This window comes from Aotus nancymaae, unplaced genomic scaffold (assembly GCF_030222135.1).
Source record: "Aotus nancymaae isolate 86718 unplaced genomic scaffold, 86718_ANA_hifiasm-v0.15.2.pri h1tg000014l, whole genome shotgun sequence".
NCBI classification, from domain to species: Eukaryota; Metazoa; Chordata; class Mammalia; order Primates; family Aotidae; genus Aotus; species Aotus nancymaae.
In genome coordinates this window covers 51,048,047-51,120,135 of record NW_026988425.1, presented here as the reverse complement: position 1 = coordinate 51,120,135, position 72,089 = coordinate 51,048,047, and the positions used below count along the sequence as shown (strand labels likewise).

Below are 72,089 nucleotides of genomic sequence, written 5' to 3'. Positions count from 1 at the left end.
TGACGAGACTCCCACGTGCCCTGTTTTCTCAGTTTGGCCATGTGGTAAATACTGTGGCTCTAAAGACCATGAAGATGGGTAGGGGCACTTGGCTTATCCACAAATACCCTGAGACAGTTACAAGGATTTCCGTCGTATGGTAAACCAATGCAGATTCGGTATGCAAAAACAGATTCTGATATAATTTCTAAAATGTGTGGCACTTTGCTAACAAAAGGAAAGAAAAAAGCCAAAACTGAAGAGACAGCAACAACCGCAAACAAAAAGCTTGGTCAGGAAACGCCGAATTCAGCTGATAACCCAGGGAAATGCAGCACCGAATCCTCAGGTTCTTACTCACCTCCAAACTCTATTTTATTCTATTTTTAAGTTAATTTACCAGCAGAAACTCATGAGATGATGTTATCTGTGCTATTTAATCGGTTCCCTGGTTTCAAGAAAGTACATTTGTTACCTGGGAAGTGTGGTATTGCTTTGTTTGAATTAGAAAATGGTAAGTAGACTGCAGCTGTCAGAACAGCTTTACAAAGATTTAAGGTCATTTTGTCCCATGCCATGAGAATCACTTGTGTCAAGAATTAATACTTGGGATCGTCATATTAAAGGACCCAATATTATTTATAGTGTTTGTTTTAGTAACATTTGGTCAGGTCTTTCTAATAGTTAGGGATGGGGAAAGTCAAAGTGGAAAAAAAAAATAGAAAAGTGACTTAACTAGGTAACATCTAGGACATGGTGGGCCAGGAATGAAGTCTAGGTGTGCCTGGCCACGGTTCAAGCTCTGGAACACAATGTGATGCACCACTGCAATGATGCTCTTGATTACATTAAAATTAGGAATTTGTGTTCAAAGTCATCATGAACAAAGTTATTAGATGGCAAATGGGAGACGTCTGCAACATCTAAAAACAACAAGGGATCATCTAAAATTGAAAAAGAAGAATTGAAGAGATTCCCCCACACTCTGTTTTCTCAGTTTGGTCATGTGGTAGATACTGTGGATCTTGTATCTAGAATATACAAAGAATGCCTAAACTGAAAAGAAAAAGAAATCAATGCAAACACAAAAATGACTGAAGTGCATAGTAGGCAATTCCTCTGACAGAAAAGGAATCCCTAAAGACTAATATGTATAAGAAGTGATCAATAATTTTAATAATCAAAGAAAAGGAATTTGAAACAATGAAGAGATGCCACTCTATGCCTCTTAGGCAGGCGTAAGTTAGCAGCATAATGCTATGAATGGGCATAGATGCAAAGATATAGGAACCCCATCCACTGCTGGGGAGAATCCAGATGGGAGCAGCCATTCCAGGGGCAACCTGGCCCCACCATATGACCCAGCAATTTCCCTCTTTTGTGTACATCCCCAAGAAACCTTTGCACATCCTTCTTCGGGGTTATGTACAAGGCTGTTTGTTATTGCATTAGGGTTAGCATGGGTCCTCTAGGAAACAGATGCCAAGATGCAGATTAAACCAATTAAACGTATAAAGATTCTCTTAGAGGGAATATCCATGAGAGAAAATAGGGAGAGATGGGAAAACTCAGACCACAATGAAGTCTGACCCCAAGTGAAGGAAAGAGAAGAAAGGTTGGTGGAAGCATCCTAAGGAAGGTTCTCCAAATCCACCAGGAAGTCCTTAAGTCCTAATCAGCCATGGGAGAAGTCCTCTGTCTCCCAGGAATAAGCCTGTCTTAGTCACCCTGCTGTGCTCAGTCGTTGACTAGGAGAAGCCCACAGGAAGCACGGCCTCAGGTGAAAACCCAGAGGTAGATTCCAAAGCTCAGAGCTGAGCCTTAGGTCAATTACACTCCTGCAGGTGGAGGTCTATGAGGCATAGTCTCATGAGTTCCACATGTTATTTGGAGTAACAGGGACAGGAAGGCAACCTGTATGCCAATCACAGGGATTGTGGACAGGTAATGTGCAGTAGACACCACCAGTGAGCAATTAGAAGCAAAGAAGCAGATGTACACCTAACAGCATGGATGGGTCTTTAAAAGAAAGTATACAGTGAAAAAGGAAGAAACAGAATGAGATATCCAATATAATATTTCCTAAATGTGAGATACATATACATGCATACACAATAGTAACACTCAACATTCAAGCCTATACATGTAAACGAAAAGATTCCCATTGTGCCCATTAGAATGGATGCTAAGGTGGAATATGGGGGTAAAAAGGACTAAATAAAGGAATATATGAAAAAAGGACTTGAACTGAACCTGAGTAACTCAATCTCCTGACTCTGAGGGTCTAAATAAACAAATCAACACAGTGCTCACCCCATGGCTCCCCCACAGTCATGACACAGAATCGACACCTCTGGGATTCTTTTTTTTTTTGAGACGGAGTTTCGCTCTTGCTACCCAGGCTGGAGTGCAATGGCGTGATCTCGGCTCACCGCAACCTCCGCCTCCTGGGTTCAGGCAATTCTCCTGCCTCAGCCTCCTGAGTAGCTGGGATTACAGGCACGCGCCACCATGCCCAGCTAAATTTTTTTTTGTATTAGTAGAGACGGGGTTTCACCATGTTGACCAGGATGGTCTCGATCTCTTGACCTCGTGATCCACCCGCCTCGGCCTCCCAAAGTGCTGGGATTACAGGCTTGAGCCACCACACCCGGCCTCTGGGATTCTTTAATAGCAGCAACTATAAAAGCAGTCTTCTGTTGTGAAAACAGCAGGTCTCTGCACAAATGTCTCTGCTATCCCTGGCCCTTTAAATTCAGCTGGCCCTATTAGGGCCTTGCTTTGCAGCAGGGCAGACCCAGCCACAGTAGTAGCATACAATAGCTGCCTAGGAACTGCCTCAAGCTACCTGCCTGCCTGCCCTGCTCTCCTACGGGCGGGTTCTCTCTCTCTCTCTCTCTCTCTCTCTCTCTCTCTCTCTTTCAACCTCTGCCTTCTGGCTAACATCTGGGTTCTCCATTCTGGCCCTGGTCCCCTAGTTCTATTGTTCGTTTTTTTGTAATGGCTTTATTAAATATAATTCACATGCCATACAATTCACACATTTAAAGTATACAATTCAATAGCTTTTCCTATAATTGCATAGCCATGATTTCAGAATATTTTGATCACTCTCAAAAGAAACATTGCAGTCCTTGTCCATCAACCTCTAGTCCCTCCATGTCTCCCCCACCCCCAGCACCCAGGCAACCATTAATCTACTTTTTGTCTCTACAGATTTGCCTATTCTAGACATTTCATAGAAAGGGAATCATACAATGAGTGGTTCTTTGTAACTGGCTTCTTTCCTGTAGCCTAATGTTTTTGAGATTTATCTACCTTGTAATATGTATCCTTTTTAGGGTTGAATATTCTATTGTAGCGATGTATCGTTTTCTCTTTTTTAAAGACAAAGTCTCACTGTTACCCAGGCTGGAGTGTAGCGTTATAATCATTGCTCACTGTAGCCTCAACCTCTCAACCTCCCAGGCTCAAGCAATCCTTCCACCTCAGCCTTCTTAGTAGCTGGGACTATAGGTGTGTGCCACCACACCTAGCTAATTAAAAAATTTTTTTTTCAAGAAACGGGGTTTCACTATGTTGCCTAGGCTGTTCACGAGCTCCTGGATTCAAGCAATCCTCCTTCTCAAAGTGTTGGGATTACAGGAGCCACCAGGTCTGTACTTTGCTCATCCATTCTTCAGTTGATGAACATTTGGGTTGTTCACCAGTTTTGGTGACTATGAATAATGCTGCTATGAAATCTGTGTATTTTTTTTTTTTTGTAGATGTATGTTTTCATTTCTCCTGGGCATATAACTAGGAGTAGAATTGCCTGGTTGTGTACTAACTCTATGTTTAACCTTTTGAGAAACTGTTAGACTGTTTTCCAAAGCAGCTGGACCATTTTGCATTGCCACGAGCAGTGTATGAAGCTTCCAATTATTCCATTATCTTCACCTACTCTTGTTATCATCTGTCTTTTTGATTAGGCTCCCTTGTTTTTTTGTTATTGGCTCCCAGCTCCTCCCGGACTCGCTGACCTTAGCTGACCTGGACTCACTTGGCAACTTCCTTGGCTTCAAGGCTCTTCCCTGTGAAAGGCATCTATCACCACACTGGCAGAATTAGCCTTTGGCTTCCTCCACTAGAAAATAAGGGTTGCAGATAATGGGGTTGTCAGATTCTTCCTACCCCCAAAATAAAAGAATAGAAAAAGGGGAAAGCTGAATGTGACTGACAGCTACTTTAGCCTTTGTGATAGTTAATTTTATACATCAACTTGACAGAAGCAGTGCCCAGTTAGCAGGTAAGACATTATTTTTGGGTGTGTCTATAAGGAGTTTCCAAAAGAGTTTGGCATTTGAGCCAGTAGACTGGGTAAAGAAGGTTTGCCCTTTCCAATATGGGCAGCCATCATCCAATCCACTGAGGGCCAAATGGAACAAAATGGCAGAGAAAGGGTGAATGCTCTCTCTCTTCTGCAGCTGGAACATCTATCTTCTCCTACCCGCAAACATTGTAGCTCCTGGTTCTCAGGTCTTTGTACTGGGACTGAGTTGCATCACTAGCTTTTCTGTATTTCCAGTTCACAGACAGCTCACAGATCATGGGACTTCTTGAGGTCCATAATTGCATAAGCCAATTCCCATAGTAAATCTCATCTTTATCTCTATCTATCTATCTATCTATCTATCTATCTATCTATCTATCTATTTATCTATCTCCTCTTGGTTCTATTTTTATGGAGAACCCTGATTAATAGAGCCCTTTTCTTTTTCTTTTCCACTAGTTGCTAGAATGACAAGCTGAGGAATCCAGAAGGGCCTGACCTAGGGACAGCAGCAATTCTGGAATTCCAACCTGAGAATGACAAGAATGACAGCACAACTATGGCAATTACCAATTTAAAGGTGGACTCTTGTTTTCTTAAATCTCATTTTCCGCAAATGCAAAAAAAAGAGAAAGGAGGGTCAGCAATGGGCATGGCAATAATGAATAAATCTCTGTTTTTACTGACAGTAATTTACAGTTGATAATGTTAATTGCTTCTGTTATCAATGACATCATTTTTATGGCTGGTTTATTTAGTAACAACTGTTGGCAGTTGTACCATTTCTATGTGTTTCAGGCTGAAGGGTCCTAGTTCAGGATGAGACAGATTTGAAGATTATCATGGCTAAAGGAGAAGGGCTGTCATCGCGGAGGAAAAAAAATGTATCAGAAAAGTTACAGATTGTGTTTCTTTTTAACCCTCTGTTTTGAGGTTGGGATGATTTAAGTAGAGGCTTATTCCTTGGAAAACTGACTTGCGTTTGGATTTCTCAAGTGTATTTGAATTTCACCCCAGGAAAGCAGGCTCAGTGAGGACACTTTTCTAAGTAATGATTCTATGCATGGCAGAAGGCTTTACTTAACAATCATTTAAACTTGAGAACAGATTAAATCCATTTACTAGGCCAGTGTTTTTCCCCTTACTGTGGTCACTAACCAAATCGCTAGCTTTAGTTGGAACACAGATAACTATTTAAAGATACCCTAGATGTATTGTTTTAGCATTTTTTTCCCAACAGACATTTCTAGAAGATGAATTTTCAATATTTAGGGTTTTGCAGAGTTTAAGTATAAACTTTCAAAGCATAATTTTTTTTTTTTATTTTTTAGACAGGGTCTCACTCTGTTGCCCAGGCTGGAGTGCAGTGGCGTGATCATGGCTCACTGCAACCTCCACCTCCTGGGTTCAAGCGATTCTCCTGCCTCAATCTCCTGAGTAGCTGGGATTACAGGTATGCACCAGCATGCCCAACTAATTTTTGTATTTTTAGTAGAGGTTTCTATCTGTCATCTATCTCTGTAAGTATGTATCTATCTCCTCTTGGAGGAGAAAGGGTTTCGCCATGTTGGCCAGGGTGGTCTCTAACTCCTAACCTCAAGTGGTCCACCCAACTTGGCCTCCCAAAGTGCTGGGATTACAGGCATGAGCCACCGCTCCCGGCCTCAAAATATGACTTCTCTTGAAGTGTAATTCATATACATTTAAGTGCCCCAGTTTTAAGGGTACTGACCAATGAGTTATGCATTTGTATAACTACTACCATAATTAAGATAAAAAACATTTCTATCACCCTTTTCTTCTACCTTTTGCTGTCAATCCCTACCTATTTTCTGGCTCCAAGCAGCCACTAATCTACTTTTGTTACTAGATTAGTTTTGTCATTTCAAGAATTTAATATGAGTGGAACCAGACTGTTTTCACATTCATCCATGTTGTTGCATGTATCAGTTTTTTCTTTTTATTACTCAGTGTTATCTCATTGTATGAATATACCACAAAGATAAAGTTTATTCGAGGAATGAAAGCTTGGTTTAACATTGAAAATCAATAATTATAATTTACTATATGACAAGAACACAGGTGAAAAAGCATATGATCATTTCAATATATTTAGAAGAGGCACTGGACAAAATTCAGCACCCATTAATGATGAATACTCTCAGCAAACTAGTAATAGCATATCTTGAAAAAGATTATATTAGTCAGGGTTCTTCAGAGAAACAGAAGAACAGGGTTCTTCTCACATGGTAGAAGGGACAGATAGGAGAGATACAGATACTGATATAAGAGGCAATTTATTATGAGAATGGGCTCACATGATCTCAGAAGCTGGGAAGTTCCATGATAGACCATCTGCAAGCTGGAGAACTAGGGAAGCAGGTGGCTCAGTCCCAGTCTGAAGGCTTAAGAACCTGGGGAACCAATGGTGTAACTCTTGGTTCAGGCTGAAGGCCTGAAAACCTGGGGGCTGCTTGATACAAGTCACTAAGTCCAAAGGTGAAAGAATCTGGAGCTCTGATGTCCAAGAGCAGGAGCAGATGGATATCCTAGCTTCAGAAGAGAGAGTGAATTCATTTTTCCTCTGCCTTTTATTCTATATTTGCCCTCAACCAATTGGCTAATGCCTGCCCATCCTCAAATTGGGTGAGGGTGATTTTCCTTATTCAGTCCACTGACTCAAATGACAATCTCGTCCAGAAACACCCTCACAGACGCACCTAGAAATAATGCCTTCCTAGCTATCTGGGCATCCCTTAATCCAGTCAACTTGACACCTAAAATTAACCATCACAAAGATGTAGGATAAAGTCTTTGAAAACTTGGATTAAGAAAAGATTATTATATATAGGCTGCAAAAAGAAACCATAAAAGAAAAAACATGGATACACTGAACTTCATGAAAATTAAAATCTTATTTTCTTTAAGTATAACTTTAACCGAATAACAGAGCTCAAAGTAGAGAAGGCTGTGTGTAAACCAGGGTGTTAAGATTCTCATTGATGAAAGGCATTGGCCAGCCAGTCATTAAGTGGTAGTGAACACGAGTCAAGGTAGGATGAGAGAATGCTAGGATTCTTAGCAGGTGAAGCATCCTGACTTAGCATCAAAGAAGCAAGACACAGACCCTACCTCCTGACCTGGAGGCTTGTGCAGTCTGAAAGGATGGTGTCCTGGGGCATCAAGGAGAAGAGGCAGATTTCAGTTTAGGCAGGTGGTGGAGGAAAATGCCCAGAGAAGTGGTCCAAGATGTAAGGGGCATGTTGATCACAAAGTGTCCTTGTTTGGGCTACACTCCAAAAAAAAACCAAACAAACAAACATGGATTGGGAACTCTAAAAGCAAACATTTCTTTCTTACAGTTCTAGAGTCTGGGAAGTCCAAGATCAAGACGCTGGCAGATCCAGTGTTTGGTGAGGGCCCTCTTCCTGATTCATGGATGGCCATCTTCTCCCTGTGTCCTCACATGGTAGAAGGGACAAGGGAGTTCTCTAGGGTCTCTTTTCTTTTCTTTATAATAGAAATGGGCCCTTGCTGTGTTGACCAGGCTGGTCTTGAACTCCTGGTCTCAAGCAGTCCTCCTACCTTGGCCTCCCAAAGTGCTGGGATTACAGTCATGAGCCACCATGCCCAGCCAAGGGTCTCTTTTCTAAGGGCACAAATCCCATTCATGAGGCAACTACCTTAGGATCCAGTCATCTCCCAACAACTTTGCCTCCTAATTCTATTACCTTAGGGATTAAGTTTCCAAATACAAATTTTTAGGGAATACAAACATTCAATCTCCAGCACAGAGTCTGACTTTTGAGGCTTTGGTGGAATAACTGGGAGGAAAGTGAGCCATCCTCGGAAGAGGAAGCCCTGAGGACAGAGGACTGGAGAGACAGGTTTAAACCACGGCTGCCAGAAGGCAAGGACATAAGGCTAGGAAGACTTAATCTTCTCTAGCTCCTGAAACAGTGGTCTTCAAATATTTTTGCTTAATTATTCTCCCAAAATAAATTTGAAAAACCCTCTAAGTGTAAAAAGATTAGGACATAACTTATGTAAAGTACACAAATATTAAGTGTAAGGCTCAGTGAACTTTCATATATTTATACATGCATGTTGCCACCACCAAGATCAGGATATAAAACGCTTCCAGCAGCTTGGGAGGTTCTTTCATGCTCTCTTCTTGTTGATACCTGCTCTCTCCTTCCCACAGGTAACCACTATTCTGACTTGTATTTCCATCTCACACATTTCTATATTAACATGTAGGGCTGGGTTCTGCTCAAAGTGTGGGTTTGTTAACTGTTTCCAGTCCCTGACTAGATAAAGACCTAGCGCTAAAATATCAAGCAACGTACTGCTTCCTTCATTGAGAATGTCTTGCTATAAAAAAAAAGTCAGCTGAAATTAGTTTAGTACTTAATGACGTTAGGGCTTAGTGACGTAGTTTATTGACAATCTGGCTCAAGCTCCTTATCACTGCAGCAGTACACACTTGGAGCAGTGAGGACAATCAACTGAGGGTTTTTAGAGGGTCTTGAAATCAGTTTTGGAAATTTCAATCTTTGTTTTAAAAAATCTAGTGTCATGGAAAGATATTAGCATGCATGCTATTTCAAAAGAGCAAGTATTATTTAAGAAAACTTTTGTTTTGGTATAAATGTGAACTGTACAAACATTCATTCATGTGTACTGTGTCACAATGTAAAAACATATTTCTAACTGTGGATATTGGTCAGGAAAGTTTGAAAAGCATTGGTCTAGGGAGACATGGAAGTACAACTGTGCTGATTTTAGGTGAGATTATAGCCCACTATGATCCCAGATCTTTTTCAGCTATACAGCAGCAGTAGCTACTAGAAATAATTAACCTGTGTTCCTCAGTTTACCCAGATCCCCTGTGCATGGCACCTGTACACACCTGGTTCTTGCATCTTATTACCTAAGGATGTTCTCTGGCTGAGACAGCAGGCTCAGCCCTCATGAAGGGCAGGCTGAAAGTGCCCAAGAGTTCATGCCAGGAGCAGCTTTTACTGTGGATGGGACTTGGCAGCTAAAACTCCAGCTACCTGACCCTTTTTAAAAACTTTACAATTCAAAAGCATTACATACCATTTCCTAAGAGGGTCCTCTGTGGGATTGAACCCTTGTTGCCCACAGTGGCAATCTCTTATTAATTCACCATTTGTTGGCTTTCTCCCTTCTCTGTTTCAGTTTCCCACTCCTTGCAATGGGATCATCTTCCAAATAAACTACTTCATCCAAATCTTTGCTTTTTGAAGAAACAGACTGTATTAGTCAATTTTCACAGTACTATAAAGAAATATATGAGACTGGGTAATTTATAATGGAAACATAAATAATTATCAAATCAATTTATAAAGCAATTGACTCAGTTCCACATGGCCAGGAGGCCTCAGGAAACTTAACGATCATGGCGGAAAGGAAAGCAAGGACCTTTTTCACATGGCGGCAGGAGCGAGGACGTGCAAGCAGGGGAAATGCCAGACGCTTATAAAACCATCAGATTTCTTGAAGACTCACTTACTATCACAACAACAGCATGGGGGAAATTGCCCCCATGATCCAATCACCTCCCTCCCTCTTTTGACACATGGGGATTACAATTTGAGATGAAGTTTGGGTGAGGACACAGAGCCACACCAGATCCCAGACTAAGCCAGTGAGATATTGGTCTCCAATTTGTTATTATAAGAGTTGTCTTTTCTTGATTACTTATTAGATGCCAGCTGATATGCTAAGCACTTTATATAGGTAATCTCATATAATCTTTACAATACAGATCGAGGAAAGGAAACTGAGGTTCAGATAAATGAAATGACTCATCTAAGGTCACAATAAATGGGGAAATCTTACATTTGAACTGAAGTCTGTTCTATGCTGATGCCCGAGGTCTGTTTCATCCTGATGCCCACTATGCTATAACTGTGTTAATTTTTTCTCCCATTGTACACTTCCTTGGCCCATAAAGCTATTGACTATCTAACAATTTGTCCAAGTTAGCCTATCTTACTTTTTGGACCAATTTTCAGCCTATGCTAATTTCATTCCATATTCTTCCCCTGAACTGCTCTGAGTGACAGAGGTGCCAACTCCTGTGGGCTGCATTTCCCAGACTCCTAGATCAACTGGCTTCTTCCTGCATTCAGGCAATGGGAGATGCTGGCAAGAAACTGGAGGGAAGAAGAGAGAAGTCAGAATATTTCTCCCTGTCTCTGTGTCTCCAGTTGCATCTGTAGCATAGCTATATCTTCAGCTCCACCTAGTCAGGCATGTGATGGTTGCAACTTCCCCCAGTGGCTCTGGCCTCTGGTAACACTGACTCCTCCTTTCATCTCTCCAGCTTAGGGACGGTAGTAACTTTCTGCTTTTGCAAATCTCTGGATTGCTTCACAGTCCTCTGTTTAGCATCTCAGCTCTTTCATGACCTGTGTTAGCAATTCATGGATTAATTTCCTTTGTTTTAAATTCTTAGGATGGTTTCTGTTTTTCTAGTTGGAACTGACTGATACATTGTCTAGTCCTGTATTTCACAGAGTGATGAGGATTCCTCGGATCTGATTATACATAATGCAGGAGTATGTCATCGATGAAGTGATAGCTCAGAATCAGCCCCAAAATTGCTTGCCAGTGTTTGTCTCTAATTAACAGGGTGTTTTCATTTTTTAAAAAATTTTATTTTCCAGCTAGCAGTTATGCCAATGTTCCAGCCTGGGTTTCCTAGAAAATAGAGCGTGAAGCAGGGATTGAGTGATGATGTTGTATTTGGGAGTATTTGGAAGGTACAAAGTCATGGTAGCAAGCCTAAGGGAAAAAGGAAGTTAAACGGGAAGATGGGAAGCCATGCAAGGTGATGCATACCCACGCTGGTCATTGCTTTACCACAAAGCCACAGGTGACAGCTGGTCTCTCAGCAGGTACATCTGCTCCCCTACACTATCTCAGGACAGGCTGGGTGGAGACACAGTGCCTCAGAGTCATCAATCCAAGGAATTTAACCACCTGCACCCCTCAGTCTCCCACTTCCCCTCTCATCAAAGTTTGCCTCGGAGAGTGTTAATGGCTTCGCATTTCTGGTTTATAGCATCCAACCCCTTCAGACAGTCACTCGGGAAGCTGGGTACTATGCTTGGCAGGCTGGTGTACCGTGTGAGTACAGAAGAGGCAGGAGAAGCCAGACTCTAGGACGCAGCTGCCTGGACAGAGCTGTCATCCATGGTGGAGGCTGCGAGTCTGGGAGGCAGTTTGGATTGGAAGAAATCTGAGGAGGCACATGTTATGAGTGGAATTCTGTCCCCCCAAATTCGTATGTTGAAGTCCAAACTCCTGGTACCTCAGAATGTCACTTTATTTGGAGTCAGGGTGTTTACAGACATGAGTTAAAATTAAGGTGGGTCCTAATATAATCTGACTGATGTCCTAGAATAAGACAGTCAGCACATTTGGGAGCACAAAGAGACAAGAAGGATGCAGACACAGGGGAAAAGACCATGTAAAGAGGCAGTAAGAGGGCAGCCGCCTACAAGCCAAGGAGAGAGGCCTCAGAGGAAACCAGCCCTGCTGACACCTTCATCTTGGACTTCTACCCTCCAAAGCTGTGAGAAAATGCATTTGTGCTGTTTAAGCCACCCAGTGTGACAGTTTGTTATGGCATTCCAGGAAAACTAGTACAGCACAAAGGATGTTTCTGAGGTAAACAGTTCCTAAAATTCCTTCTGTGTAGAGAGGTTCTTCCAAAGGATTGGCCTGTTCTTGTAAACTTTGACATCGTTTTGGAGAGAAATCCACCCAGTGGTGGGGTAGGTTTATTTGTATGAACATATATATGTTAGGGTTTTGTTATTTCAAAAGCTGTCACGGAAGCTGGTGAGTGAGGAGAGCTGCTTTGCAGCTTAGCTGCATAACGTATTCCTGTACAGATCCTAGCAGAGCAAGCACAATATGTCCCTTTCACTCCAAGATGGAAAGGCCAGGTAGAGCTGAGGTGGCCAGCATGGATCTGGTGTAGACCAAGCAAAACCTGCAGTTAGCGGGGAGTGGAGATGTTAGAAGTGACCTAATCATGTCCCAGAGAAAATGCTGATAGTTAAAGCCTAAGAAGCGTGTCCAAGTGAGCCAGACAAGTAAGGGGGCACCAAGGGGCATTGCTCTGTGAGGCAACATCAAGCAGAGTTAGGCATCGGAGGCAGAGGAGGGAGAAGGGAAGAGAGTAAGTCAGAAGAGGTGAGCAGCAGGGCTTACTGGCTGCTGGAGCCAGAGAACTGGTGTCCGTGGCTAGGCTTCCTGTTACGTGTATCACATGGGCAGGCCTAAACCTACATAAGGCCAAGGAGAGAAATAATTCCTAAAGTGGATGACTGCTTCTGTGTAATACCCTACCTTCCTAAGGATGCATTAGGAAGCACTGCCTATCTGCATCATCTATACCTTGGGCTATTTCTCTCCAAGAAAGTGACTGCTGTTGAACTAGATCCTGATGCATTCATTCAACAAACATTGGCCAGCACTGTGCTGGGTCAGGCGTATGCAAGGAAGGACTGCGGTAGCTCTCTCCACTTACCATCTTTCAAGCACTGTATAACTCCGATTATTTTCCTAAATGTATTGTTGTTAAAGTTGATCTGATACACATTTTTAAAATCCAGTTTCACAGTTTATTCCAAAAGTTAGAATCTTCAGCACATTGTCCACAAATGAGACTGCTTAGTTTCATTCATAATCAAGATTTCACTTAAATGTTATCTTTTTGTTTTATAATGGTTCCTGTTTTGCTCATTAGCATCTTGATATGAAGAAGAGTCTGGGCTTTAAATGTAAGCAGACTTGGGCCAAATTCAGCCCTAACATTTTTAAACTGGGTAAGTTTTAATTTCTCTGAGTCTTAGTTTCCTTATCTGTAAAATGGAGAGAATAACATTCACCTTGCAAGGTAGTTTGGAGACAGGAAATAATATGCATTTAATAGGTACTCAATAAATGCTTATAACATGGAATTATATTGTATTTACATTTAGTTTGTGCAAATTTAATGAAGAACAATGAAGAAAAAATGACTCAAATGGCATACTTTTTGCTATTCCTGAAATAGTTCATAACAATAATTTTTTTTAAATGAAACTTTAAAAAATGCCTTAGGAAAGTGCCACGTTGAAAGTGAATGTACAGCCTCCCAAAAAGTCCAATACAGCCAATTTTCCTTCAGTATTGGGTGTTTCTTTAGTTGAACACCAGATGATGAAGTTGGCTTGTATTTACAGACCATGCTGTACCAAAAAAAAAATGTGTATCTTTAAACACCAGAGTTACACTCAACGCAGCAAGATGTTCACACTAGGAGAAGCCAAACAAGAGTACAGAAGATTCACGTCTCCCATCTCGAGTTAAACCTGGAGCATATTCTCTGAATGGAATGGAGAACAGAGGCACTGGCATCCCCTAAGTTTTGCATTCTTTCTCCCAGATAATTTAAACAGCCATAAAATAAGTCTAGTTCTGCTAATAGTTGCCTTAGAGGTGCTAATAATCTTTCACTGAGAGAACTCCCTGTTTATCTTCGCCCTTTATATCCCAACTCAAACCCAGTAAACTGCATTGGTTGCCCCCAGTTTCTTTGTGCTAAATTCTTAAATTGTCAAGTGAAGCTTTTTCCAAATTCTCTCTAGCTTCCATTCTAATACAGTACAGCACAGAATTATGAAGTAATTGTCAGTTTTTATGGTTGTTTGGCTCAGCTTTTTGGTCCATTTTAGAGAAGTGAGTCTTTTTTTTTTTTTTTTTTTACCATGAGAGTTAATGAGATATAAGAAGAAATCCTTAAAGAAGCTGTTTTGAAATACATATTGAAATCAAGGAAATATAGTAAGGTTTTAGGCGATATTTAATATATGTTAAATCTTCCTGTCTTTTTTTTTTTTTTTTTTTGAGACGGAGTTTCGCTCTTGTTACCCAGGCTGGAGTGCAATGGCGCGATCTCGACTCACCGCAACCTCCGCCTCCTGGGTTCAAGCAATTCTCCTGCCTCAGCCTCCCGAGTAGCTGGGATTACAGGCACGCACCACCGTGCCCAGCTAATTTTTGTATTTTTTAGTAGAGACGGAGTTTCACCATGTTGACCAGGATGGTCTCGATCTCTTGACCTCGTGATCCACCCGCCTCGGCCTCCCAAAGTGCTGGGATTATAGGCGTGAGCCACTGCGCCCAGCCCCTTCCTGTCTTATATATATTTTAGTCAAAGGTTAAGCATGGTGTGAGGAATGGGGTATTTTGGTTCTTGTTGGGATGTTCCAACATCAGATATAGTATATTGCATTATGAAGCTAGTGAAAAGGATAGCATTTTTCATTTAATGACTTACTCTTGGCCTTGGTCAAATAATGCATTGCTCTTGAAGGAGAGTTTGGAAAGAACAAAGTAAAGAACCCAGCATTGGTAAGAAATACTAAACACTATTAAAATTTAAGCAAGTATTTTCAACTAGTCTTCACGCTCATCCATAGGTCATAGTTTTGAAATGTTTTCGGAGACTTTCACATTCCATGAACATTGGATAGAAGCCACAGATAAATATCCTTATATGATTTCATCTTATAAAATTAATATTTTCCACATCTTATAAAAAATAAAATGATAGGCCAACTCCTGGACTGATTATCTTTAGCAGCAGCATATTCCTTTTACTATAATCAAATACATGTATATAAGAAAAGTTTGAATATAAATAAAATTAATGAAGTATTTCTGAATTTTTACTCATAATTCTCTTGTATTCCCAAAGCAAATATCAGATGTTCAGCAATACTAGATTCACAAGCAAGTGCAAAATGTACACATGTTGTCTTAGTCTGCATAGGCTTCTGTAAAAAAATACCACAGACTGAGTGGCTTAAACAAAAGACATTTATTTTCTCATAGTTCCAGAGACGAGAAGTCCATGATCAAGGTCTGGGAGAGTCAGTTTCTGGTGAGGGTTCTTTTCCTGACTTGCAGATGGTTGCCTTCTCACTATGTCCTCACACAGATTTTCCTTGATGCATGTATGCAGAGAAAGAGAGAGAGAGAGAGGGAGAACAAGCACCTATGAGAGAGCAAGCTCTGTGGTGTCCTTTTCTTATAAAGACACTAATCCTATTGCATCAGGGTCTCACCCTTTTCCTGCTCTGCTCTGGCCCCTGGCATCCTGGAAAGCCCATCCAAACTTCAGAGATGATGGCAGGTGTTATTTGCACTACTCCAGAAGCAGTGGGCAAGGTCAGAGAACATCTGGGAAAGGCAAGTTCAAGGTGCTGAAGGCTTGCACAGTCAAGCCCTAAAAGCACCAGCTACCACTTGGGAGAGGGCTGAAAGCCAGAAAACAAACACGACCCAAGAAGCAGGGACCAAGAAAGTGGCCAAAGTTTGAAGATAATGAGAGCAGCAAAGTCCAAGAAGGTAGCGTGGAGATCGTAATTACTTCCTTAGAGGCCCCATCTCCAAATATAGCCATACTGCGAGTTAGGGCTTCTTCATATGAATTTGGGGAGAACATAAATATTCAGTCCACAACAGTCATTTACCAAAGGAATATTGTGTCTTATATTCTTTGCAATATACATAACATTACTTGTAGCTACATGTTATATTGTATTATAATAAGCTAAGTGATGAACTGTGTATTGATTACTCTTTTTATAACTTATAAAATAAAAAAATTAATTCCATTAGATCTTACATCCTTTTAATCTTGAATTGCATGCTTTTAGTAATCTATCTTATAATATATGTTTTGTAATTTCTCAGTGGTTTCAAATATGCTTCAAAATAAGATTATGCTTCTTAGAACTGAAAAATGAAATCAGACTTTTCAAGTCAGACTTGGCAGTTTGGTTTGACAAAGGGGACAGGATTTGCTCTTTGGGTTATGTGGCAGACATTTTCCACAAGTGAAAGATTTAGGTCTCCAGTCCAAGGTTTTGACGAAAATGTATTTAAAATGTGTGATAAAATATAAACATTTTATTTAACAAAACTATATTGGTAAAAGAGTCTTAAAATTAAGACTACTCCCATTTTCCTTCCCCTTTCTGAGCCTGTTGAGTTAAACAGTTGTCTCTATGTGAAACAGTACAATTAATAGTCATTTGATAAGTCTTGGCAAAGGCTTTTTTGGTAATCTTAATCAAAATTGAAGTGAATTATAGTGATGAACCATGAGAGCTTTGTAAAAAATCCTTTTGTGAGTCAGGTAGCTTTTAACTCTTAGCTTTCAACAAAGTCGATGGAACACATTTAAAACATCAGTGTATAGTTCATTAAAAATAATGTTTGATAGAAGATCATAACATGATATATTAATAAGGAGATCACCAAATTAAGTGATGGTTTAGTAATAAAACCTTTCCATTCCTACCTACTTGTGTATGAATTGGTTTCTCAAACCTTACTTCTATAAAAATAAAGACTAACAATAAAATTGATGTTAAACTCTCATTCTAGCATTAAGTAATAATCATCCATGGGTACATGAATTAATTTTTTTAAAGATCCTATTCACATTTTCAGTAGATTGATTTCCAATACAATTTTTGTTCAAAAAGCTTTACTCAAAACTTGTAATGCACGTATATTGTTTTGATCAAATGTAAATTAGTAGTAATTGTACTGATAATCTAGAGGAATCATTTCTCTTTACTATCAATTTACAAGGATATTTTTGTTGCAGATAAAGGTTGTAGAGTATCAACAAAAGACCTCTAAGCATAAAGTATATTACATTTCTATGCAGAAAGTAGAAAGGGAATACAAGTTCAAGAAAAGGAAATCATGTAAAATTTCATATCATTAAAGAAACGTGTATTTTTTTAAAAAAGAATAATGAAATATCAAATTGTTATGGTATTTAGATTCTATCGCATACATTTTAAGTGTTATATAATGGCTTTATTTTTAAATGGCCATTATTTCAAAAGATAAGTATATCCTTTGTGGCCATTTAAATTTATAATGAAAAAATTAGAAGTCAATTAGAATACATGAGCAAGGATACAGTTATTACAAATTCTTTTGAGGATATTCCTGAAATTTGAAGCCATTGAACTGGAAGTTCTAATTGGGTATGCTTGTACAGGTATGTCAGCCTGATGCATCCATCTTGTTGTAAGAATGGCCCTGACTCATGGGCTGGATAAATGTTCATGTCTATGGACCAAGTTCCCTTCTTAGCAATGAACTGAGGTCTCTTTTGAACTGTGAGAACTCTCTTTTTTAAAGTTACCATGCAGATCATCTTTCTTTTGTTAATCTTTGTTTAGGCAAAACTTATTATGATCAATTAGCTTTCTCAGAGAGTGGCCATTCATTCCAACAAAAAATATTTAATTGAATATCACACAGGAGAAGTGGATACATTTAGAAAAATGCAAGTAGTTTGGCCTGATGCTGGGTCTAACTGTTAGCATTACAGTCTTATACTATGCTGAGAAGTAATACTAAGATGATGTTCTAGATCAGAGTTTGCAAACTGAAAGCTCCCAGGTTAACCATGATTTACTTAACATGATTTATTTGATCTAAACTGCATTTAAATTTTTAAAAAATTAGTTGACAAAATTCTAAAACCAGGAGATTTCACATAAAAATCCAGTTTTCCAGCTGTTCTTGGAAAACTGAAACTGGAAACATTGAACCAGTCAGCTGAAACTAAATAGTGGCTGCCCTGTTTAAGTAGGACTTATGTCTCCAAATTTGCTATTACCCCTGCTTTTGTCTACATTAGCCTGCCTCACTCACTCATTATGCCTGCCTGACTACTATGGGCATTTGAGATTAAGACATTAAACTCTGGATAGTTTATTATTTTCCCGTGGGTTAGATGGAATCTGCAGAAGCCTAAATATCTATGTTGCATTACTGTGGCCCCATTAACTACTTTCAGTAGGTCACACATTCATATTGTGCTCTCAACTTTCATAGATAGATACTAAAAGAAACAATGTTGTAAAAGCTGATATTGCATTTGGGGACCTGATGGAGGCTGTTTCCCTCACATTACTGTATCTATATAGGCAGATATTTCTTTTAAAGTGTTCTGAAAAAGTTTGTTTCCCTCTAAGAATTTGTATATTTCTCCTACATTTGTATGCTTCTCCAATGAGAAGCAAGCAACTGACTACTTTTACCTTTTTTGCTTTGGCTGCCAGAAAGCTCTACATTTATGGTTTAACTATTGTATTGTGTTACACCTCATAACCAGCATATCATGTTCTTACTTTTTCTTTGGTGTTAACCTTCTAGTCTAGTTAGTTTCATTGGTCCTCATTGTTTTTTATATTTATACTTTCTTATTTTATTGTATGATTTACTGGAAGCCTCTCAAATTACATGCTTATAGATTAACTTTCTTGATTTATTTCCTTTCCAAAGATGGTTGGAGGATCTATGATATTTTGGTTCTCCTTAGGAGGTTACTATGGTTTCAATTTTTAGTTTTCCTTGCTCATGTATCCATTTACCACCTATAGAAATTATTTAGATTGCAAGCTTTTGGGGGACAAGGACATTTCTATTGTGGTCCCACAGTGCCCAGCATCTAGCACTTTCTATATAATGCCCTCTATTGCATAGTGACAGGATAATAATAAAAGTAAAAAATAATAGTATTTTAATTTCAATTCCTTGGGACAAAAGGATTTTTAATCTGTACTGACTCCTGAAAGTCTTGTCAATCTGAAAGAATGAGACCTCCATCTGCATATAGCAGACTTTACACACTTTATCATAAAAGAATGTGTTATGTAAGGTTGGGTGGTAAATTTTCTCTAGTGATCAGGTGTGGGAAAGTAAAGTAACTCTGCTTCCTTTAACTGCTAATTAATTTAGCTTCATTTATCTTTGTCTTAATCCTTATTTAATACCACGGACTCAGACTCCCTACACTATGTACTATAATGGGGAGCACATAAGCATCGAAAGTACAAATGCCTATACAAAATCTTTACAATTGAACATAGAGAGTCTGCAGAAATGCTACTAGATTCATGCAAGTGAATAAATCTGTATATTTCAGTTATGGCAAAACATATAATCTAAGACTACATTTATAGTTTGGATTAGCCAAGTTTGCTGGGAAGAAAATGTTTTTCCCAGTGTAATGTACGAGGCAGGTTGTTTGAGACACTTTCTTCACATGGCTCAGACTGTGGTCCAGCAGCTCAGGGCAGTGTTTCATGGTTCTGTCCACGGGGCGTGCTTGCTCACTGCCTCATTTCTAAAGTTAATCACTTGTGCTTAATTTCAAGCCATTTTTTTCACTTTGAAAACTCTGAACGCCTCATTGAGGACGGTGCCAAGGTCTGGTTTCAAAGTTCAGCTGTTTTTGAGTTATTTGACTGGACAAAAGGTCAAAAGATATCTTCCACAGCAGGGAAAGTGTAATTTTCCATGTCTTTGTGATGTTTTGAAATAGTTGGAGTGATTTTTCCCTAAAATTTCCATGAACAAATAACTTTTACCTGTGGCGTAAGCTTGATTTTGAGATGCCTTGGCAAAAAATTTGAAAATAACCCTCTCCCTACCTCCAGTCTCCAGCCTCATCCTGCACTCCAGAAATGAGGGAATTGGAGGGACCCCAGGTTAAAATCAAGACCTTTCATGTTTGAATTAAAAGTATGGAGTATGGAAAGTTTTAGCTTCTAAAAACTCGTCTTTATCATGTTTTAGGCAAAAGCTGGGAGAAGAGCTCTGGTGTCTGAGATCACTCTCTCCAAATTCCTACAGGGTCCTGCCATAATTTCTGATTGTGTTTGCATCTCACTTATTCATGGACCTTACAGCCAATCTTCTTTTCCATAGATAGGATTGGCTTCCCACTTCAGGACAATGTGTCCTTCAAATTTGCCAGGGCAAATCCATACCTTACTTTAACTTCTTGCAGGATCTAACTCCCCAATCAGTTGTTAGTGTATATTTTTGTGTACTTGGCTCAAAGTCGTTCAGTATGGATGTGGACCTTCCGGAGAGTAATCTCCCTCAACGAAGAGCAAATGGTCATAAGGCACATGCAGAAGCAGGTATTCCTGTTCAGCCTTATGCTCCGTCTTTCATCCATCCACTTGCACAGGGGTCTAGTTTCCTTTTATGATCCTACCCAAACGGTTGGCCTTTTTGAAGGCGTGAGGGAAGTGGGGGGTAGAATTTTTGAGACTCAGTTTAGGCCTTTTGATATGCTCTTCCTGTCCTTTAACAGATATATCAAGTATCTCTGGGTCATCCCCTAAGACGCATTGGTGATGAACAATTCCTGGAACTGGTCTAATTCTGTTCATAACTGCACAGTTTATATTTTTGAGCATCTTCTTGAACTGTGCAAGTATGTTCAGCATCATTTCTCTGCCCTGTCAATCTTTTGTCTTTTCTTCTGTGCTGTCAATACCCTGTTTGGCCAATGTCTACTTCTATTGTCCACTCCGTGAGCCAGTGTACACCGGTCTCCATCTCCCGTTCCTGCAGGTCTCTTAGTGGAAACGGCAAAGTGCCTGACTGTTGTCCTCTCATTCTGGACGGACCCTGCCATCCACCACCTTCTTCTTCCATTTCCCAGGGCTTCCTCCCATCCCTGTGTATTTCATCCGTCGCCGCCTCCTCTTAGGGAAGTTGAGTCTGTTGAGTTCCCTGCACATTGCCTGTCAGTCCAAGTCTCCCGCTCGCCTCCCGCACGCCCTCCTGCGCCGCGGCGTCTGCGGGTCGGTCCCCAGGCGCGCCCACTGGCTCTCGGGCCTCGACTGGCTGGACGCGGGTCTGTCCCTCGCCCGTGCGTCCGTCCGTCCGTTCCCCACTTGCCTCCAATTCGGCAAGAACTTTACTCCAGCCAGGAGGAGAAGGACGGTGCGCGCGGGCGCGGGCCGGGCCGGCTGCTGCGGGCCCTGGGGTGGCGAGGGGCGCCGGGCGGGGTGGGCGTGCGAGCGGGCCGGGGGCGTCGCGGGCCGCCCTGCCCTATAAGGGGCCGTGCCGCCTCCGCCGCCGGGCGGGTGCCGGGCGGACCGCGGCGGCGGCGGCGGCGGCGGCGACTGCGATTGGCTCAGGCGCCCCATCCGGGGACTGGGCTCGGCGCTGCTCGTTCGCCCTAAAGGTACCAATATGGCGGAGGTGAGCAGGGAAACCGGGCAGGAGCGGCCGGGCTGGAGCGGGCGGCCGGCGGCTCCCTGCGGCCTCCGAGCCAGCCTGGGGGATCCCGGGCTCTTTTCGCGGCCCCATGAGGGGCGGCGTGGCGACGCGGGGGTCGCAGGGCGGCGACGGGCCGCGGCGGGGCCGGCCGGGGGGCGGGAGCGGGCGCGGGAGCGGTCTCCCTCCGGGACTAGGCCGCGGCAGCTTCGGCCCCGGCCGGGCCGGACGACGGAGCCGGACGGAGGTGGCGGCCGGCGGCAGCGAGCCCTGCCCCAGGGACGGGGCAGTGTCGTGTCCCCGGCCACTGACGCGGGCCGCCGGCGCCTCCGCGCCTCCTCCCGGGGCCCGGGTGGGTGGAAACCGGCCGAGCCCCCCCTCTGCGGCCGAATCGCAAAGAGGGGCGCGGGCTGCGCCACTGCCCCGCGGGAGTCGTGCGCTGTGCCCCCGGCCCACTGGGCCCGGGCTGCGGCGCGAAGGAGCCGCACGCTTCACTTTGCTGGGGGCGCGGAGAAGAGCGGGATGCGCGGCCACCGGGCTTCGCAGAAGAGCAGGACTCCCCGCCCCGCCACCCGGGAGGTGCGGGAGCCCCTAGGGTGAAAGAGCAGACTGAGACCCTCGATGCCCTCTCCACGAGAGCGGCTCTATAGCCCCACTTTTCTCTGGGCTGGAGGATGAAGGCTGGGCGAGTGAAGCTGCCCCGGCCATGTCCCCCGGGACTGGTGAGCTGGGGGGAGGGGGCTGTGTGGCAGGAGCCCCTGGGCTGGAACTCGCTGGGGTGAGGGGCGCGCTGGCGGTCCAGGGAGGGACCGAACACTCTGGAAGGAGCCAGCATCCCTGGAACTGAGAGGGGCTGCATGTCTGGACTCGGGAGAGAGGATGGGGGGCTCGCGGTTTGGTTTGGGGGCGAGTGTCCGATTCGAGCCGGCCTACACTCCAGGGCAAGAGATCGGCCTCGGAATTGGGGCTCCTGGGCCCCAGGGGCGGGCCAGGTGCTCAGAGGGCGAGTTCCTTCCAGGAGAGGGTGTTACGTTTCGAGTTGTTTGGGGCCTCGGAGAGCCAAGTGAGATTTGGGGGACTCCGGAGATGCCAGGGATGGGAGACTGATGGTGCGAACCGACTTCTGTGGGTTTTGCTTCTCCGCTTTGTAACTTGCCGAGCTACAAGAAGCGGCTTGGAGTTGTCTCTCAGACTCCGGGCTTCGACCTGGGTCTGTGAGTTTGTACACTGGGGACTCAGGAGGAAGGCGAGGCAGCCAAGAGGGGGCCCGAAAGGGGCCGGGAGCGATTGGAGCGAAGCTGCGTCTTGCACTTTTGGCAGCTGCGGAGGAGCGCTCGACTCCGCCTCCTCTGCGCCCTGTTGCCGGCGCTGCCTCTTTTCCCGGCTGCGCGATCTAACCTCACGTTTTCTTCTCTCTTTCCTAGGCTTCTTTTGGAAGTTCGAGCCCAGGTTTGTCCGATTTCTTTACCTCTTCGGTGGTTCCCGGTGGGTAATGTGGGCTCAAAGATCCATTGCTAAAGGATTCCCCACAGAAGTGTATCCTGCAGGTTTTTCTTGAATGATAATTTTAAGTTTCAATGTGCGTTTAGTAAAGTTTGGGGAAGGAACAGTTATACTGGGTTCTTTGTTGTTTTCTTTTGCATGTAGGAAAAGTAACTTACAAAGCTGCTAAGACATGTGTTCTTTTAAGTTATATGGCTTTAATTCTTAAGTATCTTTTTTCCTCCGAGCCTGAAACAATCCCAAATTAACTTGACACCAGTTAGATTTTAATTTCATTTTTTTCCAGAGATTGCGTCTTTAATTTGTCAGAACTTTGGGACTACCTTGGTTATTAACCATAACTCCTTATCTCCTCTTTGTTTCTTTTTCATAATTAAATGTCCAAGAATTGTGTTAAAATTGGAAGTTGAGAGGTAAAGCTACCTTAATAAAAAGAAAAGACAGAACTTCCAAGTTTGTCACAGAAAAGTGGTGATTTCAATTTCTGAGCTGAGACAATCTTAGGTCGTCTAGTAGTGTTTCTTAACTTTCTTGAGGTCGGAAACGCCTGTCAGAATCTGATGAAAGCAAGGGATATGCCCCAGAACTCTGTTCATATGCCTAGTTACACAAAATCTGGGGTTTGTAACATGCCTGAAGCAGGTCCACGGTAAGACCATTCCTCATGTGCTCATCATGGAAGGATATCTTTGTTTCTGTTTCTCATCTCCTTTCTAGTTCACCTCTTTGCTCTCTTCCCTCTCATGGTCTGCAGGAAAAGCACCTCTGTACTAGTCCAACTCCATTATTTTACAGTTGAGGAGACTTTTAAATAACTTTAGTTAGTGGCGGAGCACAGATGAGCTCCCAGATATTCCATTACATCTTGTTTCCATAGAGTGAACAGCCTGTTTCCTTACAGTATTACTTTTTGTATCTACTTGACCTTCAGAGTCTCACTTGACTGTCATTTAAGGTATTATAACACTAAGTAGAAGAAATTTGCAGCTATTTTGAAAATAGTTGTTTACATCTTTACATTTAAAATTTATTCTAAAAATTTTTGTTAATTTTGAGATGAACTTTTTTTGTTATAAGTGATTTTAGGAAAAGAATATTTATATACATGATGCCAAACAGCTGGACGATAATGGAATTTTTCCGTTTGGCATCACTGACTTCTTTTAAGAAGTTGCAATCTAAATAAAAAGACAAAAGACTGTATAACCGGTTTTTAATCAGTTAGCCAGGTTTTTTTTTTTTTTTTTTTTTTTTTTTTTTTTGAGACGGGGTCAAGCTGGAGTGTAATGGTGTGATCTTGGCTCACTGCAATTTTCGGCTCCTGGGCTCAAGCCATTCTCCTGCCTCAGCCTCCCAGGTAGCTGGGACCATAGGCATGTGACACCAGGTCTGGCGATTTTTTTTTGTATTTTTAGTAGACATGGGGTTTCACCATGCTGGCCAGACTGGTCTCAAACTCCTGACCTCAAGTGATCTGCCCGCCTTGGCCTCCCAAATTGCTGGGATTAATTAGCCAGTTTTTTAAAAAGAGAATTTTAGAGTTGGAAGGGGCTCTTGAGGTCCTTTCAGTCGTCGCCATGTATTTTGCAAATGGAAGACAGGAGCTAGACCTAGAAAGTTTGAATGAGTTGCTTGAGGTCCCAAAAAGCCAAGGACAGAGCTGGATGTAGACCATCAGGTCCTTTGATTTCTGGCTTTATCAAATACCTTCCATGTTAAAGGGGAAGCCTGTTGTGCCAAGTGATAGAGGAGTAACGGAAGAACCCAGAGTTCTGCTACCAAAGAGGCGGAAAAGTCAGCATCTATTTCATTTCTGCCACTTTGGCATACCATGGAGGTTTCCAGGAATTCCTCAAAAAAAGAAAATTTGTGATGGTAGATATTCTTTTTTTTGTTTGTTTTTTGAGCTAATTAATAAATACTCATATTTCTTTTTTTTTGTTTGTTTTTTGAGATGGAGTCTCGCTCGGTGGCCCGGCTGGAGTGCAATGGTGTGATCTCAGCTCACTGCAGCCTCCACCTCCTGGGTCCAAGCAATTCTCCTGCCTCAGCTTCCCGAGTAGCTGGGATTACAGATGCCCACCACCATGCTCGGCTAAGTTTTTTGTATTTTTAATAGAGGTGGTGTTTCATCATGTTGGCCAGGCTGGTCTCGAACTCCTGACCTCAGGTGATCCCTCCGCCTCAGCCTCCCAAAGTGCTGGGATTATAGGCGTGAGCCACTGTGCCTGGCCCCATATGTCTTTTTAAATTAAATTAACATATAAATCAGGTTTTTAAATGAGCAGATATTTTTCAACATTAAAGGAGATAACAATATAAACATGCCAAAAAATTGTCTCATAGAAATTGTATTTTTAGAACTAATGATTAGAGTTTTCTGAACTCAGAATCAAAAATAATGAATTATATCTGTGATTTTTCCATAGCGAAAAATCTTTGGCCTAGTTCAGTGTTTTGGAATGATCTCACACTGTCCTGAAATGTTTGAAATTTTAAAATATTCAGTAACTTGACTAAGAACAGATTAAAATTTTTATGTTGAGTGTGATTCCATCCACTTCTTTTTTCCCCCAGCCTCAGTATCTGATACTTTCCTCCCCTACTCTCAGGGTTATTGGTCTAATTGAATTGGATAGTAGAGTAAAACAAGTGAAGAAAACCCTGTTTTTTTATAAATTTGATTTCATTTCTTTGGAATTATGGATTTTAGTCATTTCTTTTGGTTTTTGAAGTTTCCTGTTGACTTCATATTTGCTATTAAAAGATATTATAGTTTTATAAACAGGTATGAATTATCCAAAACAACTTGCAATGGTTAGATCTTCCAAAACCTTCAGATGTGATTTTCTGTATTCCCTACATGTAATCCTAAGAACTTTATTAGTAATCCAAAGTAAAGCAAAGTCTTACAGTTTAATGCTTGTCTGATTAATGCTAGAGAACTTGAAGTACTATTAGAGACATGTAAAGTGATAAACAGTGTTTTTAAAAGCTGAATGGCTATATAGCTGCTTCACAGAAACTTGTATTTGTTTTATAAAACAGATTTTGTTGTGTTTTCTGTCTTTATTTGAGGGTTAGTATTTGAGTAGAGTTTATATTATCCTGAAGTATTAGTCTTAGTGTATAGCGGATTCTTGTGAAATCTTCCATTTGCGGAAATTTAATCCTTCTGACTTTTTGCTGTTGCTTTTAGACAGATGTGTTAAATGAACTGATAAGCAAGTTTGACTCCTTTTTCTATTAGAATGTTTCTTTAAGACCATGCTGCTTAAATCACTTTGCTGTTATTATAAGAGGTTTTCTTGTGGCCTAGACCCCTTATAGAAGTATTTGTGAATAACTTTGCCTTGTTATTTTGCTGATTTGGATACATTTTCAGAATCATAGGGTCTTAGTATATAACCTATAAAGTAGTAAATTCATTTAGTAACCCCCTCATATAAACATTAAAAGGGACTGGCAGAAGAACACAAATTTTTATTTTCTTCTGTTAATAGTCTTGTAAATGCGTAAAGTGATTCAGTTTGTTTTATTCCAGTTGGGTCTTTGTCTTCTGAGGATCATGATTTTGACCCCACTGCTGAGATGTTGGTCCATGACTATGATGATGAAAGAACTCTTGAAGAAGAGGAAATGATGGATGAGGGTAAAAACTTCAGTTCTGAAATTGAAGACTTAGAAAAGGTATAAGATTTATTTTAATATCTAGTACAAACTTGTAAAGATTTGAAATTCTGTTGTAATTTTTAAAATAATCTACCTGAACTAAAAATAGGATCATAATCTTTTTGAAAAAAAATTTTATTTGGGGGGGATAGCCTAATAAGTATGTTTTCATTTAACTTTTCAAAATTATTTTATATCTGTTCACCTAATTTTTAAGCTTATATCAGAACAGTGAAGTAGGTACATGTAGGCATTTTACAGATGAGAAAATTGAGGTACAGAAAACTATAGGCCCTAAACTTAGTTCTGAATCCTAGTCTAGCCCTCTTTACATTATATCATACTATTCTACTAAGGGTCAAACTTGAGCTTAGCTAAGTACTGTAGTAGATACAGAGAGAAGTCTTTTCCTTTGAATAACTTATACTCTAGTGGAATATTTTAAGAAGATTGAAAAAAGTTTACTATATTTTCAAATATAAATTGGTAATATCCTATCCTCTAGCCCTTTAAAAGTCATCTTTTTAAAAGATTGGCAAGAATGAGTGTAGTTTACAATTTTTCAAGCCTCAAGTCAATATAAATTCAAATGAACTGTATTTTAAACATGCGTTTATACCAGGACTGTATGTAGAGAGGTCTCTATAGGGGTTACTTTGAAAAACTATAGGATTTTTGCTTTCTTAACCATATTTGAAAATTTCTAATCAGCCCAGAATAACAAAGGCTTTCAGAAATGATGCTTATCCTCTGAGTTTCTTAAAACTCTTTTTCTTGAAAAGGGCAAGCACATTCTTATATATATCAACTCCTCTACTTAGTAGCTTTGTGAGGCAGGAGTGGAGTATTATTTCATTTCTTTCTTCACATAATACACAGGGAAACAAAATAGTGACTTAACTGCCCACTTGCTCTGATCTGTGGTTCTTATCTGTAGTAAAGTACAACTGTGTACATGTGGTCTCTGTTCTCTTTATTGATGTTTAGTGAAACGTGAAAATGAATAAAACGGTAGAGACAGATATAAAGAGTAAAGGTCAAGTTTTTAGAAGAAATTTTAAATTACGTTTTGATTATTTCTATATAACTTGAAATAGTGTATTCTATTAATTTTTTATTAGTGAAATAGTGATTTAGGTATTGGTGCATGTTAACAGTCTTAGGGGATTGATGTTAATGTTTATTTTCAAGAATTATGCATTTTTATGCCCATAGTAAATAAACTCACTTGTGTATTGACTATAAATATGACCCATATTTTGGTGTTTACAAATGTTTTAGTACATCATATGGAAAATAAGGTAAGTGCTAAAGCAGTTTTCTTATAGTAGCTCTTTGAGTATAGAATATGTGGCTTGATTTTAGTTACTAAACATACTAAAATAGGGTTTATGTAATATCTTTATGTATTTTAATGTATTCGTATTACTGCCTTCTGAGAGCTTTTAATAGTCCTAGATTTATAGGTAGAACTTTTTTTTTTTTGAGACGGAGACTCACTCCATCGCTCAGGCTGGAGTGCAGTGGTGCAGTCTTGGCACACTGCAGCCTCCCGGGTTCAAGTGATTCTCCTGCTTCAGCCTCCTGAGTAGCTAGGATTACAGACATCTGCCACCATGCCCGGCTACTTTTTGTATTTCTAGTAGAGACAGGGTTTTGCCATGTTGGCCAGACTGATCTCAAACTCCCGACCTCAGGTGATCCACACACCTCGACCTCCCAAACTGCTAGAATTATAGCATGAGCCACCGTGCCCAGGCAGTAGAACTTTTTAAAAAGTTCTTATTTCTGCTTTTATTAATATATAATTACCCCTTGATGTTGACTGTGGGAAAATTTCAAAAATTGAGAAAAGCACAAATGAGAAAGTAAAAAATCACTTTTTCTGTCATTTAGACTTTAATGTAGGTTCTTCCTTTTTTGTTTTTTTTAAAAAAAAGCATTTAGACTGGGGGCTGTGGCTCACATCTATAATCTCAACACTTCGGAAGGCTAAAGTGGGATGATCGCGGAGCTCAGGAGTCTGAAACCAGCCTGGACCACATAGTGAGACCCTGTTTCTACCAGAAAAATTTAAAAATTAGCTGGGCATGGTGGTGCATGCCTGTAGCCCCTGCTACTTGGGAGGCTGAGGTGGGAGATCACTTGATCATCCCAGGAGTTCTTGGTTACAGTAAGCTATTGTGCCACTATACTCCAGAGTATGTGACAGACTGAGACCCTGTCTGAAAAAAATAAATGATCACCAGACATTTAAACAAATATATGTATATTGTTTTGCAGCCTGTGCTTTAAGGTATCAGGCATTAGTTATTAACATAGAAATGCATCTCACTTAGACAGTCTCATTGGATCCATCCAGCAATGCCATCAGTTGTGTCAGATGAGTATTGGCATTATTTTTCTAGGCTCAGAGGTCTTGTTGATTGTAGGATGTACTGTTGATTTCTGAACAGTATAGGTAGTGGGGGGAGGAACATTTCTATATGAAGTTTGTGCTTTAGTATCAGGATACGTCCCGATTCTGATATGTGAGGGAGTGCATCATAGGATCAAGGAAATGATGGTATATGAGGAAATGGAGGTGAGAGGGATTAGGTGATTTGTCCAAGATAATGGTTAGCAATTATTAGTGGGTCTTCTGCCCTAAATCTGGTATTCTCCTGATATAAATCCCTAGACTTATAGAACAGTTCATTTTTAAGTGTGACTAGACTCAACTGTAACCCTTAAAATGTAAATAGGTTCAACAAAATACCCAAGAAAAGGGAGAAAAAAATCCTTATATGTGGGATAAGGTGCTGGGTCACACTTCTAAGCTGATTTAGCTACCACAGATCCTTACAGACTTTGAGACTTACTAATTCAATTTTGAAAAACTTGTTTTTAGACTTTAAAGGTCTTAAGTACTTTATTAGTAGGCTCTCATAGAAAGTTCATTTGTGAAGTGCTTCAGAGACTAGATTCACCTTTTCCAATTTTGCTTTAAAAGTTTTGGTACAGATGATTTGTGTTTTAGCATCAGCCCACTGGCTACCAGTGTCATCCCTTGAACTTATTGATGAGGTTTGTACGAAGGTGATCATTCTCCCTCAACAGATGGTCATGCCTGTGTCTTTATAGAAAAGTAGGGATTTTCATGAGTGAATGCTGGGAACCTCCTGTCCTTCTCACACATACAAACTTTTATATTTTTTCCCTCTGTCCTGAAGTATCTGCAATATCCCAGGCTAACCTCAAGATTCTATCCCTCCTGCCCTCAATTCTTCTACCTTTTTTGAAATTTATTTTAAATTTCCATATAAGAATCCTACTCATGCAGATCCCGCATTTGGAAGAAATTCTCTTTTGATCTTGTGTTGCCCTCAGTCACTCTCTTTTTGTAGCCAAGTCTCAAGTCATATATGTACTTTCTTCCCTCTCATTTAATCTTTAGCTTGGCATTTTCCACCATGCTATAGGGCCACCAATAATTACATTTTTAGAGATCATCTAGCTCTGTCACCCAGGCTAGAGTACAGTGGCATGATCATAGCTCACTGCAGCCTTGACCTCCTGGGCTTAAGCAGTTTTCCTGCCTCAGCCTCCCAAAGCCCAGGGATTACAGGTGCATACCACCACCCTGGCTAATTAAAAAAAAAAATTTATACAGAAGGGGTCTTGTTATGACCAGGCTGGTCTCTAGCTCCTCAGCTCAAGTGATTTTCCTGCCTTGGCCTCCCAAAGTGCTGGGATTCCAGGCGGGAGCCTCTGCGCCTGGCCCAGGTCACCAGTAATTCCTGATTGCCAGATACAAAGATTTCTTGTCTTCTTTTACTTCATTTCTTTTTGGAATTGGACCCACATGATCATTCCTGATTCTCTGTACATGTTTCTGCCTTAATTTATGTAATCCTACTTTTTCCTGGTTCTATCGTCTGACTTCTCCCTCTGTCTTAAGAGCTTTTCTTTCTTTTCTTTCCTTGCCCACATTTTAATTAACATTCTCCAGGGTTTTGGTTATTGTCTTCTCACTCTGTGTGCCTTTTCTGGGTGATCTCACTCAAACCCACTGCTTCAATTTTCACCTTAAACTCACTATTATCATTCCACCCTCAAGTTTATCTTGTGTTTCTGTATCATAGTAGTGCTACAGTTACCTAACTTCTCAGGCCAGAAATCTGGCAATCCATTATGTTGCTTTCATTCCTTCTATCAAGTAAATCAAGAAATGGATCTTTCCTTAAATTTCACTTAAATAATCTCCCTCCTTAGTTCAGGCTCTCATTGTACTTCCCTTAGAACATCGTTTCCAAAATACAAGTCATGTTTAAGAATTTACGAGCATACCCATTGCCCATAGTGTAATATATCTGAAAGTTCTTCTGATAAGCATAGATCCCCTCCTCTTTTCTGTCTCCCCCCTCTCCGTGGGTGAGCTCATCAACTTCTGTGGCTTTAAATATCATCGAGATGCTAATGAATGCCAAATTTATATCTTTAGCCCAGCCTGGTTCTCTGAGCTCCAGGCTCCTGGCCAACCTGACTTTTCTACTTGGATGTTTCATAGTCCTCTTAAACTTAACTGTGTCCTTTGCAGAACTCTTTGTTTTTGTTTTTACCTTCAAAAACCTTTTATTTCTTTAGTATTCTCTATCTTGGCAGAAATTACCACTATCTAGGCAATTGCTCAGATAGAAAACTGAGGATTCCTCCTTCCCTTTTCCTCCCACGTCCAGTGACCCATTTGGTTCTACCTCAGAATATGTCTCTTCTCTTCACTTCTCTCCTCTTATATATCACTACCCTCACCTAGCACAAGGCTTCTTAAGTGGTCTCCCTGCTTCTTTTGTATCTCCCTGTATCTTCTTTTGTATCTCCCTGCTTCTTTTGTATCTCTTTTTTCTCAACTTGCAGGTGTTCAGTATTTTAAGAAGAAATAATGCCATGATACTTCCTTTTTATGAGTCTCCAATGGCTCCTCATTGCCCTGGGAGTGAAGTCCAAGTTCCTTTCCCTGGTCCTGAGGTTCTTTGTGATCTATCCCTGCCTCTGTTTCCATTCTCTTGAGCCATTCTTCATTCCACTCACCAAACTTTGGCCACTTGGCTTAGTGGGGAACCACTTACAGGTCTCACATGTGTTGGTTTTTTTTTTTGCCTGAAATACTCTTCACGGGACTGGCCTTCTGACTTCAGGCCTCCACTGAAGATTGCTGACTGTCTTTTCCTGCTACCCTCTGAAAGTGGGTTACCAATGTTACTCTGTATCTCAGGGCTCTACATTCATCAAAATTGGCAGTCCTATATTTGTGTATTGTCAAAAGCTTTGCCATCTTTCAAGATTTAGCTCAGTCTTCACCCTCTGTGCATACCTCTGTACCCCATACCAATATTCTTGGGGTATAGGCCTGCCCCTCTCTATACTCACAATTGAATATTGAAGCCATCATATTCTATTATAAGGGTTAACTCATCAGTTTCTCCCACTAAGACTGAATTCCTTGTGAGCAGGGATTCTTCAGTAAATTTCATTTTTATGGCCATAGCCAGTAGCCTTCACTCAAGTACTTAGAACTGAGTAAATGATGGGAAGGTGGACCATCAGTGCATAAGAGGTGAAAATTGCTATCTCCCCATTCAGACTCAGGGAGAGAGTCTGAAACTCTGAGTTTCTAGAGAAATACTATTGACAGGTTGTTGGCAAAGGCTGCAACCTAGGCATCTCTTACATTAGAACCAATGTGAGCCAAAGGGAATAGGCTGCACGGATTCTGCAAGGAGCAAGATAGGACTGTAGAGAGACTGAATCTGATTCTTGTCACCTTCAAGGGATTCTTTGGTTTGGAAGAAGAATAATTCATGGAAGTTTCCCATGGTATAGGTGAACTTCACCCTGTTTTGACCATCCAACTCAATTTATGCTGACTCCATGCTCCCAAAGGAGTTTTTGGTTGATTTAAATCCCAAACTAAAAAGATTTTCATGATCATTTGTGGTCATTAGAAAGACATATGTCTACTACTGCAAATTTATAAATTAGCATTCTATCATATACCTGATTGTAAGTTCATTTAGCATGAATCTGTTTTGGTTAGGCACAGTGAATTATGTAAGTTCCATACCTGCAAAGGTGAAGGCCTAACTTTTGCATCCCCTATGGGCCCTGTGGGCAGCCAGCTGGCCCTCTAAGGAATCATCACTGGCTCCTCTCAGGTCACTTTGTGATTAACTGTGGGCACGTTTTGCAAACTCTGCTTTAGCATTTTCATGCTGTTTGCTTTATGGATTAGATATTTTGTTTTAAAGGGAAAACTAAACCATAAGCAAATTTAAAAAATAAATCTCTTAATTGATGGATACAGAGATCTTAAAAATGTTTAACAAATTAGCTAGTTAATAAGTATATTGCTTTGAAGTTATTTATTTGAATGATAAATAGTTCTATATACTTTAGTAGTTAAAACATAGTCATGTGTTACTTAATGAGGGAATACATTCTGAGAAAGGCATCATTAGGCAGTTTCATTGCTGTGTGAACATCACAGAGTGTGCTTAGACAAAAGTAGTTAATGTAGCCTACTACACACCTAGGCTATATGGTATAGCCTGTTTTCCTGCCACGGTTGTATATGCAGTCTGATTGTATATGCAGTCTGCACACACTGAAACAATGTTATATATTATATAGCACATGGTTACACTTATTTTCATGTGGATTCATGAGAGGGAAACAGTGACTTGGTGTGACTATGAGGCATGGCTTAGGTATTCATAACATAGGCAGCACTGTAGCCTGGGTATATAATTTTGTTAAAGCAGTGCAGCCAGTAAGATAACTTGGGGAACTGGAATTCAAACCCAGAGTTAAGCCTCAGTTTTTCTCACCTGTAACATGGTGATAATAGTATAATCTTCATCAGACAGTTGTTTAAAAAAAAGGTATAAAAATGTGAGATATAGTAAGAATATAAAATGATAATTTTGCTTTGAACATAAATATTGCTGATGTTAATAAACATTCAGCAAAGGTTTTCTATCAGGTATCTTCTAATTAACATGAAGAATAAAGCAAGTGGTCAGCTGTTAAATGCAAGGAAAGAAGCTGTAAATTAGAAGTTATTGATTGATTGATTGGAAATGTTTTCAGGACAAATCTTTATGTTAATTTGAAAGCTAAAAAAGAAATGGTTGGCACTAAAGCAAACATTTGAGGAATTTTTTTTTTTTTTTTTTTTTGAGATGAGTCTTGCTCTGTCACCCAGGCTGGAGTGCAGTGGCGCAATCGTGGCTCACTGCAACCTCTGCCTCCCAGGTTCAAGTGATTCTTCTGCCTCAGTCTCCTGAGTAGCTGGGACTACAGGCATGTACCACCACGCCTGGCTAATTTTTGTATGTTTAGTAGAGACAGGGTTTCACCATATTGGCCAGGCTGGTCTTGAACTCCTGACCTTGTAATCTGCCCACCTCAGCCTCCTAAAGTGCTGGGATTACTGGCATGAGCCACTGCATTGGGCCGAGGAATTTTTAAAAATAGTAAAATGCTTCTGGAAAATAAAAAATAAGGTGTTAATTGTTGGGATGTTAATACATTAATCATAGCTCTAGGTATTTGGTCCTGTTTTCTGATAACATCACAAAAGGAAAAACTAGGCTGGGTGCGGTGGCTCACACCTGTAATCCCAGCACTTTGGGAGGCCAAGGCGGGCAGATCACGACGTCAGAAGATGGAGACTATCCCGGCCAACATGGTGAAACGCCCTCTCTACTAAAAATACAAAAATTAGCTGGTTGTGGTGGTGTGTGCCTGTAATCCCAGCTACTCCAGAGGCTGAGGCAGGAGAATCATGTGAACCCAGGAGGCGGAGACTGCAGTGAGCTGAGATCGTGCCACTATACTCCAGCCTGGCGACAGAGAGAGACTCTGTCTCAAAAAAAAAAAAAAGAAAAGAAAAACTAAAACTTGGCTTTGATTTGTTCCGCTGTTTTGATAATGTGCTTTATGAACCTAAGGACAGTACACTTTACCTGCAGTTCAGTTTTGTGACATCTACTGAGTCCATGTTTATCCCCTGGCTTGAACAGGAAGGAACCATGCCTCTAGAAGACTTACTGGCATTCTATGGCTATGAACCTACAATTCCAGCCGTTGCAAATTCCAGTGCAAATAGTTCCCCAAGTGAACTGGCAGATGAACTACCAGACATGACACTAGACAAAGTAAGTGTGAACATTTGAAATAAAAATTCAGGATCTGTTACCATTGACTGCTTTTATTAGAGTTTCTTTCGTTTAAAATATTATTTAATAATTCTTAAATGTAAACTTCTTGTTGACCCATTGTGCTTATCATTTTGGTGGCTGATTTAAACATTGTTTGGCTTTGATCACACTATTTTAAGAGTAGTATTAATAGTAGCTTCATGGTACTTTGCATGCCTGAGTATACTCCCGTAATGTTTTCATCTTTCCTGTGTAGACACATTGTATTTAAACTTAGATTTTGCCTTAACTTCTTTTGATCCTGTAAACACATAAAACCTTGATTAATAAATCCCCCAGAAGCCTTCAAAGCAAGCTGGCTTAGGCGTGGAGTGGTTGGAGAGAAGTTCTGTTCTTGGCTCTGGGAGTGACAGCGGCCGCAGCAGCCAAGACCACGGTGATCCATCTCTAACATAGGCTGGTTGTGGGGAGGCCTAGTCCCTGCTGAGGAAAATTCACACGGCCATGGTCTCTGCTAACAGATCCCTGGGAACCTTTCCTTGCCTTTCAGATCTCAGGCAGGGAGAGGAATCCACATCTTGGAACCTCTTCCTGTGAGTTATATTGTTCCCACTTTTAAGTCAATGTGATATTAATGTACCACAGACCTTAATGACCATAGTCATTCAGGAAGTATTTATTGAGTGGCTACTATGTGCTCGGCACAAAGATGACTGTATACTTACATAAAAACTCAGACTTGCTTCTTTTAAAATTATGTCACTAGTCAGAGCTGTTCATTAGTTGGACTTTATAAATTATTGGGAGCGTGGAGGTTGGAGGCATTTTTTCGGTTTTATTTTAGTATTGACAAAAAGTGAGTATAATTGTTAATCACTTAAAAGTCAGAATATTTTTGTTGTAAATTCACTAAAAATTAGCCTTCAGCTTTAGATAAGCTCTTCGCATATCCACAGATTAGTCTATTGTTATAGGCATATAGTTGCACTAATTATCATTTAATAGTATAATATTGAATATTATATAATTAATATCAAATATTAAATATTTATGTACATGAAGTAAATCGTAGGAGAATTTCATATTTCAACTAAGGTTCCAACTACTTCTTAATTATATGTTATAAAAAGATAGTTTTCTTAATTAATGAGATGTAATCATTTCTAACTCTAGCACTGCCTGATTCTTCCAGGAGGAAATAGCAAAAGACCTGTTGTCAGGTGATGATGAGGAAACTCAGTCTTCTGCGGATGATCTGACGCCATCTGTGACTTCCCATGAAACTTCTGATTTCTTCCCTAGGCCTTTACGATGTAAGAAACCCAATGGATTACTGGTTCATAGTGACATTGATACTATAGTTTTAGTACCTTTTATTGTGTTCAGTAATTTATGTCAGAATATTGTAAATATTTTATATAGTTGAGATAAAATACTACTATAATTTAAACAAGATTATAACCTTTCTTTTGGGATAGAAGTGAACTAATATGCCATTTAAAAATTGAAATATTAGGCCAGGTGCTCTGGCTCACGCCTGTAATTTCAGCACTTTGGGAGGCTGAGGCAGGCAGATTACTTGAGGCCAGGAGTTTGAGACCAGTCTAGACAACGTGGACCCAGTCTCTACTAAAAATGCAAAAAATTAACCAGGTGGTGTACAGAAAATTAGCCAGGTGGTGGCATGTGCTTGTAATCGCAGGTACTCAGGAGGCTGAGGCACGTGAATCACTTGAATCCCAGGGCGAAGGTTGCAGCCAGCTGGAGATACGCCACTGCACTCCAGCCTGGGCGACAGAGAGAGACTCTGTCTCAAAATAATAATAATAAGAAGAAAAAATGCCAGTTAGAATGGCGATCATTAAAAAATCTGGAGACAACAGATGCTGGAGAGGATGTGGAGAAATAGGAACACTCTTACACTGTTGGTGGGAGTGTAAATTAGTTCAACCATTGTGGAAGACAGTGTGGTGGTTCCTCAAGGACCTAGGAATAGAAATTCCATTTGACCCAGCAATCCCATTACTGGGTATATACCCAAAGGATTATAAATCGTTCTACTATAAGGACACATGCACACGAATGTTCATTGCAGCACAGTTTACAATAGCAAAGACCTGGAACCAGCCCAAATGCCCATTGATGATAGACTGGACAGGAAAAATGTGGCACATATACACCATGGAATATTATGCAGCCATCAAAAACGATGAGTTCGCGTCCTTTGTAGCGACGTGGATGAACCTGGAAACCATCATTCTCAGCAAACTGACACGACACAAAATCAAACATCGCATGTTCTCACTCATAGACGGGTGTTGAACAATGGGAACACATGGACACAGGGAGGGGAGCACTATACACTGGGGTCTGTTGGGGGGAGGTCGGGGGGACAGCGGTGGGTGGGGAGTTGGGGAGAGATAGCATGGGGAGAAATGCCACATATAGGTGAAGGGGAGGAAGGCAGCAAATCACACTGCCACGTGTGCACCTATGCAACAATCTTGCATGTTCTTCACATATACCCCGAAACCTAAAATGCAATTAAAAAAAAAAAAGAAGAAAAAAAAAAAAAGGAAATATTCACTTTATTTTTATGTGGCCATTTTCTTTCTCAAGTCTCATCTGTTGCTGTGGTAGCCATTCTTAGTTTGACCATGAAATTTTATAGACCTTTTTTGGGGCTTCTATTAAAAGGCCCCTGCCCTCCTGGTTTTGAAAGTTTATCGGTGCTCAAAACGTATTTTTACTGTTAGTGATTCATCTTTTTCCCGTTAGTTCTTAGTGTTACCTCTTAATGTGTATCAGTAATATTTAAAAGGTTTTGGGGTTGAGCGTGTGATCCTTTAGGAGGCTGAGGTGAGAGGATCACTTTAGGCCAAGAGTTCTAGACCACCCTGAGTAACATAGCAAGACCCTGTCTCCACAAAACATTTTCAGAATAAAAAACTTAGTTGGGTGTAGTGGCGTGCACGTGTAGTCTCACCTACTTGGGAGGCTTAGGTAGGAGGATCACTCAAGCTCAAAACTTGGAGGTCACAGTGAGCCATGATCAGGCTCCTGCACTCCAGCCTGGGTGACAGAGTGAGACCCTGTTTCAAAAAATAAATAAAAAAAATATTTTTGACTAAAATAATTTCTTAGATGCAATCTCGCTTTTCTTTTAGGTATTTTTATGGTAGAAGAACTGTTTGGTTAATAAGTTCAAATATCCATCCATTCATGTGTGTACAAAAACAGTTTTGATGGACCTAATATGCAACTCTGTGTGTGTATCCTTCTAGATTAGTATAATCAGAACTTAAGTGCTTTACTTTCTTTCCAAGGTGACCACAGTGGTTTCCTTTTACCTCCCAAACTGTTTAATAGTATGCCATAATAATTATAAGGATACTATACACTTTTTTTTTTGAAATGGAGTCTCTGTCACCCAGGCTGGAGTGCAATGGCGCTATCTTGGCTCACTGCAACCTCCGCCTCCGAGGTTCATGCGATTTTCTTGCCTCAGCCTCCTGAGCAGCTGAGATTACAGGTGCCTGCCACCACGCCTGGTTAGTGTTTTTGTATTTTTAGTAGAGATAGGGTTTCGCCATATTGGCCAGGCTGGTCTTGAACTCCTGACCACAAGTGATCCACCCACCTCTGCCTCCCAAAGTGTTGGGATTACAGGCATGAGCCACTGCACCCGGCCAGGATACTACACACTTTATTAGGATTTTCAGTGTCTCATTTTGACCAATGTCGATTGTGGGAATAATGTAGGTGGTTTAGTATACTTATGCTGATCTGATTTACTTAACAAAATTATGTATAAATACAACATGCATTCTTCCAGGTTCTGCAAAAATAGGCAATAAGAACCTTTGTCATTTTTGTCTTTTAAGCAAATACTACATGTGATGGTGATAAGGAATCAGAGGTTGAAGATGTTGAAACAGACAGTGGTAATTCACCTGAAGATTTGAGGAAGGTAAGTTGAGTTAACATAGTGGACTAAAGTGGCATTTTTTTTTTCTTTTTTTTTTTTTTGAGAAGGAGTTTCACTCTTGTTACCCAGGCTGGAGTGCAATGGCACTATCTCGGCTCACCGCAGCCTCCACCTCCTGGGTTCAGGCAATTCTCCTGCCTCAGCCTCCTCAGTAGCTGGGATTACAGGCACGCGCCACCATGCCCAGCTAATTTTTTGTATTTTTAGTAGAGACGGGGTTTCACCATGTTGACCAGGATGGTCTCGATCTCTTGACCTCGTGATCCACCCGCCTTGGCCTCCCAAAGTGCTGGGATTACAGGCGTGAGCCACCGCGCCCGGCCCTAAATTGGCATTTAAAAATATTTCTGAAATAATTTATGATAATTTTGTTTCTTTTGACCTGTAGATACTGATGAATAAGTTGGTGCTTTTTTTTCCAGCGTTTATTTTTATAATAAGTCATTTCTACCTCTCAATTTTCCTGTAGGAAATAATGATTGGTTTACAATATCAGGCAGAGATTCCCCCTTATCTTGGAGAGTACGATGGTAATGAGAAAGGTAAGGAAAGCTTTTGCTTTTGATAATGTTTGGTAGATAAGTTACCACTTGATCTGTTTATTTAAATATCTGGTTATATACCCAACCTTGCCGATATATAGATAGATTTGGGAAACATGCAGAGTTAGGATATTTAGGCCTGACTTAGGAAAAATCTATCAAAGTTAATCTCTATACTCAAGAGTTTACCCACCCCGCCCCCCTGCCCCGCCCAAGGCACACATAGTGCTTATTTAGCCAGTGTGCTCAGTGCCTGTTCAAATAGTGGAGAGCTTCCCTTGATGCAGCACCTTGGCCTGCGTCCTGCTTCAGTAGAAGTGGGTAGCATCTCATCACCTGAGATAATGAGAATGTTAAGGATATAATCTTCTGGAAAGAAAACTCTTGAGGGAAAAAGAGACTGGAAGAAATTCTTCTTCCCCAGACCCGAAAGAGCAGGAAGTGGAATGTAAGGATCTGCTGCTTTCACTTGTATACTCCTAATTATGTGTAATCAGCTTTTCTTCACGTTTTTAGTACATTCTGCTGTAGTTGGTTTTCACAATATGGAGGGCATAAGGTGGTAGGATATAAAAATACAGGTATACCTTCTTAGTTGAACTTGGAAACCAAGTACATTAGGAATGTTTGCATGGGTGTTTGGCCTTTTCCCTAAGTCAGTTTATCCCAGTGAAGTCACAAAGACAAAAGCAGCACAGCCAACACAATACTTCTGAGTTCTTCTTTTTCCTTTGCTCCATTCCAGGTCATCCTCTATTTACAGGAAGGGAGGACTGGCTACCATGGGGTTGCTAGCCATGGCAGCCACTGGGAACACCGTTTTCTTAAACTGCTTTCAAAGTGTTAAAAGACAGTTGTCCCAGGGGAAGCAAAACATAGCTGATGATCTTCAGATGTGCCAACCTTCTCACCCTACCACCCAAATGCCACACTTGGCTTTTTGAGCCAAGTACATGCTAGGCAACTATAGGTCCTTTGGTCACACATAGTAGAGGTGATACGCTATTAGTGCTGTAGATTGGAGGGAATGTGTACTTTCTCTATCTTTTGAGGGAATAGACCCAAATTGTTTTACCTATTTCGCTTGTGACCAAAGAGTAAAGAAAGTTCTAGGAACTTCTCTCAAAAGTCAAGTCTTACTGCGTTACATTCACACTTTATTTTTAACTTTCCTGCTAACTGGGAATGACGATGCCTGCCTCACTTATACAGTTGGGATTATAATGCACTTATCAAGGTCACTGGTATATAGTATCTTTGCAATAATTTTCATTAGCTATAGTCAGTATTATGCACTTGAAGAATGGATTGCACTTGAAGCATTGGACTAAATACTTGGGCCGTTTATATTACTTTATTATGTAAAGTAGAAGCTTTGAGTAAAGGGGCAGAGTGCAGTAATAAAACATAAACTTATTTTAATGACATTTTGTTCATTAATATATCAGTCTCTTTAAGAGACTGTGGAAAGTTTACTTTTCTTACTGTTTCTCCCTCTTCCCAAAAATCTCTCTAGGGAGGTTTGTTAATCTGCTTCCTTCTTTAAATAAAAATTCTCTTGTTGGGAGAAAAAGTATACCTTTCTTAGCTATTTCCTTATTACCAGATATTTTGAGTTATATGTATTGGTAATTTTTAACCTCTGGAAATTTCATAGAGCAATTTAGGGATTTCAAGAGAAAATTCCAGTGAGGTTATTAGAGAATTTACACAGGTTATATTTGCTCCTTCATTAGAAGAGCATAAGATAGCCACTATGGGGTTTTATATTAGACTTTACTAGACATGGAGAGCCTTCAGAGTGGTTAGTAAATCCAACCACCAAAAAAGCTACTTGCTTTGGCCACTGGAATCCTTGGCCTATAATAAAGTTAAATTTTTGCTTGCGTGTGAAAGGCTGTGCTTGACAGATAATTACATTAGTGGTGTCTTCAAAGTTACTTACTTGTCCCACTGGATAGCCCATCAAGGGAGACAAATAATTGTTTGTATACATCTTTGAGCGTGTTCATGATTTTTAATATGTTAATGGTATTTTCTTTATCAGTATATGAAAACGAAGACCAGTTACTTTGGTGTCCTGATGTGGTTTTGGAGAGCAAAGTTAAAGAATACCTTGTTGAGACTTCCTTAAGGACTGGCAATGAAAAAATAATGGATAGGATTTCTGCAGGAACACACACAAGGGACAATGAACAGGTATACTTCAACTTCTGTTGAAACAGCAGCCATTGAAACAGCAGCCAGTGTACAATACCTTCTTGATTTTTTATATTTGATTCGGATATATTTAATATGTGAAGTAGATATCTTTTCTGATAGAGTTTTAAAATTTTCAAAATACTGTTTAAAAAAAAACCATAACCTTGCGTTCTAGAGATAACCTCACTGTAGTTTCATATATTTTCTTCTGGTCTTTTTAAAAATACCTTTATATACATCTTACTTGAGATGCCACTTTATATCCTTTTAATTAATTAATCTTATTCTTCTATACCATTGAGAATTATTTAATAGCTCATTGATGTCTGTATAGTCTATCCTATACTTTTTTCAAAAAAAATTTTTCCCTAAATTTCAACATACTGTGCACTATCCTATACTTGTAATTCATTTATTTAAACATTCTCTGTGGTTGGACTTTTAGATTTTGCAAGTGTATTCTTTGAATTATTCTCAACTTTGTTTAGGAAGTGACTAAAAGGTAATATCTATTAAGACTGTATAAATTTGATTTAGGAGCATTTGTTAAGCCCTTGTGTATCTGTAGGTTCAGAATACTCTCCTGATATGTGGGATGGGGATGGGAACATTGCCTCTTAAGTTTTTCTGATGCCCTTAGGTTTTGCCCCTCTGACATCATTTTGCTTCTTTCATATACTTTTATCACTAAGAATTCCCAACCCTGACTAATGAGTATCTAGAGGTTAGCAGACTCAAACTTGAATTCTGAAGTAACATAGGGAAGTCATACTAGCTATCAAAAAGAAATCTCATTAGGTTTTTGTATTGATATTTCAAGTCTATATTAATTTTAGAAGAATTAAAACCTTTATAACATTAGAAACTCAAGTGTTTTTGCTTTTTTGAATATCACATGCATCTCAGTAATTCCTCAATATCTCTTATGTGCGTATGTGTATTCAATGCTATTGGAAAGGGGATCTCCATTATAGTTGTATATTGTTGATGTCGAGAAATACCAATTTTTTAAAAAAAAATGTAAACTGTTGAAACTACTTGACTTTTCCAATTGTTTCTCATGCTTTCTAGTTTTCTTTATAAAAACTTTGTTGATAATAATCATTTTTGTTTGACACATCATAATTACATACATTTATGGAGTGGTTTTCTGGTTTTCAGGTCATTATTAAGTTATATTTTTGTTCCTTCCTTACCATTATTTCTTATTCCTGCTTTATGTCTTAATGCATTAGCTGTAACTAAGATATTTGGTAATAATAGTGATTTGGGGCCTGCTTTTGGTGGAAGTAATACATCTAAGATTTTTACATTAAGAATAATAGCAAGGTAATATCCATCTATTTATAACTGTTATAGTTTTTGTCTTTTAAAATTAGAAATGAATATTAATTTATGAGATGCTTTTTAAGCACCTGTTGATTTTTTTTAATTAACATTTATACATATTTAGGTACACAGTGATGTCTTGATACACATACTGTATAGTGATCAGATCCAGATAATTAGCATAGAGATGATTTTTTTAAATGTAGCCTATTGATGTATTAAAAGTTTTCCTGGCCTGGCACAGTGGCTCACGCCTGTGTAATCCCAGCACTTCGGGAGGCCGAGGTGGGCAGATCACCTGAGGTCAGGAGTTTGAGAGCAGCCTGACCAACATGGAGAACCCTGTCTCTACTAAAAATACAAAATAAGCTGGGTGTGGTGGCATATGCCTATAATCCCAGCTACTCGTGAGGCTGAGGTGGGAGAATTGCTTGAACCCGAGAGGCGGAGGTTGCGGTGAGCCGAGATTATGCCATTGCACTCTAGCATAGGCAACAAGAGTGAAACTCCATCTCAAAAATAAAAAGAAAATAAAAGTTTTCCTAGTACTGAAACCATCTTTACTTCCTTAAAACTTACTTGGGAAGGTGGATTATTTAACTTTCAATTGAATTCTGTTATTCTTATTTATTATGTTCATAATTCCAAGCAGATTTAATAGAAAGATACTCTAATTTTAATAAGTGGCACCTTTCATGGTAAATAGAAATAACTGAGACCATTATAAACCTAGCCTGAAGTGCCATGCCTATTTTTCCAGGCCTGCTGCTGTTCCCTTTTATTAAAACTAAAAAAGACAGGGAGGAAATGACATCAGGGGATAGACTGCAACTAATTTTTCCAAACTAGAAGAAAACCATCTAAAATAGGGAAAACTCTCATCTTAGACCTAGTGTTTTCTTAAAAACAACAACCAAAAAAAAAACCTGTCAAAAATGATACAGGGAGGTGACTTCTGAGAGGTAGTGTGAGGATGAACAAACTCACTTGGTACCAGAGTTAATCTGCACAGTCGTTATATAGACTAAATGCCTGGGCAAATATACCTTCAAATGCCCTGAAATTAGAGAGGATTTCAGTATTTATCCAGACTCCAGTATTAAGACTTCTGACCTGTTTTTTAAAATGCTGTTAAGTATGAACTTTGAATATTTTTTATTTAATATCCACCCCAGGCACTATTTGAACTTCTCAAGTGTAACCACAATATAAAGGAAGCAATCGAAAGGTACTGCTGCAATGGAAAGGCCTCTCAAGGTAAGAAACACTTGGGTTCAAGAGAGGGCAATGACAAGAGATGGTCATTTGGGGATCAGAATGAACAAAGTATCCTAAGGGACAGAGCAATCCTGTAACACTTTTGTAAGATCTGGTTCAGCTCCATGTCAAATAATTTTTCCTTTTCTTGCCGTCTATTTTTAGATGTATCAGAGATTGTTCAAATACAAATTAGTCACCTCCCCCCCCCCGCCACCTCTACTTTCTGGAAGAAATAGTTACAGAACAAAGCAGACCCCAGAGATGACAGTATGTTCAAAGTAATTAAAAAGACTAATTTTATGGTTTTGTTGAAAAAAAGTTTTTTTCCTTTTTTTTTTTTTAGCCAGACAGGAAATGAAAAAGAGATTAAAGATTAAAAAAGAAACATATATAATATATTCCACTAAATTTATTTCAAGGAGTGTATTTTTAGTAATTGTTAATAACATTTTATAGTTCTTTTATGTGTGTCAAGGAAAATGGTTAACTTTTATTTTCGTATGTTTTGTCATTATATAAATAAATTGCATGCGCCATAGCTTTAAGTATATGTAGAATGAAAATAATACTTATTACTAGATAACTTGGAAAAGTATTAAAACTAATACATGTAAACTTGTGAATTGAGATAGTCTATTAAAATGTCTCCTTTAGGAAAGTTGCTTCTTTGAAAAAAAAATTATTATTATTATTATTATTTTTTTTTTTGAGGCGGAGTTTTGCTCGTTACCCAGGCTGGAGTGCAATGGCGTGATCTCGGCTCACTGCAACCTCCGCCTCCTGGGTTCAGGCAATTCTCCTGCCTCAGCCTCCTGAGTAGCTGGGATTACAGGCATGTGCCACCATGCCCAGCTAATTTTTTGTATTAGTAGAGACGGGGTTTCACCACGTTGACCAGGATGGTCTCGATCTCTTGACCTCGTGATCCACCCACCTCGGCCTCCCTGAAAAAAAAATTATTTTAAGCTCTCAAAACTCTCAAAAATACTGGTTTCTTCCTTAGTTCAAAGTATTTTTCAGCTTTATTACAGACTACTATTAATGGCCTTGGGGACCTGGTCCTCAATATCAAATGAGATACTTCAGAGATACAGATGAGTAATAACTAACTCTTAAGTCTAGGGTATGACTCTGTGAAGACTTTCCAGGTCTGTGCCCCAAGTAGATACTGAAATCACCAACATCTGCTGGGAAGTTAAATGGGATTTAGTATTTTGAGCACATGGACTGTTTCTTACTTCCTTTATATTTCCAGAGTATAGCACTCCACACACCACTTTCAAATAAATACGTGTTGATTATACTTTACTTATGGTCTCTAATTAAAAGAATTTATGGTTTTATTTTTTGTCTTTTTTGAGACGGAGTCTCACTCTGTCTGCCAGGCTGCAGGGCAGTGACATGATCACAGCTCACTACAGCGTTGATCCCTTGGGTTCAAATGATCCTCCCATCTCAGCTTCCCAAGTAGACAGAACTACAGGTGCCTGCCACCATGCCTGGCTAAGTTGTTTTTTGTAGAGATGGGGTTTTGCCATGTTGCCCAGGCTGATTTTGAACTCCTGGGCTCAAGCAATCCTTCTGCCTTGGCCTCCCAAAGTGCTGGGATTACAGGTATAAGCCACTGCATCTGGCTAGAACTTGTGGTTTTGATGTAAGACCAAAACAGAGCTGCTTTCCCCCTATAAAAGAGGTAGACATTTTTTTCTAATTAAAAAATATGCTCACTGTTTAAAAAAAATTTTTTAATTAGAAAAACAAGCATGTTATAGAAAAATGTTAAATTCTTATCCCATAATGTAGTAGAAAAAAGCAGGGTTTATATATTTATATTCTAGACTTGATCTGTAGTACGCATACTTCTGGTAATTCTAACTAAAATCTCTTGCGTACAGAATGTGTCTGTGTGTGAGAGAGAGAGAGAAGAGAAGAGAGAAGAGAGAGAGAGAGTTTATTACCTTTTACAGGGAAGACATATTGAAAATCAGTGATTCACATAAGGAATTTTGGGGCCCACAAATTTTATTTGAAATTTGTTTTAGAAGGAATGACTGCATGGACGGAAGAAGAATGCCGAAGCTTTGAGCATGCACTCATGCTTTTTGGAAAAGATTTTCATCTTATACAGAAGAATAAGGTAATTGGGCAGATTAGTACAGAGAAAAATTACCAATTACAATGAATATAAGCAACTAATTTATAAGTCACTTAAGTAGGAAAAAAGCAACAACTTATTAATGTTCCCCTGCCATTAGCATTTCAGATATCACCCTAACATGACTAATTTGCTCAGAGATGCCACAGCCTGCTTATGGGATGGCTGATAGTATGCTCACATATCTTTTCACAGAAACAGTTAACACAGAAAGTGGATTCTCTGTATTTTTAAGGAAGTCCCACTCTCATTTCTCCTTGACTTTCATTTCTTATCAAGCCATTCAGAGGTTTGTGGCCTCAAAATAATTTCTCTTCAGCAGTGAGAACAGCTGTTGCTGAAAGAAGAAGCATTGTTACCAAAACAACTAGAAACATATTCTGACACCACCAAATGCTGGAAAGGATGTGAAGCAACAGGAATTCTTATTCATTGCTTGTAGGAATGCAAACTGGTAGAGCCACATTGGAAGATAGCCTGGAAGTTTCTTACAATACCATCCATACTCTTACCATATAATTTAGTAGTCCTGCTCTTTGGAATTTATCCAAATGCATTGAAAACTTATGTTCACACAAAAGTGTTTATAGCAGCTTTCATCGTAATTGCTAAAACTTGGAAGGAACCTGTATGTCCTTTGAGGTGAAAGGGTAAACAAACTGTGGCACCTCCAGAACTGCACTGTTATCCAGCACTAAAAAAATTGAGCTAAGAAGCCACAAGGAGACGTGGGGAATCCTAAATGTATATTACTAAGTGAAGGAAGCCAATGTGAAAAGACTCCATACTGTAGGTTTCCCAATATATGATATTCTGGAAAAGGCAAAACTATGGAAACAATGAAAAGATCACTGGTGCCAGGGCCTAGGCAGGAGGGAGAGATGAATAGGCAGAGCACAGACCATTTTCAGGGCAATGAAACCATCCTGTGTGATAACTGTAGTGGTAGAGACATGTTATATATTTGTCAAAACCCATAGAAGCTACAACATCAAGAGTAAACCCTAATGTAAACCATGGACTTTGGGTGTTGGTGTGTCAGGTAGGTACATTAATTTTTAACAGATGTACCACTTCAATGTAGGGTGTTGAAAGGAGAACATGGGAACTCTCTACTTTCTGCTCAGTTCTACTGTGAACCTAAAACTACTCTTAAAAACTAAAGTCTATTTAAAATACATACATATATTCATTAGAATAGTTGGAATAATTATTAAAATATGCTTCGTTTATTTCCTCTTTTCATCTAAAGAAAGGCAGGGTTCTGAAGTATTTGGGTGGGTAGATCAGTATTTTACACTTTTACAAAACCTAGTGGATTTTAGTTTTTAGAGCAGTTTTAGGTTTACAGCAAAGTTGACCAGAAAGTATAGAGTTCCCATATGTCCCTTCCACCCCTATAGTTATTATATCTTTTATTATTAATATCTTACATTAGTGTGGTACATTTGTTACAATTAATGAGCCAGTATTGATACATTATTGTTAATTGAAGTCCATAGTTTACATTAAGGTTCACTATTCGTGTTGTACATTCCATTGTGTTTTGGCAAATATATAGTGGTATCTATCCACCAGTACAGTATCATACAGAGTAGTTTCACTCATCTAAAGATCCCATGTTTTATTCTTCCTCTGTCCTTTCCCCCTCCCCCCACCAACAACCTCTAGCAGCCATTGATCTTTTTATTGTCTGTACTGTTGCCATTTCAGAATGTCATATAGTTGGAATTTTACAGTAGGTAGCCTTTTCCGATTGGCTTCTTTGACTTAGCACTATGCATTTAAGTTTTTACCATGGGGTTTTTTGTTTTTCTTTTCTTTTTCAGACGTGGTAGCTCATTATTTTTTATCACTGAATAGTATTCCATGATATGGATGTACCAGTACTCACTTAACTATTAGAGGATATCTTGGTTGCTTCCAAGTTTTGGCAATTACGATTATAGCTACTATAAATATTCACGTGTAGGTTTTTACGTGGATGTAAATTTTCAGTTCCTTTGGCTAAATATGAAGGAGTAAGGATTACAGGATAGAATGGTAAAAATATGTTTATTCTAAAGTGGCTGTACCATTTTGTATTTCCAACACTAATGAATGAGTTCTGTTGCTTCACATCTTCAGCAGCATTTGATGGTGTCAGTGTTTTGGATTTTCACCACTATAATAGTTTTTAATGCCATCTCTTTATTGTTTTAATTTGTAATTCCCTCATGAGTGTGATGCTGACCATCTTTTCTTATGCTTATTTGCCATTTGTATATATTTTTTCAGGTGTTTATTCAGATCTTTTGCCCAGTTTTTAATTGGGTAGTTTGTATTCTTGTTGAGTTTAAGGAGTTATTTGTATATTTTAGATTCTATTCTTTTATCAGATATATGTTTTGCAAATATTTTCTCCCATTTTCAGGCTTGTCTTTTTATTCCTTTACCAGTGTGTTTTGCAGAGTAAAAGTTTTAGCATTTTATGTAAAAAATCATTGCCAAACCTAAGGTCACCTAGATTTTCTACAGTTATCTTCTAAGAGCTTTATAGTTTTGCATTTACATTTAGGTCTATAATCAATCTTGAGTTAATTTTTTGAAAGGAGTAAGGCCTTTGTCTAGATTTTTTTTTTTATGTGGATGTCCAGTTGTAGAAAAGACATTCTTCCTCCATGGAATTGCCTTTGCTCTTTAGATAAAGATCAGTTGACTGTGTCTGTGGGGTATATTTCTGGGCTCTGTCTTCCTTTAATCTGTTGGTCTTTCTCTCCCCCTGTCCCCATACCATACTATCTTGATTACTACAGCTTTATAGTAAATCTTGAAGTTGTGGAGTGTCAATACTTTGATTTTATCTTTTTGCAGTATTATGTTGGCTATTCTGGGTATTTTGTCTTTCTATATAAAATTAGTTTGTTGATACCCACAAAATAACTTGCTGGGATTTTGATTGGGTTTGCACTGAATCTGTAGATCAAGTTGGGAAGAACTGACATCTTAATAATGAAGTGTCTTTGTATCCATGAGCATATAATATTTCTTTCTTTATTTCTTCTTTGATTTTTTAAATCAGAGTTTGGTAGTTTTTCTCATATAGATTTTGCATGTATTTTGTTAGATTTATACCCAAGTATTTTAATTTTGGGGTGCTAGTGTAAATGGTTTTATATTTTAAATTTCAGATTTTAGTTGTCATCCTGAAACTTTGCTGCAAGTGCTTATTAGTTCCAGGAGATTTTTTTATTGATTCTTTAGAGTTTTCTACATAGACAGTCATGTCACCTGTGAACAGAGACAATTTTATTTCTTCCTTCCCAATCTGTATACTTTGTATTTCTTTTTCTTGTCTTACTGCATTAGCTAGACCTTCCAGTATTGATGTCGAAAATTTCACACTTTCTGTATGTTTGAAAACCTAATGTTTCTCAAAGATGAGATAAAGCATATAATTTAGTGAATAGATAGAACATTTTTAAAGAAGTCTGGTTTGTCCTTTTAAGTAAAAATAAAACAGTCAGTTTTGTAATGACTTAATGAAATTTACTCTATCCATTCATTCCGTAAACAGTTACGTCCTTCCACTCCACTTACCAGACATTGTTTTAGGCACTAGAGATACATCAGTGAATAATACAGAAAAGGTCTGTGGCCCCACGAAGCCTGCATTCTCTGCGAAGACTTATAGTTAATGATGTTTATTGAAAGGTATACTGTATTTCTTGGTTTAAAAAGCTTGTTTCTATATTAGCAATCTTACATCACAACTTAGGAGTCAGGATAGAGATACTGAAACTTCCTTATTGGGTACTGATTAAGCAAGGGAGAAAGTGTTTATTGGATAAGGATGAAGAATTTTGTTCATACATCTGAATTCATATCTGTGGCTGTATGTACTTAAAGGAACCCTGGTTTGGGTGTGGAGCCAAGTTGATGAGGCTTAAATTTTATTCTTGTTATTTCCAAAATCTGTTGGATCTAAAAGCCAAACATATTGGAGGGAGAAAGCCCTGCCTTTAGCTAGTAAATCATCTTAAATTCCAGATGCTATAGATTGTCAGTCCATTTGCCAAGGGTTCTTCATCTCTTTTGGAAAGTGAAACTCAATCTGATGAGGCTGCATTCCTTCTCCCCAGAAAAGTGTATCTAAATATAATTTTGTGAATTAATAGATCCCAATGAAATCCATTTATGGACCCCTCAGGGGTTAGTTAATCCAAAGTTAACCCTCACTGTAGTCAAAATCACAGAGTTCAGTGAAGAAAAGTAAAGGATGCCAGTGTTTTAGGATTTTCCGTAAAGGTGTGAGATAATTTCTGGATATACAATTGTTTTATAAACTAATACATTCTGATTTTTAAAAAAGCTTGGGCTTTTGAAAATGGCCTTGTTATTAATGTAAAGGCATTCCACTAATAAAAGTGTTCAGAACTTTATAATTGGGAAGATAAAAAATAAGACCCATGGATTGAAGTTGTAGTGTTTTAGAAAAGAAAAGTTCCCCAAAAAAATGGTTGAGTTTTTAAATTTTTTTTTAAATTCAACTTTTTCATTAGGTGAGAACTAGGACAGTTGCCGAATGTGTAGCATTCTACTATATGTGGAAGAAATCTGAACGTTATGATTACTTTGCTCAACAGACAAGATTTGGGAAAAAACGATACAACCATCACCCTGGAGTTACGTAAGTACTGTGGGCTTGACTTCAAAGACTTATTTTTAACTGTGATGTACAGTCATAAAATTACTGGCGTGTGTTTTTCAGGGACTATATGGATCGTTTAGTAGATGAAACAGAAGCTTTGGGTGGGACGGTAAATGCATCAGCCTTAACTTCTAACCGGCCTGAGCCTATTCCTGATCAACAGCTAAACATTCTCAACTCCTTCACTGCCAGTGATTTGACAGGTAAAATGAAGATCTTTTTGTGTTGTTTAGTACAGCTTGTTGCAAAATTGTGTCCTCTGTTTCATTTCATAGGACCACTTACTTAAACAGTTTTCCATTCGTTTTTAGCTTTGACCAACAGTGTAGCAACTGTCTGCGACCCCACGGATGTGAATTGTTTGGATGATAGCTTTCCTCCACTGGGCAACACACCCCGTGGACAAGTTAATCATGTGCCTGTTGTAACAGAAGAGTTACTCACCCTGCCCAGCAATGGGGAAAGTGATTGTTTTAATTTATTTGAGACTGGATTTTATCACTCGGAGCTAAACCCTATGAACATGTGCAGTGAAGAGTCAGAGAGACCAGCAAAAAGATTGAAAATGGGCATTGCTGTCCCTGAATCCTTTATGAATGAAGTTTCTGTAAATAACCTGGGTGTGGACTTTGAAAATCACACACATCACATCACCAGTGCCAAAATGGCTGTTTCGGTGGCTGACTTTGGCAGTCTGTCTGCCAGCGAGACCAATGGTTTCATCAGTGCCCATGCTCTGCATCAGCACGCGGCCCTGCACTCTGAGTGACCTGAGTGAGGAGCCCGGAAACTGCGTGTTCAGGAGCAGTGAACTTGAGGGGAGCTATCAGGTTTGCATAGTCTTTCACTGGAAGTTTGAACCTTTCTCACTATGACATCAGTGATGTCAGTATGTATAGAACTATATCTTGATTTATCAAGAGTATTTTCATTTTTCAATCCATAAATGTGGAAATGAACTATGATCAGCAGAGTTGGGAACTAAGATTGAACTCTGTGGTGCAGCTTTAAGCTCTGCTTCTCTCTTCCTCATCTCCCAATACCTCTTCCCCACTCCCTTTTTCTATTCTTTTCTGTTCCCCACTGCCCTCACTCCCAATTTTAAAACCTGTAGACAGAGGCCACCAGCTCAAAACCAGCACAGATCTTCTGAACTGAATGGTGTGGCTTCTTTTTGTGTAAATTCCTTTTGCCGTAATGGATGCAGTGGAATAACAATGTTTACAGGTACCGATCCCAATCCCTGCTTAATGTAGCATTTTTTTGGTTTTATTTTCTTAATTAATAAAAGCAGGGGTAGGTTTCTTTAAACTGCACAAACATGCAAGGATTTTTTAAAAACGGAAACTTCTCTCATGTTATTCAACTAGAGCACTTCAGTTTACAAAACAGCAAGTCCATCTTTATGGAAGCCAGCACGAGGAACTGTGTGCAAATAATGAAGACGCTTGCTTGGATCCTGTTTCAAAATTATAGACCAGGGCTACCTTACACAGAATTGGTCATGTTACTGCCAGGAGATTTCTGTGTAACTTCATTTATTGGCTAAAAATTTGGCATTTTAAAGATGTGGTACTCAGATAGGGTTTTGTCCACCATTGTCAAGATTGTAATCTTACAAAATCATACTGGTCATTGATAATTTAGTTTATCCTGAGGCAGTCGACTTGCAGAGGCATAGTCTACAAAGCCTAGGATTTTGCCACTCAATGGTTTACATTTTGGGACATCTTTTAAGTTGTTTGTAGCACTGCAGTTCAAAGTGTTAATATTTAGAGGGACTTCTAGATTTTATACCTAATGCAGTAGAACCTTGAAGTATATTTAAGCTTTTTTTGTTAAGCTTGAAGAGTTGGCAAGAAAAATGTGAGTTCCTATCTGAAACAGAATGGTACATTACCACTTAAGTTTTAAAAAATGATAGACATTCAGATGTGTCTCAAACTCAGTTTTATTTTTATTCCAAATATTGTGAATGAGAAGCCATTGTCCTAAACTTTGGCCATTTTTGTGCTATAAACATGCATTTTTAAGTTATAAGGGGAATCAAACAATGTGTAATACAGTATTAGGATGTAATCTTTGCTTTTATAGTACTGTTAAAATAGAGCATTACCTTTTCTGTACCGTCTTAATTAAAATTATTGATTTTTACTAGTTGCTTTGCAAAAAACCTTAATGTTTGGCTGCATTGCTGATACTTGTAGGTATAATTTGCTTCAAGGTTGTGCTGATGAGTAGATAGGATATAGTGATCTTAGTGATCGAAAGGGAGGGTATTTATTATTACAAACTGTGAACTGCAATGACATCCTTCATTTTGGATGACATGTTTTTCTTTGCAGCATTTTAATGAAGATTGCTTTGAAGTGTTTATGCAGTAGCACATTACTATAAAATTTAGTTTAGCACAGTGGACAAAAAGTAGTTAAATTAATAACTTAAAATCAGTCTCTAATTTATACATCTGAAGTGTAGCATTCCTGTATGCACACAGTAAATAATGGGTAGCCTGGGTTCTGTGTTGCTTTCTTATATTTTTATCCAAGTTGTCAGCTTCTAATTGCTGTGTTGTTGTGCTAAACTTTGAACCTTATTTCTTTTATTAAAAATCAGGACACTTTCTATAATTTAGTAAGATACTGGCCATAATCTTCCATAATCTTCCATTGTTATAACTTTAATTTTCACTCTGGGTTTACAGTGGCTGGTCTGTATAAATAATTTACACAGAGATGACTGAATGCTAATACCAGTTGCACTTAAATGAACATGCCCATTCTCAGTAGCTGATGCAGTAATATATTCAGTTTATCTATGCATTGCTGGGGTCTTGATACAAGATAGAAACAGTGTTTCTTATCTAAAGTTTTGATTATCAGCAAGTTGAATGGACACTTTAGTTATTTAAATAAAGATTTTTGACCAAAATCCAGAAGATGGTATGAGAGAAAAATAAATTCCAGCTAGTTTAACAGATTTTTAAATGCTAATCTGATTTTAGCCTCTTAGAGAGTGCTAACTAGCTGGTAACGTTTACTTTTAATTCCTTGTTAAAATGAGGCAATAATTTGCAAGATTTTTGTATATAAGTGTAAATTCTTCATATCTTTTTAGATCTAATTCAATATTTTCTGACTACTTCTGTCGTGTATAATACCATTTTTGTGCATGCTTGATGTGACATTCATAAATTGTACCACTATGACTTTTTATCCATGTAAAATAGCTATTTATTGAATTTTCTTTTAAAAGCTGGATTTACTGTTTTTTTCTCTCTCTCAGTTTAAACATCTTAACAGAGAATTTGTTACTGTTTATTAAAAGAATTGCGTTGGAAGCAAGAAAACAACTGATTTGCAGTCGTATGAAGAAACAATAATGCCTTTATTATCAAGTGTTAAGCACAATTCTTATAAGAAACTGTGATGAATTCTTTTTTTTCCTTTGCCGCAATATTTTCTTATGAACAAACCAAAAACTTATGGTGAGCAATTGCAGTGTTGGCTGATATATCTTTTATGTACAGGGAATTTGAAGAGGACAGTGGATTCATTTAGAAGTGTAACTGGTGCTGTGATTATAGCAATACATTTGTTAGTTGTACTTCATCTTTTTCATGCTAGCTTTTTAAATGTTTAGTTTTCCTCTTGTCATGGTCAACTGCTGAATTTACTTGAAGGATGTAAATTACTGTTTAAAAAATACTAAAATCTGTACAATTAGGTCAAAGAGTTGTGCAATCATTTCCTTTTAATTTTTAAAATGTTGAGGGTCGTAAATATTTGAGAACATCAGATCTAATAGTACATAGTAATACTATTTAATTTAACCAAAGTCTCTAGTGAATATTTCAACTTTGAATGTAAACTAACGAATAAACCTGACCACCAAGGAGATTGTTTGCCCGGAGTTTCAAAGCACATTGTCTACAAATGGAAACTGAAATAATTTATAAAATATTGACATTACTATGTTTTTTAAAAAGTTCCTAATTTTTTCACTAAATGGAGGAAACTATTAGTTTTATTGTTAAATATCATAGATACTAATATTCCTCTTAGATGACCAGTGATTCCAATTGTCCCAGTTTGAAGTAAGTACCCTGTGAGTATGAGATACATTAGTGACAATCAGAACAAGTTTCAGTATCAGATGTTCAAGAGGAAATTGCTATTGTTGCATTGATTTTAATATTTGTACATAAACACTGATTTTTTTTAGCATTATTTTGTATTTGTTGTACTTTAATACCTGGTGTACAGTTCCAGAAATAAAAATCTGGGAATCTTTTTTTTTCTTGGTTTGTGTGAATAATTGCCAAAAATAGATATGTTATTTAATGAATTTTAAGCTATACCAAATAGGTAGCTATTATACCACTGTTAAATTGGTTTCACATGTAGTAAATAAGATTCATGATACTAAGTAGTGAAGTTGGTAGAGTAAATGTTTTCTTTAAATCCTCTATAATAGTTTTCCATGTATAATAAAAGTCCAAAGTAAGGATTATACTTTTAGTTTAATTCAGGAAACATTTATTGAATATTATGTTTCAAACACTGTTTTAGGTAACTGTCTTTTAGAAGACGTATCTGAAATTTGATCAAATATTACTTGACAGTCTGTATTTACAGTCAACTAGTCTTCCTTATCCATATTATTCATAGTTTGATTGACTAGTCATATCTTTTCTAAACATCTTTTCAAGCTAAAGCTCCTATCTTGGCCTTATTTCACAAGTTTGTCCCCATATTTCATTTGTTCTGACCAGAGCTTTATGTAGTTCCATTTTGAATATGCAGTGATCAGACTGCCCATAATACCCAGTTTGTACAAGGCCAAGAAATGGATAAAAGGAAATAAAAAACCTTGACTCCTCTGCTCTGGTTACATTCCTTCTCAGACACCAAAGGACCTTAGTGCATAGGGCTCTGTGGTGGACACATGACAAAAATGCCTTCAGAGTGGGGTCAAGCACACATATTTTGAATACAGCAAGAATGCAACCAAGTGCCATATGAGAGCTCATAGTACTTTAGGCTTTAGGAGATGGAAAAGCCTGTGGAAGCAGGATTATCTAGTTACATCGGTTTCTAGGAGTTATTTTGGCCATAATTTCCAACTTCAGTATGCTTCTTGAACTTGCTGGTGGTAAGTGCGAAAGAGAATAGGGAAGTGGAATGAGGAACATATTGGGTGGAGGCATTGAGGGATTTAAATTTCAATAGAGTGATTAGGCAGTGCTCCTCACTGAGGTGACAGCAAGGGAGAGAACAAGCCCTGTGGCTGAGGCAAGATGTTTACAGGCAGAACAAGTGCAAAAGTCCTGGGGTGGGAATGTGTCTGGGAGGTTCGAAGAGTGGCCAGGAAGCAGGTGTGGGCCAGGTGGAGTGAGCAAGGGGAGAACAGGAGAGGAGCTCTGAGGTCATGAGCAGATCATGCATGTGAAGGACTTCATGACAGGAGGAGGGTTTTGAACAGGGTCTTTCAAGACCTGACGCATTTAAAAAAATCACACTTGGCGATATATTGTGTAAGGGGGATAGGAGTGGAAAGAAGGAAGGCAATTGAGAGGCTACTGAAATTGCAATAAACTAGGTGAGTAAAGCTTTTGGTAAGGAAGGTGGTCAGAATATAGTTATATAGGTTCCATGAAGATTTGAGGAGCCCAGTCAAGAACACCCTCTTTCCTATCCAAGTTTGGAACTTGGAGAGCTGGAGTCAGGTTGATGGAGGTCAAAGTAACTATTGTTAATAAAACTGGGGAAGGTAGCTTTAAGGCGGCAGCCAGGTTGGCTTGCTAATATATTACACCTAGACTCATTGTCACTGAATGGGCTGGCTACAGGCTACTCTCTGCACAAGGCAGAGAACTGTCAGGATACATTTTTTTCTGCTGGCAGGCAGAGTCCACAGAGAAGGATCTAGAAGGGTACAGGACATGGGTGTCTAGTTATTCAAACATATTCAGGCAGTCAGTCTTCCTCCAGTGGGTGGAGAGAGAGGCTAGGAACATTACTAGTGGAAGCCTCCACATGAAGACATGAAACACGTGGAATAAGTGTTCCTCCCACCAACACTATCTTGCACTTTTTTTCACCTTTTCTTTGCTGTGAAAATGTTCAAAGAGTAAAGACAATAGTATAATAACCTCACATTTTCCCCTGACCCAGCTAGAGCAATCTTTACATTATATATACACACACCAATTTACTCATGAGAACACAATAGACATTTTTTACTCGATTCTGTAAAAATAAAGTTTTTACAGAAGTTTATACACATCAGCAGTACTACAAGAACTGCAGATGCTGGGCTACAATTTTATAAATCACCACAGAGCTTACAAAATAAAAGAAAAATTGAAATTACAAGTTCAAGTAGTAGGTTTTAATTTAATAAGCTATTGTGTATTTAGGTGAAAACCAATTAAAATTAGAATTGCATTATAAATTTGAAATTGTAATGAAGCAAATAGCTTTTATCATGAAATGAACAAATATATCAACAAAAACGTAAAAAATTCCTATTCCAATTAGGTCTCAAAATATTTGTTCTACAGGTAGAATTCAGAGAAGTGATTAACAAAAAAATACTTAGAATTAACTCAGTAGCTGAGTAGAAAACCTAATTTCTGATTCACAGAGTTAGCTGACAATTGTGTAGTAGTTTGAAAAAAGCTCTTCTCCTTGTTTGATGTCCCTAAGTGCAACAAGAACAACACATCGAAGTGGGCTGAAAACAAAAAGAAAAATATACGAAAGGTAGAACATTAATAAATATAAACTCATATTTTTAATATAACCAATATGGGTTTTATAAATGTAACTTTACTCAGGTTCCTTACATTTTAGTTTATATGTTTGATTTCCATGAGGAAATAGTACTTATCCCTGATGCAGGTATTCTAAATGAGAGTATGTTTATATCATTTAAAAAATCACAAATCAATGTTTATACAACTGATTATTTCTTCTGACAATGTTGTTTCTAAGTTTAGGCCCCCAAAACTAGTATCACAAAAAGGATTTTAAAATGACATTATAGTTTTTCTTTTATTCATTTGTATCTTATATTCTGAAAAATAAAAAAATTACTTAAAATTAATTGGAATTTTAAAAAATACTTTTTTCTGGACATCATAAGATATTGTTACATGTATACCTTCAAAGTTCTAATAACATGCCCTGGAGTATATGGCTAAGAATAACTAATTGATAAACACACAAACATACACATGTAGAGAAGCAAAAGTCATCAAGTTTTCAGTTTTTGTTTTCGTTTATTTTTTGGGACAAGATCTGGCTCTGTCACCACCCAGGCTGGAGTACAGTGGTGCCATCTTGGCTCACTGCAACCTCCAGCTCCCAGGGTCAAGGATTCTACCACCTCAGCTTCCCAAGTAGCTAGGATTACAGGTGCTCACTACCACACCCAGCTAATTTTTGTACTTTTTGTAGAAAATGGGTTCTGCCATGTTGTCTGGGCTGTTTTCGAATTCCTGTGTTCAAGCAATCCACCCACCTCGGCCTCCCAAAGTGCTGAGATTACAGGTTTGAGCCACTATGCCTGGCCTCAAGTTTTAAGTATAAGAAATATTTCATGTTTTAAATATCATTCACCTTAGAAGGACAATTTAATAGATCCTATATAAAATAAATTTTTCTAGCAACTCGGTGAAATAATAAAGATTATACCTTTCTACATCACTGTTAACAAAGAACTCTTAGCTCTCTAGAATTATCTATATTTTAAAATTGTTATTTGAATATTCTCAGTAGACTTTCTACTTAACAGAAAATAAATGCTACATTAAAATATGTTGTCTTCTGGATATAGTCCTTTTTTTTCATTATTAAGAATCTAATAGTGAAATTTGCAAAGAAATCATCGTATAATTTGGCCTCTTTCTTCAACTGGGTGCTTTCATACAAGGTAGAGAACATGATATTATAAATGATCAAAGTAAAAATATATTTGAAGATTTTGTGGGTAGGAAAAACAACAGAATCACTTGAAAAAACTTTAAGGTGGATACTTATGAAGTATTACCATAGAATAAAAATGGGTAAAAATAAGCAGAATGATCTAGGTTAAAGGAAAATTTTCAATTTCAAATAAGCCTATATTAACACATTAAGGTGTGATGAACATCAAAATCTAAGTTATAATTTTTTACTAAAAAACTCCCCAAATTCTACATAGCTTTTCCTTCTATATTTTTTTAAGTATAGCATAAGACAGAAGATATGAAATGTTCTTTTAGCAAACTAACCTTTGTTTGTCATAGCGGTAGGCAATGTTTGGAAGATATTGCTTCAGTTCTACAGGGAAAACTGCAGGCACATCAAATTCCTGATAACAGACATTAGCTTCTCTGTCTAGGAATGAGCACATAATTTTAAGAAAAAGAACCATTATACAAGGTCATAGAAAATAGAATTGAATTATGATACTTAATGTCTGTTTTTCTAAATTATCGAAACATGCTCAAAATAATTACTACTATGCTCTAGGCACTTAGATTTTATTTACTTATTTATATTTGTAGATATATATGTAGTAAATCATAAATATATAAAATAAAATATTCAAAAAGTAAATAAGACATATATAAAACATGTTTTATTATTTACTTTTTGCATAAATAACATATATAATAAGCATATGTTTGGATAATATATACCAGCATACATAATAAACACATGTATGTTTTATTGTTCACTTTTTATATATCAGAAAATAGAAGCTCAGAAATGTGAAAGGTTAAATATTAATAAAAGAGTCAGGCTTGGACTTCGTTTCTCACTAATGCCAAAGCCCATGTTAAATGTAATCAAACAATCAGACTTTACTTATGGGAAAGTCAAGTCCTAAAGAAGATATAGTGACTCACAAACTTAGCAACAGAAAGCAGATACTAGTCTAGTCATTAATCTGTAAAGCTATCTCGAGGCACTGACCAAGTAATTTCTATTTTAAAAATGCTAAAATAATATTGATCAAAAGGGCAGTTGTTATCAGTTGCCTATATTCACTACAAAATCATAAAATAATAGTAAATTAAAGAATTATAAATAATGTATATCATTATTTAATTCTCTGACATCATCCCTCTAAAAGTGATAGTTGCTTAAGGACTTGACTAGCTTATTATATGTTATATTCAACTGCCTTTGGCACTCAGTCATGTGACAAAGAAGTAGAATTAGCCATTGCTATATCTCGTCTCACAGCCCCATGATGCCTTCTTACCATTGGAACAATTGTTGACATACTGTCCCACAGCCAGGGGGTTATGAATTTCTGACGTTAGCCATGTACTATCACTCATTTTTAAAGGGCCGAGTCGGTCCCTCCCATTGCATGATCTGAAACAGGTGAAAGCATTAGCTAATGGATCTGTATCTTAAAATGGAATTAAAAAATACAAAATTAACACTAGAATTAAACAAGTGTATTTTTTCAAAGAGTTTTATATAATCAGTAGGGCAACTGATTTGTTACACAGCAACTATCTAAACAGAATTTTGTTTAAAGTATAAATGCTGAGTCGGGTGTGGTGGCTCAAGCCTGTAATCCCAGCACGTCAGGAGGCCGAGATGGCAGGATCTGCTTCAAGCCAGGAGTTCGAGACCAGCCTGGTCAACACAGCAACCCCATCTCTTTTTATAAAAAAATAAAGTAAAAATGCTGTTAGTCATGACCATTGTGGTAAGTGTGGTTCTGTCTCCTATAATTAAATTTGAACATGGACATCACTTACCTGTACACAACTTTTGATATTCCTTTGTCATTCCCATCAATGAGTACCCCATCCAGGCATCTAAAAATAAATGGATTTCCGATGGACTGGAAAAAGATCGGCTCATACTTCTGATATACTGTACCTATTATACAACAAGACAAAGAAATATTATAGCAATATGAAAAAGCATAAACATTGTGATAAGAACTCTTCTCTGGAACATAATTACATTCTCTTTAGTTACTTTCCCCCTTTTAAAGAGTGGATGTCCAATAGCAGACAGAGCAGAGAATCAATTTATCCACACAGCAAAATAGAATATGGGTATCTTGGTTAATGATAATATGAACATCACATTTTAGGCTCAGTTTTACAAAGTCATACACACACACACACACACACACACACACATTTTAAGTAGAATGTGACTTGACATCTAAAGAGTTTGAAGAAATTTACTTTGCTAATAATTAAATAATATAGACACATATGGGAACAGAAGAGTCTGACGTTAAGGCTGTTTCTTCTTTCACTGGCAAAAAACCTTTTAAAAGGAGAAAATATTTACTGGGTGTTTCCTATGTTCCAGGCATGTTAATCTATTTATTAAACTTGTTTTAGTATTAATTTATTTATTCTATTTAGTCTTCACACAATTAGGTTACTTGTACAGCAGGAAACTGAAACTCCCTTGCTTTGGAATGTAAAATTCAAAAACAGGAGAATTACTTTTTAAAAACATGGGTCTATCTGGCTCAAATATTCACACACACACTTCCCACTATACCGAATAACATAATGTTAGTTTAACACATAATGTAGTCTATTGAGCATTTAGTCAATGATCTTTTGCCCAGAAATTGCCTTACTTTCCAAGTATAGAAAGGGCAGGAAGGTCTTTATTTAGTGATTTATGGGTTTAAACATTATTTTTTATGTTTTGATCCATACCATTTTGACCCTTAGCTATCAATTAAACCAAACTGACTTTTTTCTTGAGTGCTTTTTAAGCAATTTGTCAAAGTAGGTCTTACTATGTTCTAAATGTAAACATTAACTAGAAAGATTTCCTTGAATTAAAAAAATGCATTTATCCCAACAAATACTCCAGGATACTTTCTAACACATAACAATTTACAAACAGTTAATTTCCAAATTAGAATTGTAAAAATCTATGGAAATTCGAGTTTTCAATTTAATCTTTTACTCTAAGGATTACAGGGCTGGGTGTTTTGCTGAACTTATATTTATCAATATGTAAGAAGCTTGGCAAAGTATAATACTAATCGTGCTGTTACCAGGATACATAGATACGACCGCGCCCTTTGGTACCAATCCTTTAGTAACGAAGACACCTTTTCCAGCAGAAATCAATGAACTAGTTGCTTGGGCAACACTGAAACCCAAAGTCTTGTAAAGAATTTCTTCTGGTTTAAAGGTACTTTGCTGTTGATGTCTGTTTTCAAGCAGTTTCACCCCTTGATGTTCAACTGCCAGTAGGTCTTGATATTTTGATTTAACAGATTCTGGAAGCACAGTCAAGATTTCTGATTGTTTATTGAAATCATTTAAGAATAGAGCCTGGAAAACTTTCAGTAATGCTCCTAGGACATCTTCATCTGAGATAACTTTGTCTTTGGATTCCTCTGGAACATATCGGAGGGTCCTGAAAATGGGAAAAGTTTCTATTCACTACCCCTTCAACGGATAAAAGCCAAACTATCTGCATACTTTCTGGGTTACTGGCCTTAATGAACTATAAGCTTATTCTCATATGTGTGAAGGGCTGGAAACAGTTCAGAAAAGAATTGTTTGGGGGAGTTCCAGTTAGCTAACTCCCAACACTTCCCACCCAAGTAGCCAGTACTTATGAAAGGCCCACTGTATACTACACGCTGTGGAGTCCTTACATTATTCCATTTTTGCAGACTACGAAAGCAAAGTTGCTAGGGAACTTGACCAAGGTCCCAAAGCCAGTAAGCGGGACAGCCAGAGGCAGAAACGAAGCTCAGCTCTTTCCCGCACTACACCCAACAGCCAAGCTGAAGGTCATCACAGTGACAATGAATGACCTCACATTCGATGGCTTTTAAAAAATGGCCTTGTAGTTTCAAAGACATACTGAACATCATATACTTTGTGACATTCCCTCCAGGAGTACTAACGTCTTTAATAACTGCATCTCTTATTTTCATAACCATTCTCTTTTAGTACTATTATTTTTATTTGAACATAAAGGTTGTATTTCCCGCCTCACAGTTCCGTAGTCATGATACAACTGATCTGTTTCCCTAGTATGCAACTTCGGGAAAGCGCTTTGTTTCCCTATTTTTCGGACGTGACTTCAGAGAGGCATAGTCAGCTTCTTTGGTGAGCACGGTGTTGAGCTGCAGATCACTAGTGCGTCCTTAATAACGCCGGCGGGACGCACTCCAATCCGAAACCCATCATCCCGACCTGCTTTGAGTGGTGTTCTGCCCGTTCTTAACGCGCGAGCTACTCCACGCTATTCTCACAGCCGGGCTGGGCTGCTTTCACCACGTGAAGTACTTCCATGAACTATGAAAATAAACCCTGGCTTCGCTTTTCTGAGGAAGTTCAAGCTCCTAACTAAGCCCTGGTGGAGAAAAGGCACGCACTGTCACGCGGTAAGAGCGGTCTCTTAAAAATGTTTCCATTTTTTGCCCAGATACAAGCGCCCCTGTCAGTGCCGAAAGCAATAGGGAAGAACAGGTAACAGATCCCGAAGGCGAACCCGGCCTAGCGGGCCGGGCAGCGCGGCAATCACTGGGAAAGAGGCCATAGGCCCCGCCCACCTGAAGCCACCGCCCGCTACAGGCCGCCAGCTCGCTCCTGACCCCGCCCGCCACTGCCCAGCGATCTTTAAACCACTCCGCGGCCTAAGGGTCCGCCCTCAAGGCCCGCCCGCCTGCCTCAGGCCCCGCCCGCCCGCCTCAGGCCCCGCCCGCCCGCCTCAGGCCCCCGGTACTCCTATGGCGCTCCGCCTCCGTCCCGCAGCAGTGGTGGTGTCTGGGAGCTGAAGGCAGGCGCTCCTCGTCCGGCCGCCCCGCCCTCTCACCTCGGGTTGTGGTTTAGGTTCAGCGCGATCCAGGGAACGAAGCGGTACTTGTAACGGCGCCACCGCTGCCACAGGCCCCGCAGCAGGCGTCCCGGCATGGCTGCCCGGCGGGGCCGTGACCAGGACGGCGCCGGGAAGGCGGATCGAGGCCTCGGGTCCGCCCCGGCCGGGGGAGGAGCGGGGGCCGCGGTCGCCAGCCCTCCCCTGGCTCCGCCCTCCGTGCCCCTGGCAGCGCCTGGCTTCTGTTGCTTCGGAGCTCCGTACTTCCCCTCTCTTGACCTCAGCTCTCTGAATCAGAGCCGCGTAGAGCTGGAAGGAGATCCCCTTGGCCCCTTTCTCCTCCAGTCGCTTGGGTGCTTCCGCGGGCGCGCACACGCGCTAGCCCTGGGTGCGGGCGACGGGTCACCGGGCTCAGGGGCTACCCCGCCGTCGAGACCGCATCCCAGTAGCGGACCGCCCCGTTTCTGTGTCACGACGGCCCGCCTGCCGCTTTGTCCCGGCCGCTATCTGTGTTCCATCCTCCATTCCCCTGAGCTCTGCCTCTTTCTCGACGTTCTCTCCCCCTCTCTCCGTGGCCCCGGAGCAGTCCCACTTCGGGAACCCGAGTTTCAGTCCTCCCCAGACAGCACCCCTTCTCCAGCGCGAACCCGTGTTCCCAAACACGTGCATGGCGTGGCCGTGCACGCCTGTAGTCCCAGCTACTCTGGAGGCTGAGGCATGAAAATCGCTTGAACCCGGGAGGCAGAGGTTGCAGTAAGTTCCCAAAGTTACCAGTTTGGGCGTTAAGAACAAAATGTGATGATGTCTTGTTTTCACTCGTTTTTCTCTTCATTCTCCCAACCACTCAAAGGCAAAACTATATGGGCAAATGTTTCTGAAAAACAGCTTTATTGAGGTATGGTTGGGATACAATAAACTGCACATATTTAAAGTAAACAATTTGATAGGTTTTCGACACCACAACCAAGATAGGGATCCAGCTCCTCCCCAGTCCCCCAAGCAACCAGAGATGATTTTGTCCTTTTAATATGTTCTTGAATTCAATTTGGCAGTTTTATTTAGAAGTTTTGCATCTGTGTTCATATGAGATATTGTTCCATAGTTTTCTTGTAGTGTTAGTGTCTTAATCTGGCTTTGGAATTTAGGATAATGATCTCAGGATGAGGTGGGAAGTAGTCCCTCTATAGATGAAATTTAAAAGGACCTTTCCAACTGCTCCTCCCGAACACACATATGCATACACACGTGCACACACATATTTGGAACAGGTTTGGACAAAGTTCAGTTTTAAGGGGGGCGAACTATAGGAATCCCTTAATCACATTCAGATCACCAAGTGTTTATTGATAGATAAATACGTTGGTATCATTTCCTCTATTCTTTGCCTGTGAGGTTGAATCGTAAACTGAAGTTGAAATTGAACAGCTCAGATCTAATAAAAATTCAGCGAAGGCCAGTCGCGGTGGCTCACGCCTGTAATCCCAGCACTTTGGGAGGCTGAAGCGGGTGGATCACCTGAGGTCAGGAGTTCAGGACTATCCTGGTCAACATAGCGAAACCCTGTGTCTACTAAAAATAAAAACTAAAAAATTAGCCTGGTGTGGCCGTGCACGCCTGTAGTCCCAGCTACTCTGGAGGCTGAGGCATGAAAATCGCTTGAACCCGGGAGGCAGAGGTTGCAGTAAGTCAAGATCACGCCACTGCATTCCAGCCTGAGTGACAGAGCGAGGCTCGGTCTCAAAAAAAAAAAAAAAAATTCAGCCAAATGCCAGTAGCTGTGGGGCTAATTTGTTCTATTCTGAAAGAAATAGAGTAGCTACCAATGTCTCTATTTCATTCATATCATATAGAATGTTAGCAATCTCTAGAGGCTTTTCTCTCAGACTGTGTTTGATAATTTGGCATAATATAGATTTACCTGACTTGCTAAACTGAGTCAATTCAGTTCCAGGATGTATTAAGTGGCATATAAGAAAATTGTTGATTTTGTGTAAGTTGTCAAATATTTTGGTATAAAGTTCATAAATACTGTCTTACTGGCTTTTTAATGTCTGTATGATCTGTTGTAGTAACCCACTTTCATTCCTGATTTTGGTGATTTGTGTTCTCTTCTTAATCAGTGTAATTGACTTTGTCGATCTTTTTAAAGATTGACGAAGATTGAAAGGATTTGTCAATCTTCAAAGATACAGCTTTTGACTTTATTAATTTTCCCTGCTTATTTTTCATTTTGTTGGTCTCTGTTCTTATCTTTTTTCCTTCTTTTTATTTTTAGAGATGGAGTCTCACTATGTTGCCTGAACTGGTCTTGAATTCCTGTCATCAAGTGACCCACCTGCCTATGCCTCCCAAGTCACTGGAATTACAAGCATGAGTCACCATGACCAGCCTGTTCTTATCTTTATTATGTTTTCTACTATGGTGGGTTTATTTTTCTCTTCTTCTTCTAGTTTCTTAGAGTAGAATATTAGGTTACTGATTTTAGTCTTTCCTTCATTTCTAATAGAAGCATCTAAAGTTATAAATATCCTTCCAAGCATTACTGTAGCCAAATCTCAGGAATTCTGATATATTGTATTTTCATTATCATCTAGTACAAAATGTTTTTTAAAATTTCTTTGTGATTTATGTTTTTAATCCATGAAATATTTAGAAATGTGTTTTTAATTTCCAAATATTTGGCATTTCTAGATATCTTATTGTAACTGGTGTTCCGTTTAATTCTATTGTAGTCAGAAAACGTGAATGATTTCAGTTCTTTTAAATTACTGACTTGTTTTATGTTCCAGCATGCACTCTATCTTGGTGAATATACCGTGTTCAGTTGAAAGTAATGTGTATTCTGTAGTTGTTGGGTTTCGTGTTCTATAAAAAGTAGGACATTCGTTCATATCATAGTGTCTTTTAAATCATCTATGTCTATAATGATTTACATAACATTTTAAATACAGATGAATGAAGAATGACAAATTGGCAGACAGTTTTATAATATATCACATATGGCAAGCAAAAGATTCACCATGATGGGCAGGGAGATGCGCTGCTATCCAAAATTACCCTCTTCTTCTGACTCTTTTTCCCACTTCCTGTTGTTTCCAGTTTCCCCAAATATTCTACCCAATTGAAGATAAGAATGTATGTGTTGTGGTTTTCCATTTAAAGCCCATTTATGCTATAAATCACAAAATTACTGTGTAGGAAAAATGTTCTTTTTTGAGACAGGGTATAGCTCACTGCAGCCTCTAACTCTTGGGTTCAAGCAATCCTCCCTTCTTATCCTCCCCAAGTAGCTGGGATTACAGACACACACCACCATGCCTGGCTAAGTTTTTAGTTTTAAATTTTGTAGAGATAGGGTCTCACTATGTTGCCCAGGCTGGTCTTGAACTCCTGAACTCAGTCAGTCCTTCTACCTTGGCCTCCCAAAGTATTAGATTACGGGCGTGAGGCACTGTACCTGGCTGGTAAAATAATCTTTAACATCAGTGTCTTCAGTATCTACAAATAGGGCATGTATCCCTGGGCAGATTGTGACTTCCAGAGTTCAAAATGAGATGAATTTGATTTTTTAATAATTTATTGAACTCCTACTATGTCCTGAGCTCTATGCAGGAGACAGATACTAAGTAAACACATAAATAATGTCAGACATTGATTAATGCCTTGAAGAAAATAAGGCAGGATAAAGAGAAGACAGTAGGCTGGATATCTAATGTAGCCTTTCGAGATCCACTGTCCACACCCTGGGGGATTGACTGGCTTGCACATCAACAAGGTCCCTTGTCTTCCTGTGTCCAAGTGGATTCGACCAATGGAGAGCACTGGCAGGAAACTGCAGGAAGAGAGGAGAGTGAGGTGCTGGTCTCCGTGTCCTGGCTATATCTCAACCAGAGGTCCTCTCCACGTAGTCTTCTGTGTTTCTGGGTTTCATTCACACCTATGGATGGTAACAGCACTCCATCATTGCCAGCTCCATGGTTCTATACAATCTCCTTGTGGTTTCCTTTCATTCTGTCCATGCTGTTACACAATTCTTTTCAAATTGTCTTAATTTGCTTGTGTTATCTATTTCCTGCTGGGACCTCACTCTCTTTATGTGGGTCACATGATGTGGGATTAGGGGTAACAATTTTTGATAGGGTGATGACATAAATGGCTGAGACCTAAGTGATAAGAAGGCAACAAACTTGAAAATATCCATCGGGAGGTATCTCTCAAGAGGAAGCGTCTCCCAATAGGAAATGCAAAGGCACTTGAGATAGTGATATGGTTTTAGGCTTTTTTCCCCTCCAAATATCATCATGTTAAAGTATGACCTCCGGTGTTAGAGATGGGCCTAGGTGGGAGGGGTTTGGGTCATGAGGGCGGCTCCCTCACGTATGGCTTGGTTGTGTCCTCATGGTAATGAGTGAATTCTTGCTATGTGAGTTCATGTGAGAGCTGGTTGTTGAAAAAAGCCTGGCATGTCCTCTCTCTCTTGCTCCCTCTCTCTGTATGTGATACACCAGCTCCCCTTTGCCTGCAGCCATGATTTGAAGCTTCCTGAGGCCTCACCAGGAGCAGATGCCAGCACCACACTTCTCATACAGCTGGCAGAACTGAGGCAAAATAAACCTCTTTTCTTTATAAATTACTCAGCCTGAGGTATTCCTTATTGCAATGCAAATGGGCAAGCATGAGTAGGGAGGAGCTTGACATGTTCAAGCAAGGAAAAAGGGTTATGGAACATGGTAAGTAAAAAAAAGGGAAAGATGAAGTCAGGGAGAAAGAGAAGAGGCCAAGTCCTGGAGGAGTTGGGATTCTTAGAGTAATGGGAAGCCACTGGAGGATTTTAAGCATGAGGGTGATAGGATCTGATTCATGTTTTAAAAAGATCACTTTGGATATTATGTGGTGATCACCACACTGGCAAGGCTAGTTAGGAGGCAATACAATAGTTCAGGCAGAGATGATGGTAGCTTGGACCAGAGGGTGGATGGATTAGGATTCTATTTTGGAGGAACTCATAGGACTTGCCGATGGATTGGATATGGGAAGGTGAAGTTTTGAAATGCCTCCAAGAAATGTCAAGTAACTAGTTGAATATTCTCACATCTGGAGCTCCAAAGCCATAGTTGGTAATAGAGTCTTCACCCAGAGCACTGGATGAGATCACCTAGGAAGAAAAAGGGGATGGCAAAGAACACAGATTGAGCAATGACCACAAAGTTACCTGTCAAAAAATGCAGACCCCCTAATAACTTGGTCAAAAGCAGTTTTGGTGATAGGTTTGAGTGTGTTTAAGTATGCTGAGAAGCAAATATGAGGCGAGGAATGGGAAACAAGTGTGTGTGTCTCTTTTGGTAAATTTTATGGAAAGAAAAGAAGAGAAATGGAGCCAAAGGCAGAGAAGAATTTGGTAAGATAAAAGATCTTATAGCGTATTTGTGTGTTAATGGGAATGATCCAACACAGAGAAGGAAATTTTGTGTGTGTGTGTGTGTGTGTGTGTGTGTGTGTGTGTATTGGGTGTCAGGGGACAGAGGAGGTAGCAGGCACAACTTTGATTTCACAATTCTGTGCTGGAAGAGAGATAATATTTAGAGATGGCGGATATTCTGTAGGGTATTTGAATAGCTGTGTAATCTAATGTGGGTAACATAACTGGCAAATATTTATTCATTGACAACTGTATACTTAGGTGTAACTTCAAAATATTGCAGTCTATTTGGGAAAACGTATAATTTTTAAAAATTAAATATTAATTACAATAGAATTTCAGTGTGAGCTCCTGGAGTTGGGGAGTACTTCAAGGAGAAAGAAGTAGAAGAGAAGTGGAAGGGATAACAGAAGCCAGCAATTTTCAAATGTGGCCTGGCTCTATGAGGTCAAAATTATTTTCTTAATAGTAGTAAGATGTATTTGTCTTTACTCTCATTCTTTCTTGAGGGTACAGTGGAGTTTTCTATAAGTTACATGATGTGTGATAAGACAACAGATTGAATGCACAAGCAGATATGAGGATCCAGCTGCCTTTTATTAAATTAGAAATTATATAGATTTGGCCAGGCACAGTGGCTCATGCCTGTAATCCCAGCACTTTGGGAGGCTGAGGCGGGTGAATTACTTGAGGTCAAGAGTTCGAGACCAGCCTGGCCAACATGGTGAAAACCCATCTCTATTAAAAATACAAAAATTAGCTTGGCATGGTGGTGGGCACCTGTGATCTCAGCTACTTGGGAGGCTGAGGCACAAGAATTGCTTGAACTCAGGAGGCAGAGGTTGCAGTGAGCCAAGATGGTGCCACTGCACTCTAGTCTGGGTGACAGAGTGAGACTCCCTCTCAAAAGAAAAAATTATATAGATTTGGAAAAATATAAAATATGCCATTCTCCTATTTTTTCAGGGGTGAAGTATAGCTATTTTTCATAAAGATATGTTATCTGATTTAACATGTAATAGGTTTTAATAGTTATTTCTAGTGAATTAATATATTTTTATGCATTTCTCAATTTTACTATTGATACAGTAAATAGCAGCTATTAGCCACATGAACAAAAGGTCCTTGGGTGCTTCTGATAATTTTAAAAAGTGTAATGGGGTCTGGGCTGGGTGCAGTGGCTCACGCCTGTAATCCCAGCACTTTGGGAGGCTGAGTCAGGTGGATCATGAGGTCAAGAGATCAAGACCAGCCTGGCCAACATGGTGAAATCCTGTCTCTACTAAAAATACAAAAAATTAGCCAGGCATGATGGTGAGCGCTTGTAATCCCAGCTACTCGGGAGGCTGAGGCAGAAGTATCACTTGAACCTGGGAGCTGGAAGTTGCAGTGAGCCAAGATTGGGCCACTGCACTCCAGCCTGGTGACAGAGCGAGATTCTGTCTAAAAAAAAAAAAATGTGTAATGGGGTCTGAAGACAAAAATACCTGGGAAATTGAGCGTTAGAACCACACGCTGTTATTCAAAATTTTGAGAAGGAAAATATGTGACATTTCATTGAATGTTGTAGTTAATGCCATTCTATGAATTAGAGTAGTATGTTACATATTGATGAAATTAGAAAAATTTAAAATAATTTTGTGCTGCAGGACCTAAAATATTGCATAAAAAGGAGGATAAAATGGTCTCTGCTAGTCTTTGTATATAAATTAGCAAAAGCTTCCTTTTCTTCTGGCCACTTTACTGCCATCAACTGCAAAAAAATGTAATAAACATACCAATCTATTAGGACTATACTGTGCAGCATGCCCCATATAGGTGTGTAGTACACCAGCTGGTTTTGGCAGTCTTGAGAATCAACTGGAAGATTCTGTGGCAGCACTTCTTGACTGCTCTGAGAAGAAAAAGTTTGAAAACCACTGGTATGAGAAAAGGTGCAGAGGTGGGGTCAAACACAATGGATTCAGAGAGCAGGAATGTAATGAAAGGCGTAGAACAGAAATTTTGCATTAGGGATAGTAGGAAATAAAGATTTAGGCAGGGTAAGGTCAGACCATTACAAAATATTGACATTTGAGGTGTGTAGATAGTCACTGGATGTTCTTAAGCAGAGTACTAGCTGGAAATAGAGTTTGAAAAGCTAAGAGGAGCAGTGGTTGGCAGGATGCATGGATGGATAGATGCATGGGTAGATATAGATGGATGGATGGATGGATGGATGGATGGATGGATGGCTCTGCCAGCTGATAGCAGAGTGGTTCTGAGAACAAGAGACCAGGAAAGGGCATCAAGTATCTTGCTACAGCCTTTCTTTTTGTTGTAGACTGTTGGAAGGGGGTAGAGGGACTAGGAACACCGTGTTATACAATAGATAAACATTGAATCTATGTTTTAGAGTGGAAAAATGGAACTTTTAGTGATTGTTTTGAGTTTTTCAGTATTCTAAGGGGAACACTGAGATTTCTGCTCTGTTCCTGAGAAAGATAACCTTTGATTTTCAGATAGCTGGCAGTCAGTGCATATTAAAGAAAAGTTTTACTCTGCTGCCCTCTTCTGGATGTTGCATAATAGACCAAATATTATTTCCATGTTATTCCCTTCACTTTTGCTCCTAGACAGACCAGCATCATACTGCTTGTGTGAATCTGAAAGATGGGCTTCTGATCTTCCTGTCAATGCAGTCTGGTCTGATAAGTGCTGGATCCAAAGTTTCTATTTGGTTTGTGGCCATGATAACTTTCACATCTCCCTACAATCAAATCCATCCAACTAGTTCAACAGTTCCAGTTCCAACATTGTTCACTGAATTTCTCTCTCACCACCAGAATTTGAGTCATATCTTTTTATCCCAATGGCATCAAT

General features: G+C 39.3%; 2 protein-coding genes across 4 annotated transcripts; one reads left to right on the top strand and one right to left on the bottom strand.

Moving 5' to 3' along the window:
* The first annotated feature begins 21,391 nt into the window (after window positions 1–21,391).
* On the top strand, window positions 21,392–55,271 carry MIER3 (MIER family member 3). 2 transcript variants are annotated; one of them, XM_021670200.2, is made up of 13 exons: window positions 21,392–21,421; window positions 22,861–22,885; window positions 26,484–26,629; window positions 34,675–34,809; window positions 36,005–36,125; window positions 38,697–38,782; window positions 39,270–39,342; window positions 41,390–41,541; window positions 44,049–44,130; window positions 46,179–46,270; window positions 50,830–50,957; window positions 51,039–51,181; window positions 51,290–55,271. In XM_021670200.2, the coding sequence occupies exons 1-13, from the start codon at window positions 21,413–21,415 to the stop codon at window positions 51,745–51,747; spliced, it is 1,650 nt and encodes a 549-aa protein (XP_021525875.1). In that variant the 5' UTR covers window positions 21,392–21,412; the 3' UTR covers window positions 51,748–55,271. The 2 variants fall into 2 exon arrangements, with proteins under 2 accessions (XP_021525875.1, XP_021525874.1); XM_021670199.2 differs by having other exon boundaries at window positions 46,176–46,270.
* A 222-nt stretch (window positions 55,272–55,493) lies between these two features.
* SETD9 (SET domain containing 9) lies at window positions 55,494–63,956 on the bottom strand. 2 transcript variants are annotated; one of them, XM_012457287.3, is made up of 6 exons: window positions 63,809–63,956; window positions 62,028–62,395; window positions 60,748–60,871; window positions 60,237–60,352; window positions 59,257–59,362; window positions 55,494–57,716 (listed from the first exon to the last, which is right to left on the bottom strand). In XM_012457287.3, the coding sequence occupies exons 1-6, from the start codon at window positions 63,904–63,906 to the stop codon at window positions 57,629–57,631; spliced, it is 900 nt and encodes a 299-aa protein (XP_012312710.1). In that variant the 5' UTR covers window positions 63,907–63,956; the 3' UTR covers window positions 55,494–57,628. The 2 variants fall into 2 exon arrangements, with proteins under 2 accessions (XP_012312710.1, XP_021525876.1); XM_021670201.2 differs by lacking the exon at window positions 63,809–63,956 and adding an exon at window positions 63,161–63,497.
* Window positions 63,957–72,089: the final 8,133 nt, after the last annotated feature.

Excerpts from the sequence above, each read along its gene's own strand:
- SETD9 (XM_012457287.3), bottom strand. The coding sequence starts at position 63,906 with ATGCCGGGACGCCTGCTGCGGGGCCTGTGGCAGCGGTGGCGCCGTTAC. Across the intron at positions 60,872-62,027 it reads GGTCGTATCTATGTATCCTG|GTACAGTATATCAGAAGTAT; the intron begins GTAACAGCACGA and ends GTTGTATAATAG. Across the intron at positions 57,717-59,256 it reads TACCGCTATGACAAACAAAG|CCCACTTCGATGTGTTGTTC; the intron begins GTTAGTTTGCTA and ends TTTTGTTTTCAG.
- MIER3 (XM_021670199.2), top strand. Across the intron at positions 36,126-38,696 it reads CTTCCCTAGGCCTTTACGAT|CAAATACTACATGTGATGGT; the intron begins GTAAGAAACCCA and ends TTGTCTTTTAAG. Across the intron at positions 44,131-46,175 it reads CAATGGAAAGGCCTCTCAAG|AAGGAATGACTGCATGGACG; the intron begins GTAAGAAACACT and ends AATTTGTTTTAG.